The sequence below is a fragment of the Triticum dicoccoides genome, chromosome 4A (assembly GCF_002162155.2).
Source record: "Triticum dicoccoides isolate Atlit2015 ecotype Zavitan chromosome 4A, WEW_v2.0, whole genome shotgun sequence".
In the NCBI taxonomy this organism is placed as follows: Eukaryota; Viridiplantae; Streptophyta; class Magnoliopsida; order Poales; family Poaceae; genus Triticum; species Triticum dicoccoides.
Genome location: NC_041386.1, coordinates 744,077,534 through 744,142,553, shown reverse-complemented (window position 1 = coordinate 744,142,553; position 65,020 = coordinate 744,077,534). Strand labels below are relative to the sequence as shown.

The following is a 65,020-nucleotide window of genomic DNA, read 5'->3' as shown; positions in this document are numbered from 1 at the left end:
CGCGGCCGGATTAGGGGTTTAGTGCCGGTTTAGGGGTTTAGGGTTTTAGGATTTATGAATTATTGTTTATGATCCAAGTACTACTACTTCATTTGTTTTCTCCTGATGAATTCGCTCTGTTCCTTGCCGCTTTAATTTCGCCTATACTTCAGGTTTTCTCCTGATGCATGCATGCGCTCTGTTCCTTGCCGCTTCGGCTTCGCTGCTACAGAACTTCTTTGGATTTCTCCTGATGCGTGCTCTATTTCTTGCCGATTTGATTTCGCGATTGCTAATTCACTTCACCGTGTCTCTTGCAGCTCACTACAACCCGCTTGATCCGACCGGAAACATCACCATTGACTGGGACCTTCCGTCCATCGACTCTGATTTCTATGCGGCGCGCACTTCATTTCTTCTTCACATTTACTATTTTTCAGAAATCTGTTTTTAAATTCGCTTCAGGTCATTTTTCTGTCCGTCCGAACCATCACGAATCTCTGCGCGTCGCGTGTCCTCAGACCTCAGTCGCGCGTAACGGCTCATCATTTGTCGCAGGTTTTCATTGGGTCTCTTTTCGACCCGCGTCATGGGTTTTTTCTTGATTTTTTTTATTCAATCGGTGGGCGGCTGCCTCTGTCTAGCTGAGGAGGGGATTGGATGGGGTTGGTCGAGGCGGGAGGAGACGGCGGAGGGCAGGGGGCTCCTTGTCGGTGATTAGCGGCAGGTTCGGCAGAGCGGAGGTGGCGCGCCGACATGAGTGATGTTGCCTTGACGGTCCTTCTTGAAAGTTCATAAGCTTGGCGATGTTCCTCCGATAGTTCATCAAGATTGGGCTTAATGATGTTATCGGCATCAACTTCTAAGGGCTTGGGGAGATTAGACATGGTTGATGATGATTCTTGATATTTCTTCCCCAGCGAAGTCGCCAAGAAGTGTGTTCGCACACGAACACGTCACCGTGTACCTCCAACGTCGAGGGTGATACACCACAGCTCACGTCGAAGGAGACCCGACCGGAAGCGCGGTATGCAAGCAATCCGGCGGGCGCTTTTGAAGACCCGAAACCCCACGCGTCCGGAAGGGACCCCGTCTGGACGCGCGGTGGCTATGCGATGCCGTAGGTCGGTTCGCCCGCCCCTAGAGCCTCGAGGATCGCTGCTCTTTAACACGAAGAACGAACGAAGAACGAGAGAGAAAGAAACAAGGAGAGATGTAAAACTAGGGTAAAAAGTAGATGGGTTTTGCGATTGTGTGTTGTTTTTCAATCGGCCATCACATCTCATCTATTTATGAGACGACTGGACTTTCCGTACCAGAAAAGGACTCCAAATCTGGCCCAAATCTTTTCAATAATAATCGAACTCGGATTTAGGTAAGTCTGAGACATTGGTTCGGTTTTTGGCTCTCACAGGTAACAAATTATCTCAGATGGAAATGCACCCAAAAACAAATTTAGCCGCTTCGACGGGATGAACAACTTCATGTTGAACGTTTTTCGATTCGAGACCATCTTCTGGGCCGAATCGCTCGCGCAAAACAGCATGTTACTCGCGCTACCCATCAGACATGTGTTTGGTGGGGCGCGCCATGTTTTGCCTCGTGACAGGACTGCATTCCGATGACTCTAATTTTTGCATACGAAGTCGGATTGGGACGATTATTATATTAAAATATACCGTTTTGATGAGACGAAGACAATTCGTGTAAAAATGTTTTTCATATGAGGCCATCTTGGAGGCTTAATTGGCCGAATACTACTCTGAATACAAAATCTGAGTACTTTGAGTATAGTTTCGGCTCTAGAGATGAGATCGGATAGCGATGGACCAAACTTCAAAGATGTTCATTTCGACAATACGGAACTTTTTGATGTAGACCGCTTCTCCATTCGAGGTCATTTTAATTAAGTTCTTGATCGTGCCAAAATTTGGTGTCACGGTTCGAGTAACACTTGCAAGGTTCTCTGGTGACGTGTTTCCAAAAACAGAGGCTGGTACAGTCCTTGCGGTTGCTGATAGCCGATTCTCCGAAATTTAAGACAATTATCCTCACTCAAAATTCAAAAAAGTCCTTTTTTTGTACTTCCTGCACATCCATTAACTTTTTTTTATGTTGCTTTCTTTGAGTTTGATTTCCTCCGTTCTTTCTTTCCTTTTACTGTTTGTTTTGTTTTTATTTATTTTTCCTTTTATTTGTTCTGCTTCTGTCCCATTTTATATTTTTTCTATCTATATTGCTTTCGTTTTCCCCTTTTCTGTTGTTTTTTGAACAGTTATATGAACAATTAATTTGATATGCAAACCTTTTTTTATACTATAGTTTTTCCAGTACATGAACATTAACCCGGCAAAAAAAGTACATGACATTTTATTTCATCGTGACCATTTTTTTTCTGAATTTCAAATAGTATGATTTTTATTACAAAAGTACTTGAACATTTTAGCTGCTTCTTTCTTATAAGTATAAAACGTTTTGCCAAATACATTATTTTTTAGTACATGATGTTTTAAATAAATGATGAAATTTTAAAATACACGATTTTTTTATAAATAGAAGATGAACATTATTTTAATGACACATTAATTTTTTATAATTCATGTAGAACATTTAATATTATAAGATGGATATTTGTTATACACATGATCTTTGTCCATACCTGATAAACAGGAAGAGTTTTTTGTGCATAATGGACATTTTTTCATGCACGATGATCAATTTTTAAGTACACCATGAACATTTTTCAATTCAATGCTGAACATTTTTAATATATAGTCAAACTTTTTATATATACTCGATGAGAATTTTATAATACCCCATGAATATTTATAAAATACATAATTAATATTTAAGCATACGATGACATTTTTTAAAGATACTTTCAGAAATTTTCAGGTACACATTGATATTTTAAATATATGATGAATATTTTACAAACAATGTTATATATTTTGAAAATCATGGAGAACTGTTTTAAATTACACATACATTTTTTATGTTCACAGGTTTTTTTTGGCCATAGTAGAACATTGTTTTAATGTACAAGAATATATTTATTTTTTGGTATGAACATTTTTATATACGCAAATACTTTTTGAAATACATGAATATTTTATTTGAAATAAATATATAAACTAAACAAAAATGTAAGAAAAAGAGAAGATTAGGCGTTGCTAGGACTAGTGCAGTGCCATGCACTGTAAGTGACTGTCCCCCATCAGAACTCTCATGGCGACTCCCTGCCGCCGCCACCGCACTAACCTGCAACGAGGCCGCCATTGGCTGCTGCGCAGACCCGCTCGCTCGAGCCCACCGTTGCCGCGCTCTCCTCCGAGATCAAGCGTTGTGCCTCGCCCGACGCTCTCGACATGACCGCCAAGTATGAGGCCCATGTCGTCGCCGATCTCAGCAGGCTCCTAACTGGGTCCTCCATTCTTGTTGCCGGAGGCGGAGGAGGCGCCTCCGCACCGACCGCGCTCGCAAGATGCCTATCGTGTAGGGGCCTTTTTTCGTGCGGCAGCGCGAGCCCTCCATGCAAATCTTAGTATTATTATTTTAAACCTTTCGAGATGATAAATTCTCCGGCTGAGTTTTTGTAGCGTGCACCAAGAGTGCCCAAGATCCAAAAGGCTGGGTTTGTACAAGATAATATTTGTTTGAAGACACTCATAAGCTGCATGCGACATGCATGACGCAAATTATAGTGACGATTCGACAAATATCTATTTGTCTAAGTTTGTTAACCCCGTGTCAACACACGGGCATATGGCTAGTAGTTTTTAAGTACATGAACATTTATTTCATTGTGAACATTTTTTTCTAAATTTCAAATAGCATGGCTTTTTCTTATAAAAAAATAGTTGAACATTTTATCTGCTTATTTATAATAAAATATAAAACTTTTTGATAAATACATATTTTTTAATACATGATGTTTCAAAATATATGATGAACATATTAATACACGTTGGACATTTTACAAGTACATTATGATTATTTTTAGAATACATGATGAATTTTAAAATACATGAACTTTATTTTTAAAATACAAGATGGACGTTTTTTAATTACTATTTGATATTTGAAAATTCATGTTGAACATTTAATTCTACAAGATGAATATTTATTAATTACACATGAAGATTTGTCAATACATGATGAACAATTTTATATATACAAAATGAATTGTTTTTCATGCAAGTTGAAAAAAATTATAAATATAACATGAATTTTTTTAACATAAATGGTGACCACATTTTTAAATACACAGTCAATCTTTTATATATACCGGATGACCTTTTTAAAATACACCTTGAATATTGAAAAATTACATGATTAACATATGAATTAGAAGAGTAACATACGAATTACATGATTAACCTTTTAAATCACATGATGTCATTTTTAAAAGACATTTTAACTTCCCGAATGAATGTTGAACATTTAATATTATAAAATGCATAATTATTTGTTAATGTGCATTTGTCAATACATGATGAAACTTTTGAGAAATGCACAACAAATATTTTTTCATGCACAATGAGCAATATTTCTTGCACGAGGAACAAATTTTAAACACAACATGAACATTTTTTAAAACAAAAGCTGAACATTTTTAAAATACACAGTTAACCTTTTATATATAACTTGAGCATTTTATAACACACGTTGAATATTTATAAAAAACATGATTAAATATATATGAATTACTTGATGAGCCTTTTTAAGCACACAAGATACATTAACTTTTGTTAACACATATAATTTTTTTTAAAATATGCGATAAACATTTTTAGAAAAATGTTATCTTTTTTGAAAATCAAGGGGAGCTGTTTTTGAATAACACATAAAAAATTATATTCACGGACATTTTTGGGGCATACGAGAACATTGCTTTTAAAATAGAAGAATATATCTTTTTGGTTTGATACCCTTTTTGTGATACAATTTTTTTCCTTTCAAATAGACATGAACAGTTTTATATACACGAATATTTTTTGAAACACATGGATATTTTATTTATAAAACACCTTATTTGCATATAAAACAAAAAATGTTCTCCCTCCGTTCCATAATGTAACACATCTTTTACAAGTAAAGAGCTTACATTTGGCTTTAAAATTTTCCAAGAAAAGTGTACTTCTATCTTTCAATGCACTTTAAATTAAAAAATAATATTTATCTCGCATCACACGGTAATCAGGACCAATAACAATCTACGCATGGTCTTCTTAATTTGTACATGCACTTAGCTTATTGGGGGTTGAGTAATTAGAGGGGAGAGATGATGGCTGGCATCTTTTCAATGCATTTTTTTACTTTACTCCGTAATTTGTCCTAAATTTTCTATGTGTATAGTTTGTAGAAACGTCTGAGTAGTAGTAGTAGAAGAAGAAAGATTAGGCGCTGCTGGGCCTCGCGCTGTACCGTCGGAACTCCCATGGCGACTTCCCCCGCCGCCGCCGGCTCCTAACCGGGTCCTCCAATCTTGCTGCCGGAGCTAGAGGAGGCGCGTCCGCGCCGGCCGCGCTCGCCAAGTTGCCCGCCGTTCACGGGCCCTCCACTCGAAGGTGCTGGCCGAGCTCAACGCTCCCGTCAGGCTGAGGAAGTGAGACGCCGCTGCCGTTGAAACCGGCGAGGGGAACGAGGAGGATGAGGAGGCTCTGATGCTGCTGGAGATGAAATGGCCATAAGGCGGGAACACGTCACTTTGCGGGAGATGAAATGGCCATAAGGCGGCGTGCGCTTTCAGTAATAGCATGCGTATTTGGGATCCATGGTGCTGTTGAAATTGGTACATGCAGTTTCAGTGTCCTTTTATAATTAATTAATGTTAGCGCAAGTGTTTGGTTTTGCTGAAAATCCCATATTGTGTTTGATTTGTCATGTGCTGCTTCTGTATATAAGTTATATTCACACAAGTTTAACTGTTGAATTGTTAGTATGGCGCCATTCAGCAACTCCGCCAGTCCTTTATTGCATTATATACATTCCTACATGTTTGAGCTTTCAAGTCTGGCCATCAACTAACCTGCACCTGCAGGGTGTTGAGCTTTGCTCTCTGCGGTATGATCTCACTTATTGAAGAGACATCCAGTAAGATCTAACCATCTAAGCTCTCTTTGTTTTTGGTGATTCCAACTTTTTGCCCTATGCTGAATTTCCAAAGCAATTAATGTGTATGCAGATCAATTGATTGCTCATGGCTCTCTATGTCTCAATTCCAGGAAACGATATCGACACGCTATGCATGCAGTGATAGTAACTACTCTGTTTCCTGGCAGCACATCATTCTGACACTTCGCATCATTCTTTCGCTTTTTGTCGGCCGAGATGAGGTATCCTGTTCTCTCCCCCCTGCTCCTGGTTTGTTCTTCAGATTAGCATCCATTTCTATGACAAATGACTATGTGTAGGATCTACTCTCCTGAGCTTTCTGAAACCTTACATTTTGGATGTATACACAGCCAAATTTTCAAAAACTGTCACCGGTAGTACTCTCACAGCCGAGGAGATGAGATTGCCTAAAGTTCCCAAGGTACTACTCCCTCCGTCCCATAATATAATATAAGAACGTTTTTGACACTAGGAGTATGAATTAATGAACCATTGTGCATTTACATCCTCTCTTGCCTTGTCTTTCTGTTCTGATTACTTATATTCAGTACATGTCAGTCAATTCTCTGTCTAAATGTTTATCCTTACTCCTGCTAGCTAATTGACTTTGTCTCAGATCAAATGGCCATACTTCGCTGGAATTCGAGTTCTAGAGTTGATACATACAAGAGGATCTGGGAAGGAATTGGAGAGGAGGAGGGGAGAAGGTGAGGAGAAGAGAGGTACATTAGTCTCAATAAAACCAACACACAAGACCCACCACACTACGTACGCTTCAGGCTCTCTGATAAGTAGCGCCTACTCTCCTTCATGTCTCCCAGGTGGCAAGGGTGACTGGGCCGCTGCTTCCTTGGGCGCCACAGTACTGGCTTTGCCTTCCTGTTCCAGACAGAGTAGCTCAGTAGCATTAGAGGGAGCAGATCATGACAGCTGAGTGAGTTAAATGCAAAAAAAAAAAAAAAAAAAAAAACTTTTCAATTATAGAAGGACATTGAAACTGTCTGTACGAGATCAGCAAGGTCGTAGACCAACTTAGGGTCTTCATCATATATATTTGGCCGTAAGGGTTTCTCTCAACTCAAATGCAGGCGTATCAATTTCAACAGCACCGTGCATCTCAAATGCATCTGTTATTACTGGAAGTGCACCCCGTTGTGGCCATTTGATCCCCGCCAAAGTCACCTGTTCTGTTCCCTAGCAGGGGCAAGGATGATAAACATTCAGGCAGGAAAAAATGTATTACAAAATTGAGTGGCTATTTATTCAAGATTCTTCTGAAATCTACTCCGTATTACTCAACGTAAGTAACGACACCGTGCGCAATGGTTCATTAATTAATTCATACCTTGGGAACTTTAGGCAATCTCATCTCCTCCTCGCTAATTCACTGCTCTCCGTAGCTTTCTGTAGGGACTCCAGTTTAGGACAAGTACAGGGAGCAAACAACAGCGATAGCTTTAGCTTGGGGGCGTTCCAGCAGTTGAAGACGGCGGTGAGGGCGAGGGCTGCCGGCGCGGACGTCGCGGCGATGGCAGCCTAGTCGCTGCTGAGCGAGCCGGTGTGGAGTGACCCAGCGGCGAGGGTGTGGGCCTTTTTTTCTTTTCTTTTTTTTCGGCGAGGACGAGTGCAGGAGAGGAGCAGGTGGAGTCGATCGCCGTGAGGAGGAGCTGGCGCAGGGGTTTGGTCCTAGAAAGATAATCCTACAAGATAATTTTTGTGAATTTTTCCTAGAAAGATAATTCTACAAGACACTCTAGGCTGTTTGTGACGAAATGTGTTACTGTGTTGTTGGTAAGCTCTAAATACTTTAAATTTCTCATGGAATTGGCCCAGAAAGTTGGTTCTGGCCAAAGTCCAATTTATAAAGTTTTGTCAGATTGCCAAGGTTATTTGGGATGGCACCTGTTAGTGAATTATTTCTAAGGGACAACCACTCTAAATTGGCCAAATAACCTAATTCTCGAGGAATGTGGCCGGAAAGTTGATTATTGTCAAGATACAAGCCAGTGATTTTTGTGAGATTGCCTAGGTTGTTTGGGATGGAGCCTGTCAGTGTGTTGTAGCTAAGCCTCAAGTAGTCTAAGTTGGCTAAATAACCTACTTCTCGTGGAATTTGGCTAGAAAGTTGGTTACTCTTAAGGTACAAATTTGTGAGTTTGGTCAAATTTCCTATGCTACTTGGGATGGAACCCGTTAGTGTGTTAGTTGCTAAGATCCAACTCCTCTAACTTCTCAAGGTAATCTAATTCTCGAGGGATGTGTCCAGAAAGTTGGTTGCCGAAAAGGTACAAGTCTATGAGTTTGGTCAAATTTCTTATGCTATTTGGGATGGAACCAGTTAGCGTGTTAGGGCCAAGATACAAAACCTCTAAGTTCACAAGGCGACCTAGTTCTCGAGGGACGTGGCCAGAAATATGGTTGTTGTCAAGGTACAAGGTTGTGAGTTTGGTCAAATTTCTTATGCTATTTGGGATGGAACCAGTTAGTGTGTTGATGCTAAGCTCCAAATCCTTTAAGTTCACGAGGCGACCTAGTTCTCGAGGGATGTGTCCAGAAAGTTTGTTGTTGTAAAGGTACAAGATTGTGAGTTTGGTCAAATTTACTATGCTATTTGGGATGGAGCCCCAGAGTATGTTTTCACTAAGATCTAGGTACTCTAAGTTTGCAAGGTACTCCAATTCTTGTGGAATTAACCCAGAAAGTTGGTTGTTGCGAAGGGACAAGGTTGTGAGTTTGGTCAAATTTCCTATGCTATTTGGGATGGAACCCGAGAGTATGTTTTCACCAAGACTCAGGTACTGTAAATTTGAAAGGCAATCTATTTTTTGTGGAATTAGCCCAGAAAGTTTGTTTCCCCATAGTATTAACACAGTAAGCTTGGTCAAATTATGTAAATTTCGTGGAATGGAACCTGAGAGCGTGTTGATGCCAAGTTGCAGGTCCTTTAAGTTTAGAAGATAACCTAGTTCTCGTGGAATTTGTCCAGAAAGTTTGTTACTGTAAAGGTACAAGCTAGTGAGTTCGGTCAAACCACCTATGCTGCTTGGTATTTTACCGAAAAGATTATTACTGGACAAATCTAATGCAACTAAGTGCTTCATGTGTCCTATTTCACAAGGGATATGACCAACCAAGTGATTGCTTGACAAGTTGAGGGTGACAAGACTACTCATGTTGCCTATTTGGCTTGGTATTTCACCGAAAAGTTCATTTTCGTGAAGCATTAAGGAATGCAATTTTGTGAGATTTCCTAGACCTAGTGGGATTGAGCCTCTTATCTGGTTGCCTTGCAGAAGGAGAGCATGGAGCTCGCCAAGGACCTCGATACTACGAGGAATGCTCCCAGCAAGGAGGTTGTGTGAGAGGTCGAGGCGTGTCAAGGTCCTCAAGGTAGAGAAGTTGAGGGACTCCAGAGCCCCTCTTAGCCGCATCCCCTGCAGAAAGATGCCTTTGATCACTAGCGGGTGCCGGTGCATACCGGTACCGCAGGTGATGCCACGCCAATTGCAGGGCGTCGACGTGTTGCCCCAAGAGTGCAGTGCTCTTTGGCTTTGGTTGTCGAGGCTGGCTTTCCAGTCGAGGAGCGCTCTTCCTTGTCCTTCGAGCACCGCTGCATCCGACGACGCAAGTGCGACGGAGGTGGCCATCATCATCATCAGTATGGTTATTGTGAGAGAGGCAAGCATTTTGGGTGGTGGATCCATCTCCATGACTAGCTAGCTAGGTTGGATGGAATTGGCTGTGGTTTCTATTCTTCTGAGAAGTATTGGCAGCACATTAAATAGTCGAGCACACATCTGTCTGACATGTTAACGGAATATACATGTCAAAGAAGAGAACAACCGTGGGCACGGAAGTCTGCGGAACATGCCATGTTTGATGGGGAGTAGGCATGAGAGTTACGGTCAGCTCCAGCTATGGGTCAAGTCGTCATTCGTGTCGGAGGCATGTGCATACTGATTTGCGGATGGCTGAGTTGCATGTCTCACACGGTACGGCAACGTTGTACTGGCTTCCAAACATTCGATGGATATATGGACCAAACCAGGCAGCAGAACAAGTGATGTCGCTCTTGTTGCTTAACCCAGAGAACGGAAAACTATAATTTGTATTACGGACTTTGAAGCATGTCCCTCTGTCTCATGTACTCGGTCAAGTCAAGTGTATGATGCAGTTGAACAAGACTATGATGTAAAACTCTTTGGTTAACGTCGTGTCTTCGTCTGACCGACGGCTGCGTGTTTATATACTGGGGCGCAACTCCCAGATCGCGTACATGATTGAGATTACAACTTGGGATACAAGGGATAAGAGGATAGAGATAGAGTTGTTACAAAGATAAACATGCTAACAACCTGGACTAACCTAGCCGGATCCCCTTGGAGTCTACGTTACCAACCTGTCACGATCGGGCACACAATGCGTTGCTTAACATCCTCCCTTAATCACAACTTTGTCAAGTTGAGATTACGCTTGAATTCTTCAAAACTTCTTGTAGGCAACGGTTTTGTGAAACCATCTGCAACTTGATCTCTAGAATGCACAAACCGAATGTCTAACTGCTGATTTGCAACTCTTTCTCTGACAAAGTGGGAATCAATTTCAATATGCTTCGTTCTTGCATGAAACACTGGATTTGCAGATAGGTAGGTGGCACCAAGATTATCACACCATAAACACGGAGCTTTGGTACTCTTTATACCAAGTTCCTTTAACATAGACTGTACCCAAATAATTTCTGTTGTGGCATTTGCAAGTGCCTTGTACTCAGCTTCTGTGCTTGACCTTGATAAAGCAAAACCACGCCTCTCACGGAAGGAAAAAAAAAGGAGAAAACACGTTTTTTTCGCTTCCGAGAGGCACGTCATCCTCTCACGGAAGCAAACCCGTGCCTCTCGCGGAAGGAAAAAAGAAGAGAAAACGCGCCTTTTTTTGTTTCTGAGAGGCATGGCGAAAACAAAAACTGCCTCTCACAGAAGCAAAAACCGTACCTCTCATGGAAGGAAAAGAAAAGAGAAAACACTTTTTTCTTTCTCGTCCTCTCACGAAACCAAAACCATGCCGCATGAAAAAAAAAGAGAAAACGTGTTTTTTTTTCATTGCGGAGGCACGACCATGTCTCTTGCGGAAGAAAAAAAAGAAAACGCATTTTTCTTCCATTTTCGAGAGGTGCGGCTGTGCCTCTCACGGAAGCAAAACCACGCCTCTCACGGAAGGAAAAAAAGGAGCACGTTTTTTTTCGCTTCCGAGAGGCACGTCATCCTCTCACGGAAGCAAACCCGTGCCTCTCGTGGAAGGAAAAAAGAAGAGAAAACGCGCCTTTTTTTTGTTTCTGAGAGGCACGGCGAAAACAAAAACTGCCTCTCACGGAAGCAAAAACCGTACATCTCGCGGGAAAAAAAAGAGAAAAAATGTTTTTTGCATTTTCGAGAGGCATGGCCTTGCCTCTCACGAAAGCAAAACCGTGCCTCTCGCGAAAAACATAAACCGTGCCTCTCCTGAAAGGAAAAAAACAAACATATTTTTTTTCTGTTTCTGAGAGGCATAGCCGTATCTCTCACGAAAGTAAATTCGTGCCTCTCGCGAAAAAACGTGTTTTTCAATGCAAAAGAAATATTTTTGTTGAAATTTTTTGTTCCAAAACCTAAGAAAGACCGATGGAAAACCAAAATACCAGAAAAACCTAGAAAACCGTATAAAAAGCCAAAAACGCATGTGTAAAAAAACCGGAAGAAAAGATTCAAAATGCGACACATGGCAGCGGCCTGGCGCGCTCTTAGCCCACCCCTGAAGAAGCGCTCGCCAACTAGTTGTTTCCCTTTCAACAGCATCCTGCATCACGGAACCTTTCTCTCTCACACACACACACACTTACTCACGTCCGCGGAAAAAAATGCACAAACGAAATGGGCCCCAGAAGGCGGGAAGCTAGAGAGCAAAATGGCTTAGCGAGAAGGAACGATGGGCCGTCAGCCCAGCGCTCGACTTCTCTCTGTCTCTGTCGACGATTTTCTTAAAAAGAAAAAAAAACAAATCTCTGTCGAAGAAAGGGAAAACAGGACAGAGATCCATCCATGCCGCCGCCCTCCACCACAGCTCCACGCCGCCGGCGGCGAGCCTCCGCCACCGATCTATCCATTCTTCTCCCTTCGCTCATCCCCGCTCTTCTCCGCCACCTTCTCGCGGGCTTCAGCAACCGCGATTTCCTCTTCCCATAAGCAAGGGAGGGGACAGGAGCACCGGCGGCAGCCGGAGAGCATGAATGTGGAGGCCCCGCGCGCATCGGCGTCGGCGTCGAGGCTTAAGCCCTCACAGTTCTGTCCACAGTGAATTAGAATCTCTTCAATGAAAGTACACTTCAGTGTGCAGGCTGTTGAGTTATGTGAAACTGAAACTTTTTATCATCGGCTAATTTTTTTCCCTGTGACATCTGCACTACTTTCGTATACATGTTAATTCTTTCTGGTGAAAGTGAAAGCTAATTTTCTTTCTCCAATCCAGATATGTCGATTGGGGAGGGAGGATTTGAAAGGCACGGTTTTGATGGAACCTTCAGTTAATGCACAATAAGTGTTCATCCCGGACATTGACACTGTAACTGATATTGTGTTTGTGTATGCACCAGGGAAGGTAAGCATCAAACTTAAACACTGGATACAGTACATGCTTACTGTTCGATCCCTAACCTCTTGGCAAGTAGGCCAATACTGTGTACTCCAACTGTTCTGCAGGCAAGTGCGATAATATTCAGTCTTAACTACTGTCCTTCACATCGAAAAGGCACTGGAATTTCTGCATCAAGGTGGTGTTACCCAATCTGTTGCCTCATGGTAAGTTATACAACAATGTGCATCATTGTTGATGCGTCTGCTTTTAATGTTATCAAAATTAAAAGGGGGGAGATTGTCCACCTTTTGCACATTGGTTACTACAACTCTGCTGAAGGGCTATCTATGCTTACAATCCATCAACAGTTTCTATATTAGCCAGTCCTCTGTTCCGTACTTCCACTAGACCATCTCCCAATGGTTAAATATTTGACACAAAATGGTAAATACTACACAATCATAATATAAATAGTTGTATTCATGACCTACTGGAAAGAAAAGGTGTTCAGATATCAAATCCTAGATACCGGGAGAGTAGACTTGGCAAATAAAATCCGAGAAGAAGCTTTAGTTATCTCCCAAATATTGTTGCCACAAGATTCTCTGCTTGCTGGCTCCTATATGTTTGCAAGGGTAATTCTAGGCAGAAATTTTGGCCTGAAGCGAAAGCAGAATATACTTCATAAATTCATGAATATATAGTGGTCAAGTACCAAAGTAGGCACCACAAATTAACAGGAAAAGCCCTACAGCATCAATTTTAATGTTGATTATATCACACTTCTTTCAACATAATGTACGTACGAAAAGAAAGAAACCGGTAAATAAGGGTGACAACAGTACTTTTTTGGGTTCTGGTGGCATGGAAGCATGTACGCAATGGAAAATTAGAATTTGAACTGTCGAAACTTATAATAAGCAAGTGGTTATGATGTTCATAGTCAAACCCTGGTCTCCGCTAGTACCAATGAAGTAGATTTGCCTAAGTTAGTCAAAGATATGCCCATAAAGTAGCAGAAGGTAACCAGGCATATACTCGGAATCTAACCCCACATAGCCTTCCGAATGATTTGTTCAATATCAGACTTTACCGTTGCTTCTGGCAGAGATCCTTCATAACGAGAGACTGCCCTTTGTGCAGCAATCCAAATAGGAAGATCTGCACCTGGTAATTGATCTGGCGTAAGCCTGTCCCAAGAGTAGTTTTCTATCAACAACAGTGAATTCTCTGCATAAGTTTGCTCTTTCAGCCAGAGGTTCAGTTTATCAATCCAGATATGAAATCATGAATCAAACTATAGACAGAAGGTATTGACTCCTCACCTTTACATCAAAAAATCTATACATAAACATGCCATACCTGATACTTCTTTTGCCCGTTAGATCTCCTGGACATCATGTACGAGATGGGCATGAATTGCAGCCAGGATATAGCTGCACCATCAGAGAAAAATAACACTAAATGGAAATGAAACTCTAAGAGGCAAAAAGGGAAGTGCCAAAAACCAGTTGCAAATGCTACATGTAATGTCACACAATTTCATAATAAACAGAGTTTGGCCCCTCCTCCTTTTTCCGGGCTTGAGACCGGCTATGCAACATGAAGCGTACCATCATCTTAGCATAGGCGGAGTTACACCCCCACTCTACACACCCCCATATACACATCGAACCCCACTAAACCAAAAACCAAAACCCAAAGAACAAGACACACACACGCGCATGCACAATCTCCAAAACCAAGACCCAAGATACAAAAACAAACGACACACACCAAATAAATGGTAACGAAACCCCAAGACCCTCTTTTAGAATTCTTTTTCTGAGTGAACAACGAAGTAACACACTACTCAACCCTCAAAACAAACTTTTTTTGTGTGATTTTTTTTCCATTACTACGAAAGGCAGAGAAACAAATTTTTTGTCTGATTTTCGTTTTCTTTACTACAAAAGGCATTAAAACAACCCAACATTTTTTTTGGAATTTTTTCTTCTGTTAAAAAATGAGAACATAGAAAAAAAAGCACTTCTTTTTGGCTTTGTGTGGTTTCATTTTCCATTTTTTGAAAAGACAGTAAAATAAATAGATATTTTTTGTGTTTTTTCCTTTGCTTAAAACACAATAAATAGTAGAGCGAACAAATGAAAGCCTCCTGATAATTTTTTTCTTTTTCCACGGTGATTTGTTAACACCGCTGTCAGCCTGCATATATGGAGTAATCCTCACTAAATGTATACTTGGAGTACCAATGGTTACTATTTAAAATGATGAGAAAGATATATGTATCGTGCACGCAGATTGGTAATCAACTTTTCTTTTTACAGTTAATCGGCAATTCCTGTTATTTTGTCTAGTCTATAAAATAATTAAAGAAAAAGACAGGGAAGGGAGCGTGCATACCTTGATTCCCGCAGGTGGAGATGCACGGCAATCTTAGCTCCGTGAGAATCTGGAAAAGGGGAAAAAGGAAATCCGTGAGATACATGGCTAGCTGCCCCTGAAAAATGAATAAATAAATATACACTTAGTTACCTCCAACTTCTTTATATCCTCTAGTGTGATATAATGTCTAAGGCAGTTGGGAAGCACATGAATTGCACGCTTGGCAGTTTCCCTAGCCTTCTTGTGGTCCGCAGGAGGAGCATATAAAGTGACTATGACTTCCTTAAGCAAAGGGAGGTTCCCTAGGCTACGAAAGTCGAAGCCAAAGCTAATGCCATCATCATTGGACTGTGCTACAATGCTGAACTCAAGAGATTCAAGGACCGGCATATCTCCCTCTTGAAACGAGCCAAGCGTTGCTTGTGTCTTGAAGACCCTCAGCTTGGGGAAGGCACCTGCACCACCCATGGTGTCATGATGTGGAGCTGAACTCGTGACGAGCTTGAGGGAAACAAGCTCGCGGAAACTTCCAAAGACCTCCAGATCTGGACCGAATATTCGCAGTTTTAAATGGGACAAGTTTGGAAGAAGTGAGGGATTGATCCTTGCCACCAGCCCAGGTTCATCGTAGGCCATGTGTAGAAAACGGAGTTGTGGAGAGAGGGCATACCGTTCCCAGGGGTTCTCCTCATGACGGGAAATTCTACACCCTAAAACTAAACTGATGTCTATGACTTGGATCTTGCTCACTTTGGCTACAGACTCCGCCCAACCATTCATTGCACGATCATTGGATAATTTTAAAATTCCAGAAATGTAGAGCTTCCTCAACTCTGTCAACTTGCCCAGCTCTGTCACAAAGTTGTCATCGTCAACTTCTCCTAGGCTTAGCTCTTCCAGAGAAGTCAAATTTCCGATCCAGTATGGCACTTCAATGTCTGTTTCGCAGATGTTCAAGCACTTGAGTTGACTTAGTCGACCAATACTCTCTGGAAGTTCACTTATGCTATTTCTACCTAAGTCCAATACCAACAAGAACTTTAGATATCCTATTTCCTTTGGGAGCTCACCGATATCCATGCTCGATAGTTTGAGGTGCCTCAAGTGAACTAACTTTCCAACATGCTCAAGATGACTAGGATGGTGTGAATCATAGGGGCCTTCCAAAGCTAGAACACGCAAAGCTTCAAAGCATGAAAGTGATGGCAACATCTCAATATTACACAAGGCAATGAGTGACCTTGCTTGTAATGTAGACGTGCTAGCCAGAGGTCGGACTATATATTGAACAGCTAGCCTACGATCGTTGCAATGTGAAGTTGTATATTGCTCATCAGTGTCCAATATAGTAACAAACTTTTCTTCCTTTGACAATACGCATATCATATCCAGCATCATGTCATGGACGCGACATCCAGTTATGGCGCCAACATGCATTTCCATGCCTAAATACAGGGCCTCCTCTACCGGCATTATCATGCTTTTGTTCACCAGCTCGTTGAAGTACCTCTCACCAATCTCGAATAGTCCTACCCCTGGTTCCTCTTGGATAAAACCTTCGGCGACCCACTTCCATATCAAACTATCTTTTTCAATCAGATGATCTTCAGGATATATGCTCAGATACAATAAGCAAGTCTTTAGGTGACAAGGTAGATCATAATAGCTAAATAAAAGTATTTTTCTTGTGTTCTCCACGTCTTCGTTATCTTCATCCCCAAAACCAATTGAAGTGTATACCTTAGACCAAAGCTCCACAGGTTTGCCGCCAAGCAAACTAGCTATTGTGATTATAGCCAATGGTACACCACCACATTTATGTAAAATTTTATCATATACCTCTGCTGGAAGATGATTAGGCCATTCTATTGCAGCACAAGATAATCTTCTATGAAATAAATCCTTGGATAAATCAAGAGAAAGAGGTTGTAGCTTGTATACTTCACTGGCCATTGTGGCAACTTCGAGTATACGAGTAGTTGTGATTATCCTGCTTCCACAATTGTTACACACCAAAGCGGTCTTGACTAGTTCCCATGTTTTTGTATCCCATATGTCATCAATGACAATTAAATACCTGTCATCACCATCCATAACGCAAGGGATATAACAAATTAGTGGAAATATTTTATAAGGCCCCTAAGTATTCTAAATATCTTTGAAAAGAGGATGCATGCATGTTAGCCTACTTGTTGAGGAATCTAAAGTTGCATTGTTGAATCAGGACGTGGAGGAGTCCAGGAGAGAGACATGTATGCACGAGCTGAGTTTAATTCCATTTCATCATCCAGAATTCTAGTTTTGATTAACAACATTTTCGAATCTAGATACTTTCGACTCTTAGATATATTTTTGAATTAACATCAGCTGTAAGAAGTACTATAATATATGAAACAACGGCGAGATTCGACGGAAGTCCCAGCCCAAATTATAGTAAAGAGGGTAGAAAATCTTGATATGGTACATTATCATGCGCAAACAAGTACACATATATTTTTGCAAAATACACAAGAGTGATGATAGGACATCGAAACCCTTATCTTGTAATATGTCTCAAACCAAATTTTCCACTCATCCAAAACTCATTTCTTCTCAGGGTCGATGCTATTTTTCCCCATTTACTATTTGATGTATATGAAACTACATAACACAGTGCATACCTCTTGTTCTCGGAGTTCAATGATTGGTTGCCTTTCATGCAACCCCCTATTTACTACTTGAAGCATATGAATTACATAATAGGTCGCGTACCTTTTATTCTCGAGTAATCCTCGGAGTTTGTTGATTAGCTGCCTTTCATCCAACTCCAAGTATTTTTGCCCAGAAATTTCAAGGAGTATGCCATTGAGAAGTTTCTTCACGCTAGGGTTCCGTCCTACCGGAATAAAAGCACAACAATCAAACTGCGCTTTAAGCTTATCATACACTGCTTTGGCAATAATTGTCTTGCCAAGTCCTCCGAATCCAAAAATAGAGAGTATCTTGAGTTGCTTGGACACATCACCATCCCCATCACTCATCATCTTGGTTAGCTCATTCAATGAATCATCAATACCAACGAGCTCTTTCTGGTCCTTGTACAAATCCAATAGGCGAGGGTCAACAGTGATTGCGCCAACTGGATTAACAGCCACATCGTTGACCCGGTACCTATCACGTCGGTCAGCCGCCTCCTTGACGCGGACCTTGATGTCTTTGATCTCATCCGAGATCTCATGGCGAGTCTTGCTCTTGCTGAACAAGTCCCCCATCTTCTTCATGAGCTTCTTGAGTTTGCGTGGCTTGATGGCTGGCTCAGCTCCCTCGACGCGCACCAGGAACTTGTCGACGATGTCCTCCATTATGAACGACAAGTCCCTGACTTCATTGGCCCAGAGCTTGACCTGCTTGTCGAGCTGGTCTCGTGGCACGTCCCCAACCTTGCGGAGGGCAGCATACATGCTCTCTAGCTCTCTCTTTAGATACTCAACATCTTCCTTGACGCCCGTCTGCAGCTTGTACTCCTTCGTGAGGAGGTCACCAAGCTTGAGGAGCAGGCTGCCCATGGCCCCCGTCGCAAGGTCCATGGTCGCTCTCAGCAGCTGGTTGCTCAATTTGTTTGTGCACAATAATGCTTTGTGTGTCTGTGTGTGTGTGTGTTGGGGGGTGGGGGCAGGGTAAGTTATGTCCTCACACGCTCGTTTTTATAGTGTTTCTAACTATAAAGTTGTCTTTACAGATCAAAGAAATTTGTCTTCTATTATCATATATTTTGCCCACTTTTTTCCTCGGGAGCCCTGCAGCTAGCATATATCAAGTGCACATGGTACAACGTGCATTGGTTCAGCTAATCGTGTGGATCTATGCTCTGACCGTGCTAAATGCACATGGTACAACGTGCATTGGTTCAACTAATTGCGTGGGTCTAAGCTTTGACAGTGTTAATTGCACATGATACTACGTGCATATATGTGCTGTGTATCAAGGCTTAATGGTTGTCTTAATTCAATAAATTCACCCATTTTAAAAAATTAGAACTAGTAGCCCATAATGTTTATATATACTGAGCATGGAAGAACTACCATTACATTTCTTTGCAAAATTCTCTTGTGTACATCCTTTAAATATTCTGTAGACATATTACAATCGAAATTGCAAAAGAGAAAAATCTGTAGGCATATTGATCTCTCATACTCACTCAGCATACAAATAAACCATTATTGCACTGCTTAACTACAAATATACAAGTTGTTAGTTTTCTCCCTCTCGAAGGTGCCAACAGGCTGTACATATATTGTGAGCTAATGCCAATTAACAACAGAAAGCTGTGCAAGTTGAGACGTACTATCTTCAATTTAATTACATATATATGCTAGTCAACTTCATCATCAATGCGTTCACGGCACCGCTTTGAACGGGAAGGGGAAGCGAAGCTTCCTTGTGGTCAACCTGGCAATCAGGCACTGTCCTCCTGTTATTCACTCTGTTCCATATATGTAATTCATGCCATCTGGAGAGGTAAGCATGCCCTTTTAGCTGCATTGACACAAGGTTATATATATATCACGAAATTCAAGTATAGCTTCAACTTTCAACTAATGCATGTGTCGTGAAACATAACGAGGAGTGGTGATGAAATAGTACTCTGACTAACTCAAAATCTACTTGCACAACTACTTTGCGCCACATGATTTTGTATCTTTATTTCTGGAACTCTGAATTTGGATTTGACATTTTAGGACATGATATTGTAGATGCACATTTTTGTTGCAATATTATAAGAAACAGTCCACCTTTTGCATGATCGGACCTAGAGGGCAGATTTTATACTTATGTCTATTGAACATACAGTATTATTTGTGCTTTACAAAAGTAATTTAGATGTGAAATGTAAGCAACGACAGCAGCAGTGATTAAGATGCTGCACGTAGGCGCAATTAAGCTCCACCACCAGTTTGAACATGATCTCTGTGCATGTAAGCAACGGCAGCATCAGAGGTTAAGATGCTGCACTTAATTACTTAATTAAGTGCCACACCTCTGTCACCCAGCTCATCTCCGTTCTAGTTTAAGCCACATCTACAAGAGATGAACTGTACATGATGGATGATGCGCTAGTTTAAATGGTCGGTGTATTTTAGTCCTACCTAAACCGTATCATATGGAACCTAATCTAATCAATACGACCCAAGAGGGCACCGGCTGAGTCAAGTACGGAACTAAATGATTTTTTCTTAGTGAGCAGCTCGCCCCATCGATTATCGAAGGGCCACTGTCTAAACCGTGTAGGCATCCAAGACATGTTCAAACATACTCCCTCCGTTCCTAAATATAAGTCTTTGTAGAGATTTCACTATGAACCACATACGGATGTATATAGATGCATTTTAAGTGTAGATTCACTCATTATGCTCCGAATGTAGTCCATAGTGAAATCTCTACAAAGACTTATATTTAGAAACCGAGGGAGTACTATATAGTTATTTTATTGCACTTCTACATCATGACACATCTCTCAGATCTGAATTTGTGCAGCGCTAAGCTTTCCTTGTTTTCCCTGAAAAAAAGAGGTTGAACTCCCAGCTGCCAATTGATCGATGCCAAACCTCCCTCTACATATGCAGCACAAATTCTAAAAGCAAAGCTTACCTATGATTATGCACAGTGCAAGAAAGAAATCATATCATGAATTCCAAGCATGCATGGGTTGAAGGCTATATTTGAGTAGCACTCCGTCCGTCCGGAATTACTTGTTGCTCAAATGGACGTATCTAGCTCTAAATTAGTGTTAGATACATCAATTTGAGAGACAAGTAATTTCAGACGGAGGCAGTATCTCTATTTTTATGTTTTATTATTTTACTTCGGTTACAGTCGTTTGAAAATTTATATGTGCACGCACTAGGGTAGTTACTGTTTTCCCTTGAAAAAAGAAGTTCAGAGGAGTGTCTTTTGCCTTGAAATTCAGAAGAGTATGTTTCCTTCAACTTCTCCAATGCACAACTTGGAAATTCCCATCTGAATAGAACTCAGAGAGGAAGAGGCAACCACTTTGCTTTTGGGGCAGGTTGACATGGTTTCAATGTAGAGTAGCAGGATTTTGGGGTTGGCAATGTCTACCTCCTCATTTTAGATGGACATGAACGTGATTGGTTCGTGCCATCCTGGCATGTGACACCGTCCAAGCCAGGAGGACACCAAGAATTATTTTAAAAAAATTGGACAATTTTGAAATTATGGAAGTTCGGAAATTTCTAAAAGTTCCAAATTCCTTAGTCTGAATTACCAGAAGTTTTAGAAATTCAAAAAGTTGGAGCCAGATTTAGGGAAAGGAAGTTAATTGAAAGTTTGACCAAGGGATGGCTTTCACAAAAAGGAAATAACACCTTGTCAGAATAGGGCCTAAGGAACTAACTGGCGGGTGGCCGCCAATTAGCATCGCCAGAACAGGAGCTCAAACTCTCTTTTCAATAGAGAAGAGAGGAAGTAGATTATCTATCACCTTGAAAAAGCCGTGTGTAATTCTCAGTTGATCTCCCTTTGTGGCGTGTATTGGACGCCAAACATTCTCCGAATAAAACATATATACCTCAAAACTATATACAAATCGTGGACTGAGTTTATGCACAAATTCAGATCCTAGAGAATTCCCACTTGTCTCCACATCACATGAATTGGACTGCTGGAGAGAGGAAAATATCATATTGTCTATCAACAACTGCTTACTCCGTTGGCTCAATCGAAATCCAGAAGCATCTACTCCCTCCGTTCCGAATTACTTGTCGCACGTATGGATGTATCTAGATGTATTTTAGTTCTAGATACATCCATTTCAGCGACGAGTGATTTGGGACGAAGGGAGTATCAGTTTAAGATTTCCTTTGTTGTTTGTTCCCTGGAGCAGAGAGCGGCTGGGCCTGGGCTGCGCAAACCTTTGTTGTTTGTTCATTGAAGTGGCTGGCTATGCTGATCACTAGGGCTGGGCTAGTCGTGGTACAAGAAACCCAGTCAAACCTCTACAGATGCAGGCAAATTTTAAAATGCAGAGCTTGCCATGGTTGGTTATGCATGGTGCAAGAGAAGAAATCACATCATGAATTGTAAGCATGCATGGGTTGAAGGCTATATCTGAATTGTACTCCCTCCATCCGGAAATACTTGTCATAGAAATGGATGTATCTAGATGTATTTTAGTTCTAGATACATCCATTTTTATTCATTTCTTCGACAAATATTTCCGGACAGAGGGAGTATCTCTCTATCTTTATGTTTTGTTATTTTACTTCAGTTACAGGCATTTGAAAATTTATATGTACACGCAGTAGGATAGTTACTGTTTGCCCTTGAAAAAGGAAATTCAGAAGAGTGTCTTTTTTCCTGGAAATTCAGAAGAGTATGTTTCCTTCAGCTTCTCCAATGCACAACTTGGACATTCACATCTGAATGAAAGTCAGAGAGGAAGAGGCAACCACATCAGGTGGGCAGTTTCTGCCCCCCGCGCGCCGTAGACCCTTCTTCAATCAAAGAGAAAAAAGGGGCAACCATTTCGCTCTTGGCGCAGGTTGAGATGTTTTCAATGTAGAATAGCGGCATTTTGGCGACCCTTCAATCAATGTTGAGATCTCACTGCATGTAAGCACTGATAGCACCAGCGATTGAGATGCTTCACTTAATTAAGTGCCATCACTTCTGTCACGTAGCTCATCCCTGTTCTAGTTTAAGCCCATCTACAAGAGGTGAACTGTATATGATGCCCTCATTTAACAATGGCTAGTGTATTTTAGTCCTACCCAAACCGTGGCATATCGCATATGCAACCTAATCTAGTCAATACGACCCACCGGCACCCTAGCCCAGTCTAGTCCTGGACTAAATGATTTTGCTTAGTGAGCAGCTCGCCCCATTGGTTGTTGAAGGGCCACCGTCTAAACCATGTCGGCATCCTAGGACATGTTCAAACATAGTTTTTTTTATTGCACATCTAAATAATGACACCTCTCTGAGATCTGAATTTATGCAGTGCTAAGATTTCCTTGTGTTTCCCTCGATGAAAAGAAGTTGAACTCCCAGCTTTCAGTTGATCGATGCACAATGCCATATATTGAATGAGAATTTTTAAGACGACATGCAACCAAAATCGTTGGCTCTTCACAAACGGGCTTCCCGCTTGGCAACTGAGGTGTCAGATCTTCAGAAACTAGATACACAACTGTTGTACATTTTTTCTACTTGGCTCAAGGTTGGAAAATTCAGAAGAGCTGCAGCGGGACATTTTATACTTGCGCAATTACACTTGTGTTATGTGTCGAATTTTACTGCTGGAAACCAAGGATCATCTCTTCTGATGATGATCATTGCTGCAAGTTGCTTGCAGTAAATTTCTACGCACTCGATCTATCCAGGGGGGCATCAGTTCAGACATCCTTCCAGTCCTTCAGAGAGCAGCTGGGCCTGGGCTGGACAAACCTTTTTTTTCGAATGTGGGCAAACCTATATCCTATTTGACGCTCTCTGCGTCAAGCTGTCGAGGCTTCGCATAAGAGCTGGCCATCGAACGATGAATTGGGCCGGCCCATTAACAGTGTCCGCGTTTCCGGTTTTGGGAATCTTCTAGAGTTTCCCAGCCGGTTTTTTCTGGTTTTGGGAAGCTTCTAGAAGGTTCCCTGAACCGGTTTTTTCTTTCTTTTTGGTTTTTGGTTTTTCTTTTTTACGTTTTTCTGTTTATTTTTCTACTTTATTTTTTTCTTTTCTATTTCTTTTTTATTTTTCAACTTTAACTTTTTCGGAAAAAACTCATGTTTCAAAAATTGTTCGTAATCTTAAAAAATTGTTCTCACTTTAAAAAATGTAATTTTTCCAAAAATAAAGTTTGTGTTTTCCAAAAAAAATCATAAATTCAAAAAATGTTCGCATTTTAAACATAATTTCGCTCAAATTTGAGAAAATACTGTTCGAGTTTGGAATTTGACAAAATGTTCGGATCTGACATTGCCTATAGTTTTGCGTGCCATCTTAAACCAACAAAGCACGTTTATCCCGTTGGCTAGCCACTCTCGAAAACAGTGGTCCTTGTTCGATCCAATGGGCCGGCCCAGTTGGAGTTGCCTGTGCGTCCGCTCGGCAATTTGCCGCAGCGAGCGGCACATAGGAGTTCCCAGCCTTTTGTTGCTTCTTCTCCATATAGGTGGCCGGTCTGCTGATCAGTTGGGCTGGGCCATTCGGGGCACAAGTAGCCCAGCTAAACCTCACACAGTCACACTACAGATGCCGGACAAATGACACAAAAAAAATGATGCAGGGCAAATTTTAAAAAGCAGAGCTTGCCATGATTATGCACGGTGTAAGAAACAAATTGAAACCTATATTTGAATAGTACTCTCTATTTTTGTCGTTTGTTACTTTATTTTACGTACATGCATTTGAAAAATTATATGTACATGAAGTAGGATAGGTACTGTTTTCCCTTGAAAAGTGCTCAGAAGAATGTCTTGTTTCTTTTGCTGGAAACTCAAAAAAGTGTGTTTCCTTCAATTTTTGAATGCACACTTTAGGCATTCTCATTTCCATCTGAATGAAACTTAGAGAGGAAGAGGCAACCACATCAGGTGGGCAGTTTCTGCCCCCCCATTGTGCTTCAGAGAGGAAGAGGCAACCATTTCCCTTCGGCGCTGGTTGGAATATTCAAAATATATATTTTTTAAAGGAGAAAATTGAAACTATGAAAGTTTAAAAATTCTAGAAGTTCCAAATTCCTTAAATTCTGAATTACCGAAAGTCTTGAAATTTCCAAAGTTCTAGAAATTCGAAAAGTTGGAGCCGGATTTTCCAAAAGGAAGTTAATGGGAAGTTTGACCAAGGATGACTTTCCAAAAAAAGGAAATAACACCTTGTCGGAATTAGGCCGTTAATGAGCTAAATGGCGGGTGACCGCCAATTAGCATCGCTGGACCAGGAGCTTAACCTGTCTTCTCAACAGAGAAAAAAGGAACAAGATTATCTATCACCTGGCAAAAAACTTGCGTAATTCTCAGTTAATCCCCCTTTGTGGCCTATACGACACGCTGAACATTTTCTGAATAAATATATACAAATCTTGGACTGAGCTTATGCACAAATTCAGATACTAGAAATTCTCACATGACTTGGAGAGAGAGAAAAATATCATATTTGTCTATCAACAACTGCCATTCTTCGTTGGCGCTCAAGATTCGAAATCCAGAAGCATCTATTCTTTTTGGAAATTCGGTAGTGTATTTTTCCTTCAACTTCTCCAGTGTACACCATAGAGAGATCAAGCAAAATCAGCAGCAGTTCCCATCAGCTATCACACTTGACTACACTGTAATTTCGGTCTCCGCTGTACAAACAAAACTTGATAGCGAGGTTTCATCACCCTGCAAAACATACAGCATGGATCTTAGGCAAAGCCCTTCCACTTCAAAGAGCATTCTCCATCACACAATCCTTTACTTGGTTACTACACCTCTGCCGAAGAGCTATGCTATGCTTTAGAGTTCATCAACGTTTACTAACCTTGTTATGTCTTATGTTCCAGCAGACTATCCCAGCGGCCTTTGAGGATCTCATAAGCGTCTGGACATGGAAGAGCTATTACGGAGGAGCTGCTGCCATTAGTTGACAGCTCAACCACCAGACCCAACCGCAGCAGCGTCTCCATAGCTTTGTCGATAGGCATTTCAATCTACAAGGATTAGAAGTTCACTTGACGATTTCACGACAATCCAAGAATACATGGATAGAAGGTGTCGACTCCCCACCTTCGCATTAAATTTCTCATACATAAACTGCTCGCACATATCTCTGACGCTTGTGCGAGAAGACACCTGCACGGATTGAATCAGGCCAAGGATTCTGTAAATAAATGTGACAAGTCTCAAGTACTAAAAGCAGCAACACATACCTGATACTTATTTCTGCTGAGTAACATAGCATATGCCAATAGTGCTTCCTTATACTGTACGAAAAGAGATGGCGAGGAAGTTTCCTTACTCAACTGAGGGAAATGCACAAAAAATTATTGTTTTGACTGTGCACTGAATGTGTTACCTGCTGTTGCTCGGAAGCATCTAGAAGAAAGTAAACTGAACCAAAGCCACTTGCTAATGTCTTCTCATAGAGCGTCTTATTGACAAGAAGCTGGAGAAGAGGTATTGATGTCAAATAAACTACCATTTGCAAACTGAACCATATAAATTTTCGTTATTATCAAAATATAGAGCAACATAAATGATCCACCTGGTATCTATCCCTAGTCTGTTTGTAGCCCAGCGTAACACGGAACACCAATATTGCAAGTGCAGTAAAAGCAGCTAGATCAAGAAGGAAAGCTGACCTGCATTACACACCATGGAAGAAATGCAAACAATGTTACTTGTTTTGTGAAAATAAGAAAGAATTCCATAATAACACTGATGCAAATTACATACTTACGGCGATGAGGCTAAACTCTCGAATTTGTAGTTGACAACATATGCCAACAATCCAGCCTTACCTGTATTTTTGAAGGAAAACAGTATCAGCAAACCAGAATGCGGGAAGAAGAAAAGAGAAAGAAAAAGAGTTCAAGAGGGAATAATTACTGTATCAAGGATGCGGAAGGACAACTTTTTGTGAGGAAAAACCACCTGCAAACAAGGTTCATATGGCAGTTACTTACTATGATATTTGGCAATGTTCTCTTAATGCAGAAGATATGCATTTCTCTTGTGTTTTCCGAAATAGAAAGTACTATGATGCTAAATATATTCTTAATAGTGCATAGGCTTTTGGATGCAACTTCAGTACTGAAATATGATTCGAAGTTTTTTGGCCAATTTTTCCATCTTAATAACCATAATAGATAGGGATTAGGAGCAATGCATTGCAGATGTTGGTAAACCAAATGCGTCCATGAGACTGATGCACTTACTGGAAGATCTGGGATGGGTATTTTCTGGTAAATTTTCAACTGCGGCGGCAGCATCTGCATCTCAGAGCTCTCCTTCTCATTACTTTGAGCAGAATCATCAGAATAAAGTATGATCAGTTCTTCGAATGCTGGTTCCTGGCAAATAACAAATTGAAGTTATATATCTTCTTTGTATACTATTTTGATAAATTAATATTACTATAGCTTATGAGCATCCACAGTAACCAGAAAAATAATAACAAATAATCATCTGAATATTGTTAGTTTCCTGCAAAATCAAAATAGGTCTCGGGTAATTTGGGCAAAGGTTGTGTCCATCATATGTTTGTTACTATTATACTGTTTCTTATGCTTCATTATCCAAGGTGTTTAATGGCCATATGTAAGACTACAGAGTGCACGCTAGTTCTATAATAATGCTCAACCATTTCACACAAACTACTCTACCCTCTCTTTTTCACACAACATGGCGAATATTTCACAATCATAAATGGACATTTATATTCATCACCTACTGATAAGAAAGGGGTGTTAAAAAATCAAATCCCAGCATACCTGCAGAGTAGACTGGGCAAATAGAATGCCAAAAGAAGCTTTCACTATCTCCCAAACATTGTTGTCACAAGATTCTCTGCTTGCTGGCTCCCATATATTTGCAAGCGTAATTCTAGGCAGAAAATTTGGCCTGAAGAGAAAGCAGAATATACTTCTTAAAATTCATGAACATTCAATGATCAAGTATGGAACTAAGCAGAACAAATTAACAAGCAACACATTATTCATATATATCCCACTAAGAAATAATTTTAATATTGATTATAACAAACTTCTTTCAAGGATTATATTCAAAAAAATGACAAATAAGGGCGACAGCAGTACTTATGGAGTGTCGGTGAGTTGCAAGGATGAACGCAAAGGAAAATGAGAATGTGGAATAGGCTTCAAAGAATGTGCAAGTTTGCGATAAGCACATGGTTAAGGCGTTCTTAGTGAAACCATGGGCTCCGTAGTACTAGTGTGGAAATAAATTGCCAAAGGTAATATAAAAGTTAGATGCGCCCTGAATAGCAAACAAAAACCAGCATCTACTCAGAATCTAACCTCACATAACCTTCTGATTGTTTTGTTTCAGTATCAGATTTCAGCGTTGCTTCTGGCAAAGATGGAATTAATCCTGTCCATGTAAGCACTCTCCTTAGGAGTCTGCCGCGAGGGCCGACAGGTGACAGAAATCCTTCATAACGAGAGACTGCCCTTTGTGCAGCAATCCAAATAGGAAGATCTGCATCTGGTAATTGATCTGGCGTAAGTTTGCCCCTAGAATAGTTTTCTATCAACAAGAGTGAATTCTCTGCATAAGTTTGCTCTTTCAGCCAGAGCTTCAATTTGTCAATCCAGATCTGAAATCCCGGGCTCCCTGTTGATTTTTTCAATGCCTGGCATGAACTAAAATAATCACATACAATTAGCTAAGAGTGGTATGGGCATGCTGAATCATAAAAGTAACAGGTCTATCAGTCATTATGAGTTCAGACAAGAGAAATTAACATGAATATCAGTGTATTCAGCGTTTCCTAGCCATGTAGAAAACTTCGCTTCAACGATGTACATATATAAGTGACTTCAGTCAGAGTGCGACTAAATGAGTAACTTAGGAATGCGATCAAATGCGAGGTGAGCAAGGCATTTAGAATTGTGATCAAATGGACTGTCATGAGGGGAAGATTGACTGACCTCATTGGTCCACTTCCCCAGTTTCCCCAAGGGTTTGGAAAGGCTGAAGAAAATATTCTGCAACAGTTTGGACTGCAGGTAATCAAGTTTCTCCACCAATAGCAGGCCTTTTTGGCTCTCGGTCGAATACCCACGCCTGCCAAGGTCAAGAGTTAGTTGTACCTCCCATTTTTCATCTGTGGCCATATGGGCAGTACATAACAAAAATAACCCGGCTGCCAAATTAAAACTCACCGGAATATGATGGCATTAGACTCAGCTGCCTTCTTCCAGTCGACGTAAACCGGCAGCGTCAGGAGGTAATCGCTGTTCAGTGAATATGTCAGGAGCAGGTCCTGCGCGGAGAGTTCTTCGAACTGTGCGTTGCGTAGGAGGTTCATGAAGGCGCGCTGGAAGTGAGTCGCAAAGGCCACCCTTGTTTTCATCATCATACAAGCAGTGAACTATGGTTAGTACGAGTAGTATCAATTTCAATCAATTGGTCGAGTAACCAAGGAAAATTTAGAGTGTGTTTTATTACCTGGTTGGAGAAACAGGGGCGGGATCCGGGGATAGGCCAAGCAGAGTCTTCCAGTCCAGGCTTCTGGAGAGAAACGACATCCTGTCGTCGTCGTCATCGCCTCCGTCCTGGGACATGCCGAAGAGCCCGGAGCCCCTGCCGTTCACCGATGACGACGCCTGGTTGCCGCCGGAGGCCTGGGCAGGCCCCTTCTCCTCCTGCTCCTGGTCGTCGTCCCGGAGCATGTAGTAGGCGCGCATCTGCTCGAGCGTCTCCTTGTGCTCCGCGTGCAGGACCGCGTCCAAACACCTGCAGCGCACCAGCAAGGCTCTGAATATGCCGGTCCAATACATGCGGAGGAGGGGCGCGGGAGGTGAGTACTGGCCTGGCGAATCGCCTGAAGTCCTCGGCGGCGGCGGGCTGGGAGGGGAAGAGGGAGAGGGCGGCGTCGAGCAGCGCCGCCTTAGGCACCGCGATGTAGCGCTGGCGCGGCACGTTGATGCCGCCCTTCTTCTCCTCCTCGTCCTGATCCTCACCTCCGCCGTGCTCCTGCGGCTGGTATTGCTCATCGCCGTCGGCGGTGGCCGCGCCGGCTTGGAAGAAGGCGGGATCGGCCCCGGCGTCGCCGCGGAGGGGCTCGAACTGGACCGGCGAGAGGTTGCCGACGGAGCAGCGGGGCACAGTGGAGAAGGAGGATGGTATGGGGATCCTACTGGTGTAAGACGGCACGGACGCCGCGGAGAAGGAGGAGATCGGGATGGCGACCGCCGGCGCCGGCGCCGGGCTGGCGCGCAGCAGAAGCATCGTCCGTCTCGTGGGTGGGTCGCGCGCCAACGGAACCGAACGGAACGGGTGGCGCGCCAAGGATAACGCCCCCGCGGTGGCGCGGCCCGCCACGTGGGGCTCCTCCTCTTAATGGGCCTCGCAGAGAGGCCCGTGGGCAGAGCCCATCAGACCCACCCGAAAGGCCACAGAGAGGTCACGATCCAGTCCATCATCCCCATCGGTGTCCTGCTCCTCCTTCCTGCCCGGCTACCCGTCTCCGGCGGCCGTGATCTGCTCTGCTCCGGCGCTCTCCGCCCCGCCGCCACGGTATGCTCCCCACCCCCCTTTCTCCCCACCTCAGCCAACCGCGCGGCACTCTGAGCCCTGCCGCGGGCGCCGCTTTCGTCCCTCGCCGCCGTCTTGGGTGGCCGCACCTAGAAGAACTAGAGCACAGGGCCCGCAGCTCTCGGCCAAGGCCCGGACCGGATCTGTACCTTGGCTCCCCTGCTAGTGCTACCTGTACTGAATTATTTCAACCTACTGCTAGTGATTATTAGGGAGTCCAAAATTAGTCCATTTCTGTTACTGAGTAGACACCTTGCTTGGTACTAAGTTACATTGCCATCACCATGTAGGATACTGCCAATTCTAGAACCCACTGCACAGTTCCAGACCAGTGTACATCTCTAATTTGGTTGCAATGTATTGTGGGCTAACTGAACCCAGTTTCATCAGGATCTCAAATGCAAGTAGAGCCCCCTCATTTTCACAAGTTCCACTGCGCAATTTTCATTCAGGCTAGCACTACACATCTTTTCTTGTTAGGTGAATCATATCTTCTCTTAGACTGTTAGGTCCAAAACAATCAGGCTGTTATGCTTTGCTTGCCAGTTTACTTTGCATACATCTGGCCTAACAATCGTCTGCATTTCCTCTTCGCTGCAGTATCTTGTACAACTCCGAAGCAGACCTCATGAGCAGGGGCAACGCGGCGAGCGGCGGCCTGCGGACAGCCCTCTCGTACTGCGTCCAGCAGGTCCGAAGCTACGACTACCACAACTACCTCTGCCTGCTCCACCTGCCGCCGGCGATGCGCAGGGCGGCGTTCACCTTCCGGGCCTTCAACGTCGAGACGGCCAAGGCCATGGACGTCGTCTCCGACCCCCGCAAGGGCCTCATGCGCCTGCTCTGGTGGAAGGACGTGGTCGACAAGGTCTGCGCGGGCAAGACGGTCGAGCACCCCGTCGCGCTCGCTCTCTCCTCGGTGCTCTCCGAGCACAAGGTCAGCAAGCACTGGCTCAAGCGGTCGCTGGAGGCCAGGATCAACGACGGGAACCGGGAGGAGGACGCCATCCCTGAGAACGTCCCGGAGCTGGAGAGGTACGCGGAGGACACGCAGTCGACCATCCTGTACATGACGCTGCAGGCCGGCGGGATACAGTCCACTGTTGCTGATCATGCGGCCTCGCACATCGGCAAGGCGAGTGGGCTGCTGCTGCTGCTCAAGGCGCTGCCCCACCATGTGAGCAAGCAAGGGAAGATACCATACATCCCGGCCAGTGTGGCGGAGGAGTGCGGGCTGCTTGCCCGGGAGGGTGGCCGGACAGAGGTCAGGATGGGCGATGCGCTCCCGGACGCAGTTTTCAAGGTCGCGTCTGTTGCCGAAGCTCACCTGCAGAAGGCGCGGGAGCTTGCCGCGTCTGTGCCAGCAGAGGCGCTCCCTGTGCTCCTCCCAGCTGTGCCGGCCCAGGTCCTTCTGGACTCCCTGCGGCGCCGCGAATTCAACGTCTTCGACTCACGCTTGTCCAGTGGAGTCCATGGCATATCCCCTCTGTGGTACCAGCTAAAGCTAAACTGGCACGCTTGGCGAAACAAGTACTGAATTTTCATCCATGCTGTGGGAAGCGTGTTTGTTGAAAGCGCGGATCAGCATGCGTTTTAGCCCAGACTAAACCTGGGGTATCCATTTACCGGAATGTAATAAGCTTGATGATGAAGAAAAGCTCTGCTACCTGCTCCAACTGGCTGTTTCTGAGCAATTTTGATGTAGCTTCCTTTTTCATTGGATACATGCTTTGTTGGGGGTTGTTTGTTTTGTTTGTATTCGAGTTTTCGACATGAGGTGGATGAATGTTATCTGTTGAGCTTGTCCTTTCAGTTGTTGCTTGCCCAGATTGTTCCAACACAAGGTGGTCGATGGACCCTCTGGGATGTGGGGCGTGACTTGTTGTGCCGCCATAGTTCAAATTCAATGACCTCTGTTGCAGGAAGAGCGCACCTAAGAGAGAAAGGTTAGGCAGCTACTCTGAGATGACTTGACAAGGATATGAACCTGATACTTTAACTGCATTGGTGCAAAGCTTCAGATGTGCGGCGCCCACTATGAAGGCGTAAGCAGAAGTCATGATCACCTTCATTTCGATCTTGGATTTTTCAGGTAATGCAGATATGTGGTTAAGGATCTACTCATATGTCTTGATTGCTATATTGGTACTGTAAATTCAGTTATAAGATAATCAAGCTGGCTAACATTTCTTAGCATATTAAATAATACTCCCTCTTATATTTCTTAGCACTAGTGTAAAAAACGCTCTTATATTATGGGACGGAGGGAGTAGTTGCTAATGATTTGGTATAGAAAAATTCTTGTAAGCAATGTAATTACATAAAGAAAACAAGTTCCTCATTGTATCAAAAACTAGTGCCTATCGCAGCCTTATATTTGGCTTTCAGCACCTTTTTCTTTGACTTCCTTATCAGTCACAGTTAGGTACGACATCATATCTCACTTTTCTCTATGATGTTTCTGTTTACATATTATTATGATCTAAAAGGAACAGATAAAATGAGGTTGGCCGGTGGTTCTGATCATGCTCCTTGCACGGCGCTTCAACTGTTGTTGGATTCATTGCTCCCCTGTTTCTCTTCTATTTCTTTCGCCTTCTCTACTGACTGAATTTTTACAGGTTGTTCCAAAGTCCAAATTTGCGATCAATTTGAGAAATACTTTACTCTTGCTGCAAAAACCTTAACATTGATATGTCAGCAACTGTTTGGCCTGCTGCTTATTGCCTCCTTTTTATGCAGCCTTTCTTGACAACAAAATATATTCCCACAATTATTTACATTGCAGCTTTTCGCTTCTTTTGACAACCAGAACCGCTGTAAAGTTTGACAGTTATATTAGCAGTCAACAGGATATGCCTTAAGAAACTTGGCAGATAAGTGACCTGAGCAAATTCTTGCAGTTCATGAATTTAGCTGCAACAAAACTCTGTTTTGCAATACTGATGGATTTATATATTTTTTCCGCAGAAACTCCGTAATTTTAGCACGTCTAGTTCAGAAGACGCTTCTTAATTACTTTATTATCTGATATCTCCTGGCTATATTCTTCTTCTGAAGTTGAAAAGGCTATGCATTCCAGCTTTTGGCATTTGGCAAGGCAACTGAAATAAACAACTAGCTATGCAACCACACCTTATTTGCCACTTTGAGGTTTGGATAAGTTCAGCACTACGCACGAGAAGTCAATAAAGCAAGTGTGCAAGTTGCAAACCTTGGGGGGTTTAGGGACAAACACCTGCGCTCAATGCTTAAAAGTAACTCAACATAGCCCTTTTCCATTGGGACCTTCACCCCTGCTTTTTTTCTGGGTGTTTGGTCCCTGGTGGAGTAAACAGCAATCACTGGAGGAAGAAGCATTGTCCCCTTGCTTGCTGGTTGGCTCCACACCACATGCTTATGCCTCCTTTGCCCCTGCCTTGGTAGTAGTAGCAGTATATATTATTGCTTGCTCCTGGCTGGGCAATGGCCTTCATGTGTGGTTGGGTCTATGCCCAGCTCAACTCATGAGTATACTGCATTTGCTGCCTGGTCCTGGGTGCTGTTTGTAGGCATGCCGTGGTAATTTCCTGGCAAGGAACAAATGGCAATTATTGTTGCATTTGCTGCCACTGTAGGCGGTAGCGTGTTTTGGCGTTCCCGATCTCGGCAGCCTGGTTTTGATCTGGCCGAATCACTGAGACACTGACAGATTTTTCTTGACATAGTATTTCAGCCTGTACTGTTGCAACTGACCCATCCAAGAACCTGATCTTCCGTTGAATTTCAGTTTAACCGAAGCTTTCAGAAACCCTGACAACAGCAAACAATATTTGCAATTTATATGTGTATATACCTTTTAAATATACTCTACTCAATATATTTTTCTGTAGTGTGTCACCTAAGGAAACACATAGGAAATGTGATGTGTACTCACGCAGGCATGCAGGGCTTGACATCACCCAGGGAAAAAGTAGAAATGGAGTATGCTTGCAATCTGGTAGCTTCTTCCTTAAGCTTTGGTCAAAGGTGAGGGGAACATGTGCTCATAAGCTCAATCATAGCGCTGTGCGATTACTAGTTTGGAGTTAAGGCTAAACCTAAGCTAATGGCATACGGAAAGGATCGCCTGCTGGTTCTTCTGGCTTCGGTCGGCCCGCATACCCCAGGTAGAGAACATATTGAGTTGAACTTTTTGTCTCTCTTGTTTTTTTTTCTAAGTTCTACTCTATCCATCACTCTTGAATCAGATATTCCAATGTTTCATTCATTTTTGTTGTTATGCAGATGTACAGTAAAGCTGTTTCGCCGCGGCAAATGAAAATCATGTGAAACAAGCTGGACAACAGCAAGGGGCGAAAATGGCATCTTGATCTGAACTGGGTGGCCTGCCCTTTGGATCTCAGTGCTTCAACTAATTACCGAGACAGGAGGAATAAAACGGGGTGATCTTGGCAAATGGTGGATCTGCCGCGTTCATCATTCCGTGATACACATGGGATGAGCACAATAATGATGTAAGTACCAGGATCGTTTTCCCTTCCGTTGCATATAGCTTCTCAATTCCTTTTCTATTTGTTTTGTGTGCATCATTGTTCAGACACTATTATATTTTGCACGCGAGAGATATGCAGTGTGAAAACAGCATAGTAGAAGGCAGGATTAATCAGCAAGATAGAACAGAAGGGCTAGCTGCGTGCATGATGGGTCCTCACATGAGAGCTTTCACGCAGGCAGGCATCATTTTATCTTCCTCTGCAAACAAGCATCACCATCTCCCATCTGTCCCTCCCTCCTCGCTTAATTATTCCCTCCCGCCCCGCCCCGCCCGCCTCATCTCATCCTCTCGAGTCACTGCCTTTTCCACACCATCTTTTCAACCTCATACACGCACGCATAATTATATCATATTGTGTTCCCCGCCGCGCTTTCTTCTCCTCTGACATTCCGGTCAGTACGCTTCATGCATGTGTTCCATCATGCCGACTGCTTCGCACAAGCTGAGCAGCACTGAGTGGTGAGAGGCGAGATTGCGGTCCGTGCATGGCTTGCGGTCGAGCATAGGGTTCGTTCTTGCATGCACTATATAAGCCAGCAGGCAGTCGGCCGGCCAGCCGGAAGCTTAGTTGGTGGGAGGCATGCATGTCATTGCTGCTCTTATGCGTGTTTGCCATCCCCTTAAAGCAGTGGCTGGGAAGCATGCATATATACATCCCCTGCTTCGCCGGTACCACGCACTCGGGGCCGTAAGCGGTCGCTGTCGATCTCATCCCGGGCTTTCTGGCTTGTCTCTAATGCTGTGTCATCTACTTGCTGCTTCAGCACCATCCTTGGGCCATAATCACCAGAGTGTTATCTGTGGTAAGTGAGTTCCGTATATGCATTACTGTTCTTCCCTTATTGCCACGTCGTTGGTTAGCCTGGTCAATATCTCCGGGCTTGTGATTGACATTTACCTTTTCTTTTCATTCTTCTCCAGAAAGTCATTCCTTTACCTGTAGCTCTTTTTGTCGAAAAACACTTCGCCTTTGTGGCTCAGTATACGACTCGCCCAGGGCCCTAGATTATATGCTTTGCTTTTTAAACCCATTTCTTACCTTTTGTAAGTTGCTGTTTGAATGTCTCATGAAACAAGAGTGACTGTTTTCCCTGAGTGGTAGAGCTACCCTGTTCCTATTAACGTAAAGTGCTTGTGATGTAGATAAGTAGTTGGACAGTAGATTTTTGGTACCTGTCATTCTGGTAACATTACCTTCGATGCAGAGCTATATCTGAAGACATTATCACTTATATATGATGTCAAGTATATAGGTCATCCCTGTCAAATATATGATGTCAAGTTTAGTTAGTTTTCTTCTCTCTAGCAGACCTATCCAGCATCATATAACCGGACTGTTCTGTATCATGATCTGAAGAAGTTCTTCCATGCATGTCGGTTTCCTTCTCCATATATGTTTCTTATGATTGAACTTAAAACTGCTTTGTTGATCTAAGTTATTATTCTGCTCTGAGACTACTCATTCCCTGCGACTATGACGCCATGTTAAGTTTTCTGATGTCTACATGTTTTCGGCGTCAGTTATTTGCTAGTACCCAGAGTCGTAGCAGAGACCTACATTTCGTTGTTGATTCTGTGAGTTATTTCAGGACTTTGACATAGAGAATGTTTATTCTATAAGTGTTTTTTTATTTATTTAGGTATGATCGTAGCAGAGTAGAACATAGCCTGTATCGAACTAGGTGAAACAATGTGAAGAACATGTGAGACCGACATTTCAGGCCCATGCATTACTAACTGTTCAAGTTAAGACTTCATATAATATATGCACTCGAGGGACCTAGATAATTTTCTTGGTGATCCTCATGAACACACATTGTTCAAGCAAGCTAGCTACCATTATAGGTATTTAATCAAATATACGGCACGCATGTAATCATAAACACTTCATCCCATAGCCCTTTGTTTCTGTAAAAGAATTAGCTGATGATGAACTAAATGCATACTCACATGCATCCACATAGATAAGAATGATGGCTCACCCTTCGGACCACAGAGGGAGAATGATTAGTCATACTTATTAAGATTAAGTAAGTGTTTACATTGTTTACATCTTTGCCTAATTTATTTGAATGTAATATTGGTGTCTTATGTTATCTAGTTATTCTGAACAATCTTTGCTAATTTAATTGGAAGATCTTCACGTTGTCATTTGTACTTCTTATTATGCAAGTACTAGAAACATGTAAGGCTATGAGTATAAACATCTTCTTAGCGTCTGTACATGGTTAAGTCTGCTAAAAAAAATTGTTCTCTGACAAGAGGATTATAGCAACGGGCAACAAATGTAGAAACAAATGTCTTGTTATAAAAATGAGCGCAGTCGGTACGGTGTTCGAGCATATATTTATTGGCACAATTGTACATATGCGCTATCAAATCGTTGAAAGACCAACGGATTAAAATTACATAACTGAACCGTGTTGCCCTTTACAAATCATAATTCATGAAGCCTTTATGTTCTCCATGATATTATTTCATATATATAGCAACACAGTGATATGTAATTGTATATTTAGTACAATGCCCCTGAAGCACGTAAACAGCACAACACTACACACAGCATATGTAATAGTCTTATTTACATGGCGTTATGTAACTCAAAATACTTATCTGTCCAATAATTGATATATGATCATCATCCTTATTGTAACTCCTTAATATAATAATTATAGATGGGATGCTAGTATATTCGATTGGCGCCGCTGCTCATCACTTCCATGGATCAACTTGACTGCTCGATGTTGAGGTCGACGCGTAATCAGTTACCAACTCTTGCGCCTTCTCGTTGAGCTGAAGAATGTCTCCTTCATGAGCATAATCGACACCCTTGGCTGCATCATTACTAAGCTGAGACGCGACGAACTTGTCCAGAACTCTCCAGTCAGTGGCAGCTTGGTCGTCGACGGCATGGTCAATAAGTTGAACATGGTGGTGCTGGGCATGGTGCACATTGATCTGGTGATCGTCTGGCGATACCAAAAGAGAATGGAAGGAAGAAGGGCTCTCTAGCTCGTGAGGAATGGTGTTGAGAACATGATGGTGGTTTGGCATTTGGTATTGCAGCTTCAGCTCCCTCTTATAGGTGCTGTTGAGCATCTGGAGGTGTTGTTCTTGCAGCGCCATGCTGTGGTGAGGCGGCATCCCTCTCATCGGAGAGTTGAGGTCATGCATGAAGGGCCCATCATCGTCGACGTACCAGCATGGTGCATCATGGTCTAAATCTCTTCTTGTTGTGGGTAATCTCTTCTTGAACACCCTGCATACTACCCACCCTTCCTCCTGAAATTTACAAACTTAATTAGTCTATATTAATTTATAGAGTAGCTTGCAGGTTTATATGTATGTGAGTCAAGATGGACAGAGGATCCATGGATATAAGTTGGAGAAGCAACAGCTTGCCTGTGGAGGGCCATTCTCATTGGTCTCGAGGCGGTACTCATGCATGATCCAATCGGATTTCTGGCCATTGGGAGCTCTGCCCTTGTAATACACCAGGGTCTTCCTCATGCCAACCAGGCAGTGCTTTGCATAGATGGGCTTGTCCCTCCCTGTCGCCTTCCAGAACCCCGCCGCTGTCGCGCGGTTCGTCCGAGTCCCCGTCGGGTACTTCTTGTCCTTGTGGCTGAAGAAGTACCAGTCGCTCTGCTCCTCCTCAGGCCCTATCCTGCATTTCTCTGTACACAAATGAATGGTATAGAAGATCAGCAAAAACATACTATGTTGTCAAGGCTACACTAAGTTGTCATTGTACACTTTAATGTAAAAAAAAGTTGTCATTGTACATTTAATTGGACTTCGTTAATTAATTGTGTATGTAATGTATATACCTTGGAGATCCCATGGCTCTATCTTGTAGAGATCAACATCCTTGATGACGTTTAGGTCGATCCTTCTGGACGCCACCTTCTTGCGGAGGTAGTAGTCCACGAGCTCCTCGTCAGTCGGATGGAACCGAAAACCCGGAGGGACCTGCGGCTGTGTGTTGCTGCCCATGTCGTCCGTCCAATCGATCGATGTATAACTACACCTGCAAAATGTATGGAAATCTTCTTAATTACATAACTGTGGCGTGTGAGTAAAAATGAAGCATGCATGCAGTGCAGAGAAGACAGCAAAAGATCAGATCAGGAAACATATTGCCCATCTATACACGTAGGCATGCATGCCTGTGTTAATTTAACAGAATTTGATGAAGATCGAGCAGGCAAGCATGCATGCCTAGATGTGTCTTGTGTGGGAAGCGTGCATGTGATAATGGATAGGTAAAAAGTAGTGGTAATGCTGGGAGAAAGCATGATCATTTGTGTGACGCATGCATACTACACATGCTGAGAGGCATCACTCATTGCACCTTGTGGAAATGTTCCCCAGCTTCTACTGCTCAAAGGTAGATCTCATCATACATGCATGTATGTATGTTTGTCCCTGCTCTACCTAGCTACTTGTGTAGTGAACATATGTATGTGCTACTTGTATTTGCACTTTTATTATTTTGTACATAGTTGGGTAATATATAAGCACTTGTATTAGCTTAGGTCCCAGTCAAGGTGCTCATGCATCTATGATCATATGTGCTAGCTAGCTGACTGGTGGGCATGCTTTATGCCTGGATCTGATCTAAGTTTGTAAGATCTATTTGGAGGATACATTTAGCACTCATGCATGGTGCATGGATGTGTATGTATAATGTTGTAAGTACAAATATACGTGGTCATGTGCAAGTTGATATATATCCTTATTCATTTAATTATAAGCATTTCAAGTTTAAATAAAGTAGACATGCACACACACATCATCTCAACATGCATGTACTTACAAGATATACATCTATCAGTGTGTGTTATATATGATAATATGATCCCTTTCCAGAAGAATTTACATGTATATGTGCATACTTATCAGCACAAAGAAATCTCAAGCATAGATTATGTAGCAGAACAAAACACATCATATCCATTCTCCACAAGAAAATAGAACATACAGACAAACTATATATATCCATCCGCCACAAGAAAATAAAACACACAAACACAATATATATTTGGGGAGCTGAAAATAAAAGGTGGTAGCAAGCCAGTAGCTCACACAAGTTTTGAAATCAAATATGTAAATGATATCCATATATGTATGTGTGCTAGATTGAACTTGGATCTCGTCAACACAAAAATTTACTCTCATATGTACATATAGGTTTCTGCAAATGATAAGTCCATATTGAAGAAGATGCAATCCATTAAATGTATGAAATTCTTGCGTATATTAGTGTGCTAGTAATATAGAGTATGTTGCATCTGTGATCAATTTTAACGTACTGATCGAACAGAACATCTCTACTTATCATATCATATATAGATAAGAGTTGATCTAGGGTTCCAGGGAAGACATGTTTTTCAGGACAACTGAAATACATGTTAGGTTTTATACCTTTGTTTGATCAATGGAGATCAGTCGTGAGATGCGTGATGAAACCTTGTAGAAAGAAGCCCAGAGATCTGGCTAGCTAGCTAGGGGAGCAGCAATACAATAGCTAGTAGACAGGGATGAGCTTTTTGTCTCAAGGCTTGTCTCTCCGATCTGCCTTTCTGATCCCTAATAACTCATTGTCTGGCTCAGATCCCAAGGAGAATGTCGAGAACGACGACCGCAGAGAAGAGCACGCGCGCGCACAGGTACAACACAACAATAACAAACAACGTCAGAGAAAGCTCAAGGACCAACAAGACCAACTAAGAAGAACAAGAGCTGAGATGAATCTAGCTAGCTAGCTCCTCACAGAAGTACATGGAACAAAAAAAGAACATCATCAAGGTTAAACTCGCTCATATATACCTGCTGCCTAGTCGATCGATCGGTCTGCATGCACCCTCCGGCGGAGCTCTTGGCTGATTGTTGGCTGCTTCTTCCTCCTCCTCCTCCTCCGTCCCTTGATCCTGCTGAGCAGGTAGCTGCTGCAGAGAGGAGAGAGAGGAAGAGGGCTGCAGGAGAGGAGGAGGAGAGAGAGTGGGGGAACGGGACGGGAACGGGGTTGATAAATGTATGGGGGGCAGAACGGGATAGGATGATCAAATGGAGGAAAAGCTTAGCGCAAGGATTGATTAATCTATGGCCGCCATGGATCGGTTGACAGGCAGGCAGCTAAAGGTAACAAGATTAATATCCGAGCTAGGCAGCGATCGATCCGATGAACCGCGGAGGATCGAGCTGCCTGGCTAGGGTGAAAGGGAGGGCAATGGAGGTGGTGGCGAGTGAGTGAGGGGGAGAGAGAAGGGGTCGAGGTGGAGAAGAAGAAGACGTAGGAGAACAGCGACCCCCAGCTTTGGCCCACACGCAATGCTAGAAAAGAAAGAAAGAGAGGGAGGGAAAGGGACCCGACCACCCACCAAACAAATCCCTCCCGTCCACCCTTGTTGCCTCGCGCCATCATTCCCCTCCTTTCTCCGTTTCTTTTCATAAAATATCCCTCCAAAAGGCCAATGCCAATTGCTACTGCTCCTCTCCTCTCTTCTAGGGTTTGTGGCTAGCTTGATCCATCCATCCATCAACCCCCCTAGTACAAGTGTGAAGGATACTATAGCTAGTGCCATTCTACTTCCTATGGCCATAAACCATACGGCGCTAGTATATTTTGAGGTTTAACTTTCACCACCAATCAGTAGTCAAATAATGTGGAGGTTATGTGTACGTATACTGTAAAATTTGAATCATCGAATATGTGCTTTGAAGAAATTTACAACGGTACGACCGACTGGATACGCAACCCGTATGTTGTGGGTTTAACCGATGGACAAAATTAAATCTCGGAACTCGGTATTTTAGGGCAGGGGAGTACATAGTATGAAAAGAAATTGGGGCCGTATCTTAAGGGTATGACTTCGTTCGGATATGTAAGTCTAGTCTTTGCAAGATAATGACATTTATACTCCTATGATGATGACAACGGCTTTCGCCCGCCGTAGATCCCTCAAAATACTCATGTGATGAGTACTCGATCCGCCGCGCGATCTCTTGTCTGCACACCGAAAGAGATGTTTTTCCGCCTTTACCGCGATCGGGATCCCTTTCTTAATTAGCTAGATCTTTTGTTTGAAACCAACGTCTCGAATTATCTTTTATACAAAAAAAACCTTCGGAAATGTCATCGTTAACTTGACTCCAATATCTACGACTATCTGCATTGACAATTGTTGGTACTATATATGTTCATTTTTAGCAAGAGTCTAATATAACTGCATGATTCATATATATGCCGAGTAGATAGAAAGCTAGTCATGCAGGTAGCAATCTCATGCGTGATAAGTGTTCATGTCCCTCCTCATTACATCCATCGTCGTCTCTGGCTATAGCCCCATCGTCATCCCACGTACCTGCCCTACCTAGGCTGTATGTGTAGAGCATAATGTGTGGGTCAAGCTTAAGCCTGGGGGATGTAAATAATCATGTGCTTGTCCCTATGTATGACACTGATCATTAGTGATCATGCATGGTTCATGATCTACCCGGGCCGGCCGGCAGGTGCATTCCAGCATTAGTTTGTACGTTCATACGTAGAGTGGTAGGAGAAGATGAAGACCACAAATGGCTAGAGACCCATGTATATGGATAGGCATCCATACCGCAAACTTTGATCATATAGAGCTGATTGCCATCATTATTTCTATCGAAATGGAATTGTCGCACATGATGTCTACATACACGCAGCGAAATATTAGTAGAACTGCAAGTATTACAACAGTTTAATATTCAAAAAAAATCTATTTAATTTTTAAAAAAACTAAAAAGTATCATATATGTGCGTAGAGTATGCGGTGAAACATATGTCTGTGATTTTTTTTCCAATTATGGCGATTTACGGCCCGTGCTATAACAGCTGAATTATTTACCTTTATTTCTGTACAAATTTGCGTATAGTCATATTCTGTAACAAAATGTGCATGCATGATCTTCGCTCCGTAATTTGCATGTATATACGATTTTATTTTTCAAATAATGTTGAACAACCTTGTAGGACAACACTTTTGTCATTCTAGAAACTAGTCGGCGGGTAAAGTGCTTCAAGATATGATGTTTTTAGGGAATTAAGTGAGTCCAAAAGAATTCGATGAGAAATATAAACCAAGCCAATAGTCTAAAGTGGCAAAGGGGATTTTTTTTCGCTCCGATTTTTTTTAAAAAAAACTCAAAGACCATGCACGCCGGCCCAGTTGGGAGAAGTGTGTAGGAGAATACCCCATTCCTGGCTTGCACCAAAAAGGTATAAAAATTTCTCAAAAAGAAGGTATAAAAGCTGATGTTTCTTACAAGATTGTTTTTTTTAATGGAAGTGATAGACCATGCATGAAAACAGCAAGTGGGGTACTAGCGGAGAAGTGTGTAGGAGAATACATTCTTGGCTTGTGCGAGAAAGGTGGCATGCATGTTGCATTCATTCCCTCCAACACCGCCCCCATGACAGGCGTGAGCTTCGTCCGATGATTAGCCTCACACCCGGCCAGCACCACGTTCTTTATCCTGGCCCTCCCTCCCTCCTTTCGTTTTTTGCACGCTCCTTCTGCGCGTGTTGCCTCTTGGTGCGTGGCATCCAGTAGAAGAACCATACAACACCTCGTTAACAGTACCTGCACACAAGATAACAAATCCTTGCACCCAAGCGAACAAGGGGTTGTCAATCCCTCGACGGTTAATTGAAAGATTAAATTGTATGATGATAGATAGATAGATAGATCACGCAAAAATATAAAATAAAATAAAGAAAGAAAAATTACAGCAAGGTATTTTTAGTTTTTTATATATGATAACAGTAGGCCTGGGGGCCATAGTTTTCACTAGAGACTTCTCTCGGGAAAATAACATACGATGGGTAGACAAATTACTATTGGGCAATTGATAGAAAAGCAAATAATCATGACGATATCCAAGACAATGATCATGTTATAGGCATCACGTCCGAGACAAGTAGACCGAAACGATTCTGCATCTACTACTATTACTCCACACACCGACCGCTATCCAGCATGCATCTAGAGTATTAAGTTCATAAAGAACAAAGTAATGCCTTAAGCAAGATGACATGATGTAGACAAAGTAAACTCACGCATGAATAAACCCCGTCTTTTTATCCTTAATAGCAATGATACATACCTGTCATGTCTCTTTCTTTCACTGAGATTGAGCACCACATGATCAAACTCATTACAAAGCACCTCTCTCATTGCAAGATAAATCAATCTAGTTGGCCAAACTAAATCAATAGATCGGTGAGAAATACGAAGCTATACTGATCATGCATAAAAGAGTTCAGTGAAAACTTAAATAATATTCATGCATAATCTGATCATAAACTTGCAATTCATCGGATTCCAACAAATACACCGCAAAAAAGAATTGCATCGGATAGAACTCCAAAAACATGAAGGACAACATTGTATTGAAGAACATAGAGAAGTCATCTAGCTACTAACTATGGACACGTAGGTCTGAGGTAAACTACTCACGCATCATCGGAAGGGCGGCAAGGTTGATGTAGAGCCCATCTGTGATCAATTCCCCCTCCAATGAAGTGTCGGCGGAGGCCTCCAGATGGGATATCACGAGAACAATAACTTGGGGCGGCGGAAAAAGTATTCGGGTGGCTCTCTAATCTGAGGGGAATATTTGAGTATTTATAGAGGCGACATTAGGTCAAAATATGCCACAAGGGGCCCACAAGCCTGTGCCCCCCCCCCTCCCCCCGGAGGCGCGCCCCACGAGCTTGTCGCTTCCTCATAAGTCTTCTTGTCTCTCCCCGAACCTTCTAGGCTTTCTTCTGGTCCAGAAAAAATTAATCCAAAGTTTTTTCTTCGTTTGGACTCCGTTTGATATTGATTTTCTGAAAAGTCAAAAAAGGCAAAAACAGCAACTGGCAATGAGCACTAAGTTAATGGGTTAATCCCAAAAAATGATACAAACTTGCTTGTAAATGAAATAAAACATCCAAGATTTATACTATAATAGGATGAAACAATCAAAAATTATAGACACGTTGGAGACGTATCATAGGGTATTATCTCCACAATGAGAGCCCGAAGCTAGGTAAAACCTTGCCTCATGTTATCATCCAGCCCAATCGTCTAACCGAGATACCCTCACTACTAGGGAAAAGGCTAGCAGTAGCGCGGGTTTTAGGTGTATCAGTAGCGCGGGGAGCGGCGCTACTAATAAGGCTCTACAACTAACACATAGCAGTAGCGCGTGGTCACCGGCGCTACTGCTACACGAGTGTAGCAGCAGCGCGGTTAGCGGAAGCTCGCTACTGCTAGTAGCTCTAGCGCGCTTTGCAATGATGCGCTACTGCTATCGCGGCGCTACTGCTAACTTTTATACACTCGCTACTGCTAATTTAACAGGTTTTTTGTTTTTTTTGGCATATTTGTTTTGTATTTGAACAGGCTTTATAGAAGAATCTTTAGCACATAGAAATGTCATCATGATACACATACAAATGCCTGCGAGACCACAAATGTAATCATAGCATATACATACAAATAGTCTCATCATAATCATCATCCAACACAAAGTGGTCTCTCGTCATCATCTCGAAAATAGTGATACAAGTCCTCGGTTACTTGCAAATACATCGTCATCCATCTAAACAATGGTATACGCGAGAAGAGCTATCACTTTGAGTACATGAGTTCGTATCCCTCTATCGCATTAGCGTGAACCTAAACTAACTACTGCCTGTCGCTCGGAAACCGGAAACCGGTAACACCTGGGCCTGACACTCCGGCCACTCGTCGTATATATACTCCTGGCATAGCACTTCTTCGCCATCGATGATCTATGCACCTGCATCGTCACATGAGTCGATGATATGCAACATATATAGTTGAGCAACAGAAAGAGACAGACTTGACAAAAATAGAAACAACATATCATAAGCATAAATAACAAAGTTCATCGTACCCAAAATGCCCTAACTAGAGTGATCTTCGCTAGTCGAGGAGGAGGAAGGTTTAATTACATCACAAATAAAGTTTCACTGCGCATAACTCAAAGTTTTGTCATACAGAAAGTATGGACTAAACAGACACATTGTCATATATCGACAATCACTCCAACATGTCGTGCCATCCATCGAGGTCAGGGAGATAGTCCCCGAGCTTAGTGAAAGGCTTCATGTCGAGACGTTGAGAGGCTATCCATGTTCGGACGTCTTCCCGCGACATTTGTCCTTCTTCGTAGAACATCCCTGTTTTTCCGACGTCCTCCTTCATGATGATTTGGGCAAGTTCGCGCTGGATGTGATAGAACTCAGCTCGAAGTCAATGATCCTCGATATCTCCTACATTCTTTGCCCATTGCAGAATATGGGCATCGCCGGATCTAGGTGACATGCGAAGGTTCTGGTGATCCCGTCTGTACTCTAGCATGTGGTGTAGGACATAGAATCCATCATTAAGAGAATTGTTCGGTTGCTGGATGCAGCAGAAGTCGGTCTTATGGGCAAAGGCGACCCTGCCGCCCCTTCTCTTCTTGTCCCTGACCTCTCCACCCCTTGCTTGGTAGTAAAACATAGCACTGTCGAGAACATCCTTGATGTGGGTGTAATCCTTTTTGTGAATGTACTTCGACGAGTCCAAGTAAAGAGTGTGGGAGAATTGGGGGTATAGGATGATGAGGAAGGCGCGCCCACCGCTGCGCAAAATAAGTACACCTCAAATTACTTAGCCTCCACCGTGCAAATGAATGATTGAAATCGAAGGAAGGATAGCAGCGCGGATGACTTACACGGGATGATAAGGCACAAGAATCGCCCCCTTGTCCTTATTGGCGAGCATGAAATTGACGATGTATTCCCTCGCGTATACACGGTGCTCTGCGCAGACTCCCAAGAAGCCCCCGTGCATGTAGTACGAGTCAGCGACACAGATATGAGATATCTGCTCAACCCCGATGATGTAGTTCATGTGCAAGGCATAAAGGCGGACACACGTAAAATCTAGCTTCTTCACGTGAAACATGTCGAATATGTAATCGAATCGGAGGAAGAACTTATCCGCGGGGAAGCTGTCGTCGACGTACGACCTTTGCCGCGGAACGTTAACCACGTAGAGTGGGTATCCTGGATCTGTCGAGGCGATGAGGCCTTTCTCTACCTGCAGCACATCATCATGAAGTCTCCTTAGATCGCCGAATCTGGCCTGTAGCGCTGTTGCAGGTAGGATTGGTTGACCGGGGATATGCCATTTATCCGCATCGGGGATATCTATACGGTCCTGAAGCCGAGGCTGCTGAGGCGGCTGGATCATAGAATCAGCTTTTTTGCCTTTCCTCGCTCTCTTCCTAGACTTCTTTACTACCGGAAGGTCGTCCATAATACGTTGAGACGGCAATTCAGGCACCGACTCATGACGCTCAAACCCTGAGGAGGCGCCAGTATAGACATACTGTTCAGCGCCACCGTCGTCCTCATCCTCATCCATGGCGACGTCATCAGCAACTAATGGAGACTCCTCCTTACCCCGTCCGCTATCACCCAACCCGACACCCGACGCTAATTGGGTAGGTGGGGTGTTGATGTTCATACCTTGCTGAGGCAGCGGGCTCGTGGATGTCCAGACGAAGTAGACTCTTTGGCCACAACAGGACCCACCCATTGCAACAATCAGCAAGCCGCCGCGGTGTCTCCTCGTCATCCACCAGTAGTGTTGGAGGAGGCAAATTCTCGTGGCTCGGTTCGACACTGGCCACGGAAACCTTGAAGACGTTCAGGGGGATGGGACGGCTGTGGAACAATGGTTCCTTCGGCTCCATTATCGTCGCCTTCCCCATGTCCACCTTCTGGTCGCCGACGGTGTACAATATGGTGCACGGGGTTTCGTCGGCCTGCAAAGAAAAGTCTGCGACGTGAGACATCCGAAAGGCAACGAAAACGGGAGATTATACATTTATATTTAAGGGGGCCGGTGTGACAGATACCGTGAGGGCGTCGAGCTCAGCCAAAGACGAAGCACCGCCGAGCACGTCCGGTGCGGGAGCCGGTGCGGGAGTAGGTGTGGGAGCCGGTGCGGGAGCAGGTGCTCCCAAGAAGTCAGCAAGGGGAAAGTCCTCTGCACTTTTTTCTGGATTTTGCCTTGTCCAAGTGATAACGCCCGTCGCCAAGGAAGTAGACAAATCTGCAACCACCTATTTTGCGGTAGCTACCGCTATTGCGACTTTCTGAGATGATTTCTTCTCAACCGCAATCTCAACCTTCTTGTCGATGTTTTCTTCAGTTAACATCCGTCTTTCCTTTCTCTCCTCCGTGGTCTCACGGTAGTACTTCTTCCACATGGCGCCGTCTCCGACACCGTGCACGCGTCCATAGACGGTCGAGTATCCACCGTTTGTTGTTTCAATATGTTCAACGCCCGGTTGAATGGAGTGTCCCACTTGGGCCTCAACAATGCCTCAGACGGCGAGTCGCTTTCGGCCGCAATCCGGTGCTGCTCTCTCTGCAAAAGGCACAAGGATCGTTTACAAATATGATTAACATGTGCAATCGAATTGATCAGAAACTAAAATTACCAGCAGTCTCATGAACTCGGTAATGACCGATGTTGTCTCGTAAACCTTCTTCGCTAGGTCCCGACAGTGCCGGGCCCTCAGGACGTCATGCTCCAGCGAGACGGTGAAATCCGCCAAGGGGTCTGGGATGCCCAGACTAGCGGCTTCCGCGTCCTCCTTGGCCCATTTGGACCTCTTTCCGCCGTAACCACGGCTTCCGAGGTGGTGGCTCCCAATGTTCCTCTCTTGAAGCCCCTTCATGTACTTAGACTTGTTTTTGGCAGCTTCGGCCTCGCAAGCCTCCTTGAATATTTGAAACTAGTCTTCCGTGATTGTCGGATTATCCTTTACAATCTCAGAGTAGGGTTCCTTCTTGTCGATGATCCTTGCTTTCACTTGAGTTTTCCAGGCGGCCAACGCGTCGCTAAACTTGGTCATGGCGTGTTTGTTTATCTTCTTCACTGTCGGGTCCTCGTCTGGATCTTCATAATCCTTCTCATTCCGGACCGGGAACAAGAATATCTGGTGAAACTTCTTTAGGAGGGAGCTCCTCATATTTTCTATCTTCTGTAGTTTTTCATCGTTGATGGTGGCGGTTGTCCGTACGATGCAGCCTATTTGATTGTCGTAGCACGAGCGAGCTTCCTTGGGCGCCTTTGACTCAAAAATGCTGTCGTCCACCTCCGTGACCACCAGCCTAGTAGTCCTGAGTTTGTTAGGAAGCCATTGCCTCTTTGCTTTTGGTTCTACACCGGCTCCGCTCCCCGAGGCAGCACCAGTCTCAGTCTTAGTGTCGGTCCTGATGCCGGTCTGAGTCTCAGCGCCGGTCTCAGTCTCAGCACCGGTCTACGTGTCAGTCTCAGTCCCCGATGCCACCGGTGGGCCCAGCAACAACATCAGTTGATCGTCGGTAAGGCTAAAAATTCGTCTGCCGCCCGGTAGGCGTCGACACAATCACCAGAACCCTGTCCTTCATCGTTGCTAGCCATGTTTCCTATGATTAAATCTAGTCAATTAATTCTAGACCTAATAAAATGAATAATGACATAAAAAAGGCCTATTGTTTTGCTAGAATGTTGACTCCTTCCTGGTGCGGCAAATCCCGGGCACTCGATATGTCCTAGTTTGTAGCACAAGTCATGCCGAAATTCACGGAAATTTTGGCATGGCCATTGCTAAAAAGTGGACAAATCAAGAACCTGGAATTTGCCGGAACAGAAATGAATCAACATTCCGGCAAAACATAGGCCACTCAGCATCATTCCCTGGAAACAACAAATCCACTTGGGCACAATCGAACCACTTCAATGAAAAGATATAACATGACCACTTCAATGAAAAGATATAATCAACAATAAAAGTCTAGGAAGGGATCATCTTTAAAATAAAATTTGCCTAAATTTTTTTCCTTCACTAAACACTTCTCTGCCTAGGACAAAACCCAAATTATGTTGATCTAGCTATTCCTCTCTCTCACACAAACACACATTATTATCTCTAACCCTTCTCTGCCTAGGAGAGAACCCAATTAAATTGCAAAGGAACTCCATTTCTCTAACCCTTCTGACCTAATGCTCTAAAATAAAATTTTCCTCTAACCTAGCCAACCTACTTAACCTAGCTTGTTAATCCAACGAACCTAATTAACCTACCTATTTAACCTAGTTAGTTAATCTAGTTTACCTACATAATTAACCTAATTTAACTAGTTAACGCAGCTAGTTCTCTGTCAAAGCCCTAAATAAATTTTTGCACTAATTAACCTAGATAATTAACCTAATTAAACTAGTTAACCTGACTAGTTCTCTATCAAAGCCCTAACTAATTTTTGCACTAACCTAGATAATTAACCTAATTAAACTAGTTAACTTAACTACTTCTCTGTCAAAGCCCTAACTAAAAATTTTCCCTAACCTAGATAATTAAGCTAATTAAACTAGCTAACCTATGCATGAGAGAGAGGAGGGGTGGGGGCTTACAGAGGATGGCTCCGGTGGTGGCGAGGGAGGCAGTGGTGGCGAGGGAGGCAGGGGCGTCTCCGGTGACGGCGAGGGAGGCAATTGTGGCGAGGGAGGATCCGGTGGCGTCGACGGCGGCTCCGGTGGCGTTGATGAGGCCGCGCAGCTCCGTGGCGTTGGGGGCGGCTCCGGTGGCGTCGACGACGCACGACTCTGGTGGCGTCGACGTCGGCAGGAGACGGCGGCGAAGTGGGGCGACGGCGAATCGGGGAGACGGCGGCGGGGTGGGTCGAGGGATTTGGGGGAGAAGTGGTGGCCGGGGGGAAACGGTTTTTTGGTTAAGTCAAATTTAGCGGTAGCGCGTTTCGTAAAATGCGCTATAGCTAAGATAGCTATAGCGGTTTTTACAAAACGCGCTGCTGTTATAGCTATGTAATTTTCTTCCATTTTTTAGTTTTCTTTTCTGTTTCTATAGCGGGGATCTAGGACACGCGCTGCAGCTATGTTAGCTATAGCGCCTCTTACAAACACACGCTACTGCTATGCCTTCCTCCATTTTTTCGCTTTTTCAATTATTATGCTTTACATTTTATTTTTTCCTTTCTCCTTTTTCTATTTCTTTCATTTTCATTTACTTTTCTATATGTTTTTCATATTATTTTATTTCCATTAGTAGTAGCGCTCTTCGTAGGAAACGCGCTACTACTTATACCCTAGCGGTAGCGCGCTTCTTTCAAGCCCGCTACTGCTATGCGTATCCTATCATTCTACCAACGGGAATATTAGTAGTAGCATTTTTGGCACTACACGCGCTACTGCTAAGATTGTATCTGTAGCGCGGTTTTTCCTCAATCGTTACTGCTATCTAGCACTAGCGCTCTTTTTTGACCCGCGTTGTTGCTAAATTTCTGTGTATAGGCTTTTCCCTAGTAGTGCCTACCGAGGGATCTGCCGAATTTAGCTAGGTGAACTCACGGGCTCGATGGGAGTTCACGTCAGAGTTCAGATCAGTTCCGCTGCGATCTACCTGTCGGGCCATATGTTCATTTTTGGTGCCGCCACTTCGTCGCCAACTCAACTGGCCACCTCGGCCAGGTCAAGAATTACACTCCAGGCCAAAACGTCAGATTTGGAAATTTGGTGTACTCCGTGGATTTTCGTGGAGAGCCGATTCACCATGGTTTGGCGTCACGCAAGATCTAGGAGCAGTAGGAGCCCGTTCTCCAGGACTCGATGTCAGACCTGATCCAGGAGTATCTAGAAGAAGTCAATTTTTTTGACCCACCCACACTAGTAGAAAACAGGGCTACCGTCCGGCCCTGGCCAGCCCATTAGTCCCGGTTCTTCAAGAACCGGGACCAATGGGGGGTATTAGACCCGGTTCATGAGCCCGGGGGGGCGGCCGGGGCCTCGTGGGCATTGGTCCCGGTTCGTGTTGAACCATTTGTCCCGGTTCGAGCCACGAACCGGGACAAATAACTTGCCTATATATACCCACCGCCGCGGCAGAACACTCCACAGTGCTCTGTTTTTTCAATCCGGCGAGGAAAGGGCATTTGGGTGCTCTAGTTCACCTCCTATGCACATGAGGTGTTCTATGAAATGCCCGAGCCACACTAGTTAAGCTTTCTCCTCTCGAAGCTCGACCTAGGAGCTCCATTTTTTTGATTTGTCTAGATTTAGGGGTCCGTCACGCCCCGTCCCCGTTTTCACCGCCGTTGATCGCCCGCACCGATCTCGTCGCCGGCACCACTGTGGTGAGCCTCTTGTTCTTATCTTCTTTATGATACTTGTCTGATTTTCTTACTTTAGATAGATATTTGTCTGATTTTCTTAATTTTGACACACATAATTATATGTAATGCACGCAGATGAACTGGCAATGGATGTATGGTGACAGACACACCTCCGAGTACATTAAGGGCGTGCATATTTTTCTCGAAGTGGCTGAGGCAAACAAGCAGAATGGTTTTATGTGTTGTCCATGCAGTATATGTGGGAATACGAAGTCTTACTCTGACCGGAAAATCCTTCACACCCACCTGCTTTACAAGGGTTTCATGCCACACTATAATGTTTGGACGAGGCACGGAGAAATAGGGGTTATGATGGAAGACGGCGAAGAAGAAGAGGACGATGACAACTATGTGCCTCCTGAATAATGTGCACAATGTGACCAAGGGGTTGATCACGGGATGATGTGTTACGGAACGAGTAAAGAGACTTGCCGGTAACGAGATTGAACAAGGTATCGGCATACCGACGATCGAATCTCGGGCAAGTACAATACCGCTAGACAAAGGGAATTGTATACGGGATCGATTGAGTCCTTGACATCGTGGTTCATCCGATGAGATCATCGTGGAACATGTGGGAGCCAACATGGGTATCCAGATCCCGCTATTGGTTATTGACCGGAGAACGTCTCGGTCATGTCTGCATGGTTCCCGAACCCGTAGGGTCTACGCACTTAAGGTTTGATGACGCTAGGGTTATAAAGGAAGTTTGTATGTGGTTACCGAATGTTGTTCGGAGTCCCGGATGAGATCCTAGACGTCACGAGGAGTTCCGGAATGGTCCGGAGGTAAAGATTTATATATGGGAAGTCCTGTTTTGGTCACCGGAAAAGTTTCGGGTTTTATCGGTAACGTACCGGGACCACCGGGAGGGTCCCGGGGGTCCACCAAGTGGGGACACCATCCCCGCAGGGATGCATGGGCTAAGTGTGGGAGGGGCCCAGCCCCAGGTGGGCTGGTGCGCCCCCCCCCACAAGGCCCAAGGCGCAGGAAAGAGTGGGAGGGGGCAAACCCTAGGGCAGATGGGCCCTAAGGCCCACCCCAGGTGCGCCTCCCCTCTCTCCCCCTCTGGCCGCCACCCAGATGGGATCTGGGGGCTGCCGCCACCCCTGGGGAGGGAACCCTAGAGGGGGCGCAGCCCCCTCCCCTTCCCCTATAAATAGTTGAGGTCTAGGGGCTGCCCAACACATGAGTTTCTCTCCCTCTTGGCGCAGCCCTACCTCTCTTCCTCCTCCTCTCCTGTGGTGCTTGGCGAAGCCCTGCAGGATTGCCACGCTCCTCCACCACCACCACGCCATTGTGCTACTGCTGGACAGAGTCTTCCTCAACCTCTCCCTCTCTCCTTGCTGGATCAAGGCATGGGAGACGTCACCGGGCTGTACGTGTGTTGAACGCGGAGGTACCGTCCGTTCGGCACTAGAATCTCCGGTGATTTGGATCATGACGAGTACGACTCCTTCAACCCCGTTCTCTTGAACGCTTCCGCTTAGCGATCTACAAGGGTATGTAGATGCACTCTCATTCCCCTCGTTGTTGGTTTCTCCATAGATAGATCTTGGTGACACGTAGGAAAATTTTGAATTTCTGCTACGTTCCCCAACAGTGGCATCATGAGCTAGGTCTATTGCGTAGATTCTTTGCACAAGTAGAACACAAAGTAGTTGTGGGCGTTGATTTTGTTCAATATGCTTACCGTTACTAGTCCAATCTTGTTTCGACGGTATTGTGGGATGAAGCGGCCCGGACCGACCTTACACGTACACTTATGTGAGACAGGTTCCACCGACTGACATGCACTTGGTGCATAAGGTGGCTAGCGGGTGCCAGTCTCTCCCACTTTAGTCGGAACGGATTCGATGAAAAGGGTCCTTATGAAGGGTAAATATCAATTGGCATATCATGTTGTGGTTTTGCGTAGGTAAGAAACGTTCTTGCTAGAAACCCATAGCAGCCATGTAAAACATGCAAACAACAATTAGAGGACGTCTAACTTGTTTTTGCAGGGTATGCTATGTGATATGATATGGACAAGAAGAATGTGATGAATGATATGTGATGTATGAGATTGATCATGTTCTTGTAATAGGAATCACGACTTGCATGTCGATGAGTATGACAACCGGCAGGAGCCATAGGAGTTGTCTTAATTTATTGTATGACCTGCTTGTCATTATACAACGCCATGTAATTACTTTACTTTATTGCTAACCGGTAGCCATAGTAGTAGAAGTAATAGTTGGCGAGACAACTTCATGGAGACACGATGATGGAGATCATGATGATGGAGATCATGGTGTCATGCCGGTGACGATGATGATCATGGAGCCCCGAAGATGGAGATCAAAAGGAACAAAATGATATTGGCCATATCATGTCACTATTTGATTGCATGTGATGTTTATCATGTTTATGCATCTTATTTGCTTAGAACGACGGTAGTAAATAAGATGATCCCTCATTAAAATTTCAAGAAAGTGTTCCCCCTAACTGTGCACTATTGCGAAAGTTCGTCGTTTCGAAGCACCACGTGATGATCGGGTGTGATAGATTCTTACGTTCACATACAACGGGTGTAAGCCAGATTTACACACGCGAAACACTTAGGTTAACTTGACGGGCCTAGCATGTACAGACATGGCCTCGGAACACAAGAGACCGAAAGGTCGAGCATGAGTCGTATGGAGGATACAATCAACATGAAGATGTTCACCGATGATGACTAGTCCGTCTCACGTGATGATCGGACACGGCCTAGTTGACTCGGATCATGTAATCACTTAGATGACTAGAGGGATGTCTATCTGAGTGGGAGTTCATGAGATGAACTTAATTATCCTGAACATAGTCAAAAGATCTTTTCAAATTATGTCGTAAGCTCGCGCTTTAGTTCCACTGTTTAGATATGTTCCTAGAGAAAAATATAGTTGAAAGTTGACAGTAGCGATTATATGGACAGTAGAAAGCTTATGTCCTTAATGCACCGCTCAGTGTGCTGAACCCCAAACGTCGTCTGTGGATGTTGCGAACATCGGACATACACGTTTTGATAACTACGTGAAAGTTCAGTTAAACGGTTTAGAGTTGAGGCACCAAAGACGTTTTTCGAAACATCACGGGACATATGAGATGTTTCGAGGGCTGAAATTGGGATTTTAGGCTCGTGCCCACGTCAAGAGGTATAAGACCTCCGACGATTTTCTTAGCCTGCAAACTAAGGGAGAAAAGCTCAATCGTTGAGCTTGTGCTCAGATTGTCTGGGTCCAACAATCACTTGAATCCAGTGGGAGTTGATCTTCCAGATGAGATAGTGATGTTTCTCCAAAGTCATTGCCACCAAGCTGCTAGAGCTTCGTGATGAAATAACATATCAGGGATAGATATGATGATCCTTGAAGTGTTCGCGATGTTTGACACCGCGAAAGTAGAAGTCAAGTAGGAGCATCAATTGTTGATGGTTGGTAAAACCACTAGTTTCAAGAAGAGCAAGGGCAAGAAGGGATACTTCATGAAACGGCAAAACAGTTGCTGCTCTAGTGAAGAAACCCAAGGTTGAACCCAAACCTGAGACTAAGTGCTTCTGTAATGAGAGGAACGGACACTGAAGCAGAATTACCCTAGATACTTGGTAGATGAGAAGGCTGGCAAGGTCGAAAGAAGTATATTGGATATACATTATGTTAATGTGTACTTTACTAGTACTCCTAGTAGCACCAAGGTATGAGATACCGGTTCGGTTGCTAAGTGTTAGTAACTCGAAATAAAAGGCTACGGAATAAACGGAGACTAGCTAAAGGTGAGCTGACGATATGTGTTGGAAGTGTTTCCAAGGTTGATGTGATCAAGCATCGCACGCTCCCTCTACCATCGAGATTGGTGCTAAACCTGAATAGTGTTATTTGGTGTTTGCGTTAAGCATAGACATGATTGGATTATGTCTATCGCAATGCGGTTATTCATTTAAGGAGAATAATGGTTACTCTATTTATTTGAATAATACCTTCAATGGTCTTACACCTAAAAGAATGGTTTATTGAATCTCGATCGTAGTGATACGCATTTTCATGCCAAAAGATATAAGATAGTAATGATAGTACCACGTACTTGTGGCATTGCCATGTAAGTCATATTGGTATAAAACGCATGAAGAAGCTCCATGTTGATGGATCTTTGGACTCACTCGTTTTTTTGAAAAGTTTGAGACATGCAAAAACCATGTCTATTGGTGTATACGCATGAAGAAACTCCATGCAGATGGACCGTTTGGACTCACTTGATTTTGAATCACTTGAGACATGCAAATCATACCACATGGGCAAGATGACTGAAAGCCTCGTTTTCAGCAAAATGGAACAAGAAAGCAACTTGTTGGAAGTAACACACTTTGATGTGTGCAGTCCAATAAGTGCTGAGGCATGCAGTGAATATCGTTATATTCTTACTTCATAGATGATCTGAGTAGATGTTGTATATTTACTTGATGAAACACAAGTCTGAATTATTGAATGGTTCAAGTAATTTTAGAGTGAAGTTGAAGATCATCGTGACAAGAGGATAAAATGTCTATGATATGATCATAGAGATGAGTATCTGAGTTACGAGCTTTGGCACGCAATTAAGACATTGTGGAATTGTTTCACAATTAATACCGCCTGGAACACCATAGCGTGATGGTGTGTCCGAACATCATAGAAGCACCCTATTGGATATGGGGCATACCATGATGTCTCTTATCGAATTACCACTATCGTTCATGGGTTATGCATTAGAGACAACCACACTCACTTTAATAGGGCACCACATAATTCCGTTGAGACGACACCGTTTGAACTATGGTTTCGAGAAACCTAAGTTGTCGTTTCGTAAAAGTTTGGGGCTGCGACGCTTATATGAAAAATTTTCATCGTGATAAGCTCGAACCCAAAACGGATAAATACATCTTCATAGTATACCCAAAATGGTTGGGTATACCTCCTATCTCAGATCCGGAAGCAAAAGTAATTGTTTCTAGAAACGGGTTCTTTCTCGAGGAAAAGTTTCTCTCGAAAGAATTAAGTGGGAGGATGGTGGAGACTTGATGAGGTTAATGAACCGTCACTTCAACTAGTGTGTAGCAGGGCACAGGAAGTTGTTCCTGTGGCACCTACACCAATTGAAGTAGAAGCTTATGATAGTGATCATGAAGTTTCGGATCAAGTCACTACCGAACCTCGTAGGGTGACAAGGATGCATACTACTTCAGAGTGGTACGCAATCCTGTCTTAGAGGTCATGTTGCTAGACAACAATGAACCTACGAGCTATGGAGAAGCGATGGTGGGCCCGGATTCCGACGAATGGCTCGAGGCCATAAAATCCGAGAAAGGATCCATGACTTTGGAAGAAATACTTGATGGTCGTAAGGCCGTTGGGTACAGATGGATTTTAAAAGAAAGACAGACAATGATGGTAAGTGTCACCATTAAGAAAGCTCGACTTGTCGTTAAGATGTTTTCCGACAAGTTCAAGGAGTTGACTACGATGAGACTTTCTCACTCGTAGCGTTTTTAAGAGTCTGTTGGAATTATATTAGCAATTACTGCATGATTTATGAAATCTTGCAGATAGGATGTCAAAACATTGTTTCCTCGACGATGTCCTTGAGGAAAGGTTGTATGTGATAAAACCAGAAGTTTTTGACAATCCTGAAAGACGCTAACAAGTAAGCAAAGCTCCAGCATTCCTTCTAAGGACTGGAGTAAGCATCTCGGAGTTGGAATGTACGCTTTGATGAGATGATCAAAGATTTTGGGTTTATACAAAGTTTATGAGAAACTTGTATTTCCAAAGAAGTGAGTGGGAGCGCTATAGAATTTCTGATGAGTATATGTTGTTGACATATTGTTGATCAGAAATGATGTACAATTTCTAGAAAGCATATAGGTTTATTTGAAAAGTGTTTTTCATTGGAAAACCTGGATAAGGCTACTTGAACAATACGCATCAAGATCTATAAGATAGATCAAAATGCTTAAATAATACTTTCAAATGAGCAAATACCTTGACATGATCTTGAAGGTGTTCAAGATGGATCAGTCGAAGAAGGAGTTCTTGCCTGAGTTGTAAGGTATGAAGTTAAGAGTTAAAGCTCGACCACGGCAGAAGAGAGAGAAAGGACGAAGGTCGTCCCCTATGCTTCAGACGTAGGCTCTATAGTATGCTATGCTATGTATCGCACCGGAAGTGTGCCTTGCCATGAGTCAGTCAAGGGGTACAAGAATGATCCAGGAATGGATCATTGGACAGTGGTCAAAATTGTCCTTGGAATAAATAAGGACATGTTTCCCGATTATGGAGGTGATAAAGAGTTCGGCGTAAAGGGTTACGTCGATGCAAGCTTTAACACCTATCCGAATGACTCTGAGTAGCAAACCGGATACGTATAGTGGAGCAACCATTTGGAATAACTCCAAGTGGAGCGTGGAAGTAGCATTTACAGAATGACCTAGAGATTTGTGAAGTACATACGAATCTGAAAGTTGCAGACCCGTTGACTAAAACCTCTCTCACAAGCAAAACATGATCAAACCCCAGAACTCATTGAGTCTTAATCACATGATGATGTGAACTAGTTTAATGACACTAGTAAACTCTTTGGATGTTGGTCACATGGCGATGTGAAGTGTGAGTGTTAATAACATGACGATGTGAACTATATTATTGACTCTAGTGCAAGTGGGAGACTGTTGAAAATATGCCCTGGAGGCAATAATAAATTAGTTATTATTATATTTCCTTGTTCATGATAATCGTTTATTATCCATGCTATAATTTTATTGATAGGAAACTCAGATACATGTGTGGGTACATAGACAACACCATGTCCCTAGTAAGCCTCTGATTGACTAGCTCGTTGATCAATAGATGGTTACGGTTTCCTGACCATGGACATTGGATGTCGTTGATAACGGGATCACATCATTAGGAGAATGATGTGATGGACAAGACCCAATCCTAAGCGTAGCACAAAGATCGTAGTGCGTATGCTAAAGCTTTTCTAATGTCAAGAATCATTTCCTTAGACCATGAGATTGTGCAACTCCCGGATACCGTAGGAATGCTTTGGGTGTACCAAACGTCAAAACGTAACTGGGTGGCTATAAAGGTGCACTACAGGTATCTCCGAAAGTGTCTGTTGGGTTGGCACGAATCGAGACTGGGATTTGTCACTTCGGTTAACGGAGAGGTATCTCTGGGCCCACTCGGTAGGACATCATCATAATGTGCACAATGTGACCAAGGGGTTGATCATGGGATGATGTGTTACGGAACAAGTAAAGAGACTTGCCGGTAACGAGATTGAACAAGGTATCGGCATACCGACGATCGAATCTCGGGCAAGTACAATACCGCTAGACAAAGGGAATTCTATACGGGATCGATTGAGTCCTTGACATCGTGGTTCATCCGATGAGATCATCGTGGAACATGTGGGAGCCAACATGGGTATCCAGATCCCGCTGTTGGTTGTTGACCGGAGAACGTCTCGGTCATGTCTGCATGGTTCCTAAACCCATAGGGTCTACACACTTAAGGTTCGATGACGCTAGGGTTATAAAGGAAGTTTGTATGTGGTTACCGAATGTTGTTCAGAGTCCCGGATGAGATCGCGGACGTCACGAGGAGTTCCGGAATGGTCCGGGGGTAAAGATTTATATATGGGAAGTCCTGTTTTGGTCACCGGAAAAGTTTCGGGTTTTTCCGGTAACGTACCGGGACCACCGGGAGGGTCCCGGGGGTCCACCAAGTGGGGCCACCAACCCCGGAGGGCTGCATGGGCCAAGTGTGGGAGGGAACCAGCCCCAGGTGGGCTGGTGCACCCCCCACAAGGGGCCCAAGGCGCAAGGGAGAGTGGGAGGGGGCAAACCCTAGGGCAGATGGGCCCTAAGGCCCACCCCAGGCGCGCCTCCCCTCTCTCCCCCTCTGGCCGCCACCCAGATGGCATCTGGGGGCTGCCGCCACCCTTGGGGAGGGAACCCTAGAGGGGGCGCAGCCCCCTCCCCTCCCCCTATAAATACTTGAGGCCTGGGGGCTGCCCAACACACGAGTTTCTCCCTCTATTGGCGCAGCCCTACCTCTCTTACTCCTCCTCTCCCGCGGTGCTTGGCGAACCCCTGCTGGACTACCACGCTCCTCCATCACCACCACGCCGTTGTGCTGCTGCTTGATGGAGTCTTCCTCAACCTCTCCCTCTCTCCTTGCTGGATCAAGGCGTGGGAGACGTCACCGGGCTGTACGTGTGTTAAACGCGGAGGTGCCGTCCGTTCGGCACTAGAATCTCCGGTGATTTGGATCATGACGAGTACGACTCCTTCAACCCCGTTCTCTTGAACGCTTCCGCTTAGCAATCTACAAGGGTATGTAGATGCACTCTCCTTCCCCTCGTTGCTGGTTTCTCCATAGATAGATCTTGGTGACATGTAGGAAAATTTTGAATTTCTGCTACATTCCCCAAGACAACGGGGGGAGCTGTTAAAGATCAAGAGGAACCAGACGATGTGCCCGATGATGCTGCAACGGGGGAAGCTGCTGAAGATCAAGAGAAACCAGACAATGTGCCCGATGATGATCTCCGTCGGGTCATTGTCGATGCAAGGACGCAATGCGAAAGTCAAAAGGAGAAGCTGAAGTTCGATCGCATGTTAGAGGATCACAAAAAAAAAGTTGTACCCCAATTGTGAAGATGGCAACACAAAGCTGGGTACCGTACTGGAATTGTTGCAGTGGAAGGCAGAGAATGATGTGCCTGACAAAGGATTTGAGAAGCTACTGAAAATATTGAAGAAGAAGCTTCCAAAGGATAATGAATTGCCCGACAGTACGTACGCAGCAAAGAAGGTCGTATGCCCTCTAGGATTGGAGGTGCAGAAGATACATGCATGCCCTAATGACTGCATCCTCTACCACGGTGCGTACGAGGATTTGAACGCATGCCCGGTATGCGGTGCATTGCAGTATAAGATCATACGAGATGACCCTGGTGATGTTGACGCGAGCCCCGCAGGAAGAGAGTTCTTGCGAAGGTGATGTGGTATGTGTTGGGGAATGTAGCAGAAATTCAAAATTTTCCTACGTGTCACCAAGATCTATCTGTGGAGAAACCAGCAACGAGGGGAAGGAGAGTGCATCTACATACCCTTGTAGATCGCTAAGCGGAAGCGTTCAAGAGAACGGGGTTGAAGGAGTCGTACTCGTCGTGATCCAAATCACCGGAGATCCTAGTGCCGAACGGACGGCACCTCCGCGTTCAACACACGTACAGCCCGGTGACGTCTCCCACGCCTTGATCCAGCAAGGAGAGAGGGAGAGGTTGAGGAAGACTCCATCAAGCAGAAGCACAACGGCGTGGTGGTGATGGAGGAGCGTGGTAGTCCAGCAGGGCTTCGCCAAGCACCGCGGGAGAGGAGGAGTAAGAGAGGTAGGGCTGCGCCAATAGAGGGAGAAACTCGTGTGTTGGGCAGCCCCCAGGCCTCAAGTATTTATAGGGGGAGGGGAGGGGGCTGCGCCCCCTCTAGGGTTCCCTCCCCAAGGGTGGCGGCAGCCCCCAGATGCCATCTGGGTGGCGGCCAGAGGGGGAGAGAGGGGAGGCGCGCCTGGGGTGGGCCTTAGGGCCCATCTGCCCTAGGGTTTGCCCCCTCCCACTCTCCCTTGCGCCTTGGGCCCCTTGTGGGGGGTGCACCAGCCCACCTGGGGCTGGTTCCCTCCCACACTTGGCCCATGCAGCCCTCCGGGGTTGGTGGCCCCACTTGGTGGACCCCCGGGACCCTCCCGGTGGTCCCGGTACGTTATCGGAAAAACCCGAAACTTTTCCGGTGACCAAAACAGGACTTCCCATATATAAATCTTTACCCCCGGACCATTCCAGAACTCCTCGTGACATCCGGGATCTCATCCGGGACTCCGAACAACATTCGGTAACCACATACAAACTTCCTTTATAACCCTAGCGTCATCGAACCTTAAGTGTGTAGACCCTACGGGTTCGGGAGACATGTAGACATGACCGAGACGTTCTCCGGTCAATAACCAACAGCGGGATCTGGATACCCATGTTGGCTCCCACATGTTCCATGATGATCTCATCGGATGAACCACGATGTCAAGGACTCAATAAATCCCGTATACAATTCCCTTTGTCTAACGGTATTGTACTTGCCCGAGATTCGATCGTCGGTATACCGATACCTTGTTCAATCTCGTTACCGGCAAGTCTCTTTACTCGTTCCGTAACACATCATCCCGTGATCAACCCCTTGGTCACATTGTGCACATTATGATGATGTCCTACCGAGTGGGCCCAGAGATACCTCTCCGTTTACACGGAGAGACAAATCCCAGTCTCGATTCGTGCCAACCCAACAGACACTTTCGGAGATACCTGTAGTGCACCTTTATAGTCACCCAGTTACGTTGTGACGTTTGGTACACCCAAAGCATTCCTACAGTATCCGGGAGTTGCACAATCTCATGGTCTAAGGAAAAGATACTTGACATTAGAAAAGCTTTAGCATACGAACTACGATCTTTGTGCTAGGCTTAGGATTGGGTCTTGTCCATCACATCATTCTTCTAATGATGTGATCCCGTTATCAATGACATCCAATGTCCATGGTTAGGAAACCGTAACCATCTATTGATCAACGAGCCAGTCAATAGAGGTTGCTAGGGACATGGTGTTGTCTATGTATCCACACATGTATCTGAGTTTCCTATCAATACAATTATAGCATGGATAATAAACGATTATCACGAACAAGGAAATATAATAATAACTAATTTATTATTGCCTCTAGGGCATATTTCCAACAGTCTCCCACTTGCACTAGAGTCAATAATCTAGTTCACATCGCCATGTGATTAACACTCACAGGTCACATCGCCATGTGACCAACATCCAAAGAGTTTACTAGTGTCACTAAACTAGTTCACATCATCATGTGATTAAGACTCAATGAGTTATGGGGTTTGATCATGTTTTGCTTGTAAGAGAGGTTTTAGTCAACGGGTCTGCAACATTCAGATCCGTATGTACTTCGCAAATCTCTAGGTCATATTGTAAATGCTGCTTCCACGCTCCACTTGGAGCTATTCCAAATGGTTGTTCCACTATACGTATCCTGTTTGCTACTCAGAGTCATTCGGATAGGTGTTAAAGCTTGCATCGATGTAACCCTTTACGTCGAACTCTTTATCACCTCCATAATCGAGAAACATAACCTTATTCCTCTAAGGATAATTTTGACCGCTATCTGGTGATCCACTCCTTGATCACCTTTGTACCCTCTTGCCAGACATGTGGCAAGGCACACATTAGGTGCGGTACTCAGCATAGCATACTGCAGAGCCTACGTCTAAAGCATAGGGGACGACCTTCGTCCTTTTCTCTTTTTTTTTCTGCCGTGGTCAAGCTTTAAGTCTTAATTTCATACCTTACATCTCAGGTAAGAACTCCTTCTTTGACTGATCCATCTTGAACACCTTCAAGATCATGTCAAGATATATGCTCATTTGAAAGTATTATTAAGCATTTTGATCTATCCTCATAGATTTTGATGCTCAATGTTCAAGTAGCTTGATCCAGGTTTTCTATTGAAAAACACCTTTCAAATAACCCTATATGCTTTCCAGAAAATTCTACATCATTTCTGATCAACAATATGTCAACAACATATACTCATCAGAAATTCCATAGTGCTCCCACTCACTTCTTTGGAAATACAAGTTTCTCATGAACTTTGTATAAACCCAAAATCTTTGATCATCTTATCAAAGCGCACATTCCAACTCCGAGATGCTTACTCCAGTCCTTAGAAGGATCGCTGGAGCCAGCATACCTTTTAGCATCCTTAGGATCGACAAAACTTTTCTGATTGTATCACATACAACCTTTCCTTACGAAAACTGGTAAGGAAACTCGTCTTGACATCCATGTGCCAGATTTCATAAATGCAGCTAATGCTAACATGATTTCGACGGACTTAAGCATCGCTACGGATGAGAAAATCTCATCGTAGTCAACTCCTTGAACTTGTGAAAAAACTCTTCGCCACAAGTCGAGCTTCATAGACGGTGACATTAACGTCCACGTCCATCTTCTTCTTAAAGATCCATTTATCTCAATGGCTTGCCGATCATCGGGCAAGTCCACCAAAGTTCATGCTTTGTTCTGATACATGGATCCTATCTCGGATTTCATGGCTTCTAACCATTTGTCGGAATTTGGGCCCACCATCGCTTCTCCATAGCTCGTAGGTTCATTGTTGTCCAGCAACATGACCTTCAAGACAGGATTACTGTGCCACTCTGAAGTGGTACGCATCCTTGTCACCCTACGAGGTACGGTAGTGACTTGATCCAAAACTTCATGATCACTATCATAAGCTTCTACTTCAATTGGTGTAGGTGCCACAGGAACAACTTCCTATGCCCTGCTACACACTGGTTGAAGTGACGGTTCAATAACCTCATCAAGTCTCCACCATCCTCCCACTCAATTCTTCGAGACAAACTTTTCCTCGAGAAAGGACCCGATTCAAGAAACAATCCCTATTGCTTTCGGATCTGAATTGGGAGGTATACCCAACTGTTTTGGGTGTCCTATGAAGATGCATTTTATCCGCTTTGGGTTCGAGCTTATCAACCTGAAACTTTTTCACATAAGCGTCGCAGCCCCAAACTTTTAAGAATCGACAACTTAGGTTTCTCCAAACGGTGTCGTCTCAACGGAATTACGTGGTACCCTATTAAAGTGAGTGTGGTTGTCTCTAATGCCTAACCCATGAACGATAGTGATAATTCGATAAGAGACATCAAGGTACGCACCATATCC

The 65,020-nt window shown here is 43.8% G+C and overlaps 3 protein-coding genes, 1 long non-coding RNA gene and 2 pseudogenes across 4 annotated transcripts; 2 read left to right on the top strand and 4 right to left on the bottom strand.

The window, feature by feature from the left end:
* Positions 1-6,596: 6,596 nt before the first annotated feature.
* On the bottom strand, positions 6,597-9,810 carry LOC119288370 (annotated as a pseudogene).
* A 2,586-nt stretch (positions 9,811-12,396) lies between these two features.
* On the top strand, positions 12,397-14,062 carry LOC119288369. The gene is made up of 3 exons (XR_005141161.1): positions 12,397-12,726; positions 12,828-12,926; positions 13,846-14,062. It is a non-coding gene; the product is annotated as an uncharacterized LOC119288369 (long non-coding RNA).
* A 309-nt stretch (positions 14,063-14,371) lies between these two features.
* Positions 14,372-18,709, bottom strand: LOC119288368 (disease resistance protein RGA5-like). Its single transcript, XM_037568003.1, has 4 exons — positions 17,839-18,709; positions 15,238-17,164; positions 15,106-15,154; positions 14,372-14,907 (listed from the first exon to the last, which is right to left on the bottom strand). The coding sequence occupies exons 1-4, from the start codon at positions 18,651-18,653 to the stop codon at positions 14,903-14,905; spliced, it is 2,796 nt and encodes a 931-aa protein (XP_037423900.1). The 5' UTR covers positions 18,654-18,709; the 3' UTR covers positions 14,372-14,902.
* Positions 18,710-25,071: 6,362 nt separating this feature from the next.
* On the bottom strand, positions 25,072-30,066 carry LOC119288365 (annotated as a pseudogene).
* Positions 30,067-30,193: 127 nt separating this feature from the next.
* On the top strand, positions 30,194-32,150 carry LOC119288366 (NADH dehydrogenase (ubiquinone) complex I, assembly factor 6-like). The gene is made up of 2 exons (XM_037568001.1): positions 30,194-30,320; positions 30,939-32,150. The coding sequence occupies exon 2, from the start codon at positions 30,967-30,969 to the stop codon at positions 31,873-31,875; it is 909 nt and encodes a 302-aa protein (XP_037423898.1). The 5' UTR covers positions 30,194-30,320; positions 30,939-30,966; the 3' UTR covers positions 31,876-32,150.
* Positions 32,151-37,304: 5,154 nt separating this feature from the next.
* Positions 37,305-41,110, bottom strand: LOC119288364 (NAC domain-containing protein 7-like). The gene is made up of 5 exons (XM_037568000.1): positions 40,708-41,110; positions 40,303-40,482; positions 38,706-38,905; positions 38,278-38,552; positions 37,305-38,157 (listed from the first exon to the last, which is right to left on the bottom strand). Exons 3-5 carry the CDS (start codon positions 38,869-38,871, stop codon positions 37,588-37,590), a joined length of 1,011 nt encoding a protein of 336 aa, XP_037423897.1. The 5' UTR covers positions 38,872-38,905; positions 40,303-40,482; positions 40,708-41,110; the 3' UTR covers positions 37,305-37,587.
* Positions 41,111-65,020: the final 23,910 nt, after the last annotated feature.

What these genes read in the sequence shown, in the direction of transcription:
- LOC119288368 (XM_037568003.1), bottom strand. Translation starts at nt 18,653, where the DNA reads ATGGACCTTGCGACGGGGGCCATGGGCAGCCTGCTCCTCAAGCTTGGT. An exon ending in GGATTACTCGAGAATAAAAG is followed by an intron (nt 17,165 to 17,838) that starts GTACGCGACCTA and finishes TGGTGATGACAG; the next exon opens with GTATTTAATTGTCATTGATG. An exon ending in AGGATATAAAGAAGTTGGAG is followed by an intron (nt 15,155 to 15,237) that starts GTAACTAAGTGT and finishes CCCCTTTTCCAG; the next exon opens with ATTCTCACGGAGCTAAGATT.
- LOC119288366 (XM_037568001.1), top strand. Translation starts at nt 30,967, where the DNA reads ATGAGCAGGGGCAACGCGGCGAGCGGCGGCCTGCGGACAGCCCTCTCG.
- LOC119288364 (XM_037568000.1), bottom strand. Translation starts at nt 38,871, where the DNA reads ATGGGCAGCAACACACAGCCGCAGGTCCCTCCGGGTTTTCGGTTCCAT. An exon ending in AGAGCCATGGGATCTCCAAG is followed by an intron (nt 38,553 to 38,705) that starts GTATATACATTA and finishes ATTTGTGTACAG; the next exon opens with AGAAATGCAGGATAGGGCCT. An exon ending in ATGAGAATGGCCCTCCACAG is followed by an intron (nt 38,158 to 38,277) that starts GCAAGCTGTTGC and finishes TGTAAATTTCAG; the next exon opens with GAGGAAGGGTGGGTAGTATG.